The 72,089-nt window shown below is 39.3% G+C and overlaps 2 protein-coding genes and 1 pseudogene across 2 annotated transcripts; 1 reads left to right on the top strand and 2 right to left on the bottom strand.

The window, feature by feature from the left end:
• Positions 1 to 20,371: 20,371 nt before the first annotated feature.
• On the bottom strand, positions 20,372 to 20,773 carry LOC145059515 (uncharacterized). Its single transcript, XM_079007361.1, has one exon. It carries the CDS (start codon positions 20,771 to 20,773, stop codon positions 20,372 to 20,374), a length of 402 nt encoding a protein of 133 aa, XP_078863487.1.
• Positions 20,774 to 20,824: 51 nt separating this feature from the next.
• LOC145059516 (uncharacterized) lies at positions 20,825 to 21,214 on the bottom strand. Its single transcript, XM_079007362.1, has one exon. The coding sequence runs from the start codon at positions 21,212 to 21,214 to the stop codon at positions 20,825 to 20,827; it is 390 nt and encodes a 129-aa protein (XP_078863488.1).
• Positions 21,215 to 58,404: 37,190 nt separating this feature from the next.
• Positions 58,405 to 60,766, top strand: LOC145058413 (subtilisin-like protease pseudogene; annotated as a pseudogene).
• The last annotated feature ends 11,323 nt before the right edge of the window (positions 60,767 to 72,089 follow it).

A 72,089-nucleotide genomic window follows, 5' to 3' on the forward strand; every position in this document is an offset into this window, starting at 1 on the left:
AAGAGGTTCTTCTACCAATTTTAGATTCCACTTCTCAACCACCCCCACCCTTCCCCCCCCCCCCCCCTAATATTTGATGGAGTCGCTAAGTATATGATAAATTATGCACAATTGAGCTTGATTTAGCTATCGGGACATGTTTTTGGATTTGATATATGAAAACTAAGTTTGATTTTGTTGATTGAAGGCTATACATGAAATTACGATGCCCCTTTGCACAACATATTTGGATTACCAAAAATTACAAGGTGGCTGGTCAATCTATGTATGCATTCTTGTATTTACGACTACTGGTTTGATGCCATTAGAGATCATTCTAAGAGCATCCGCACTGCATAATTTAATGAGAGAGTTGAATGAGGTGGCATGCCAAATTAACATTTAATGGATTAAACTATACCATTATGTGATGTCATGTTGGCATTCAATGGATATTGAGTTCAATGATCATTGAGCTATTCAATGGAAAAAAGGAAACCTTCTAACTATTAAATATGTATTTCATTGAACTCTATTGAGAGCATACAATGCATTAAACTCCATAGAGTTTAATGGATTGCCACATCATCATTCTACAATCCATACAATTCTATTATATTTTTCTCTACAATGCATTGAATTCTATACAGTTCAATAGAATGTTATAAAATGTAATTTATAGTAAATATTTAAGAATTAAAACTTTCCTTTTTCCCATTAAAGAGTTCAATGACCATTGAACTCCAAATCCATTGAATGTCAAGGTGGCATCTTACAATGGTTGAGTTTCATCCATTGAATGACACATGGACTTGCCACCTCATTCAACTCTCCCATTGAACTCCCCATTGTGGATGCTCTGAGTTCAATGCATTGTAGAAAAATTAATGTAGAGTTGTATAGTATGTAAAATGATGATGTGTCAATCCATTAAACTCTTAAAATAATTGTTTGATTTATGACAAAATAATTGATATTTTGAATGATCTTGTTTGCTATGGTTGTTTGAATTGTCGCGTTAATTGAATCTTATAGATTAACATGAGCTAATAATTAGCCCTTCATGGGAATAATTTAGAATAGTAGAATGTAACATACCAGATTACAAACGAGATTTATCATTTAGAATAGATTAATCGATTAAAACCTTTACTTAAAATCATTAAGTGACATTCATTTGTTTATAAATCACTAGGCGAATGTCCGCGCGTTGCGCAAAAACACATATATAGTTGAAATTTTTACAAATATATGTTTTTTAAATAAAACAGTAACGTTGTTGTTAAATTTGATATAATAATTCGTATACTAAATTGACATAGTATATTGATTATTTTGAATTATACGATAATATATATACATCTATTATAACTGTATAATCTCAACTGTTTGAATGACTTCTACCCGCGAGTTACTCATTAATAAAATTAAATATAATATATGGCTTAATGTTATTTATAGTTTTTGTTATTGTTAATTAGTTTTTTAAAATTTATTTTTTTACTGTTTTGATTTCTATCATTATAATTATTTAAAACATCAGACATTGTTTTTTGATTTTAAAGGTAACAATATAATCATTTATATAAAGTTATTTTTAACTATAGTTATTGTAAGTTACTTTAAGCTACTTATTTGAAAACTTTTAACGATTATACAAATATCTTTAGAAAATATTTTAGTTAAATTGATATTATAATTTAGTTTTTGCATTTAGCTTTAAATTGATAATGGTTTGCATACAACAATATATTAAATATAATAAATTAAGTATAATATGTTAAAAGTTAAAGTCATAACTTTATAAATAGAAATAAATATATTATTTTAATATTGAAATTTAGTTTATTTATGATTATACTTTAAGTTTGATGTTTATTTAACCTTATTAACCAAATTATAATAATTATTAGAAAAACACTATAATTTATCACTTTTAACTATTTACAAAATATTATTTGAGTGGTTTAAGTTAAACTAAAATTTATATTTAAGTTGGTCATTTAATGTTATATTTAAGTTTATAATTTAAATATTTTTTACAAATTTATAGCTTTAAAATGATAATGATTTACATCCAACAATATATTAAAACTAATAAATTACGTATAATATGTAAAAAAAATTTAAAAAAAACATCACTTTATAAGTAGAAGTAAAGATATTCTTTTAATATTGAAATTTAGTTTATATATGATTACACTTTAGATTTGATATTTATTTAATCTTATTAACCAACTTATAATAATTATTAGAAAGAAATTGAAAAGTCATGAGAGTTTCAAATGAATGTGGTGAAAGAAAAAAATGCATGAGAGTTTCAAATAAATGCGGTGAAAGAAAAAAAATGTTTCATTTATAATATAGTATGATATGATAAGATTTACGAAGTTAATTACAAAATAGCGGAAACGAATATCTTCGATGTGAATGTACAGTCCCGACCGAGGTTTTCTCATAAACAACCTCCAAAACATTTATTCCACAATAGTGAGTTCCACTGTATACCGGTTATTCCACCATACATACAATGCATATATACAAAGTCCTCGAATCCAGTGTTCATATGCCAAATCTCCTATCCATATGGATACAAAATACATAATCATCATACATTTCATTTACTGGCACTCAACCACTAACTCTCAGCCACTACTACTACTAACTCTAAGTTGTTATCTACTTCCAGCTCTCAACCGTCATACAATCATCGACCTATAACCAGAACCATATCCATATTTGGGCCAATGTTAATATTAACGACCACCTCATGAATACATAATAATATGTGATCGAGAATCAGATAAATAGTCGAACAAATTATCCCACCTGAAAGAAATAAATCAAACAAGAACCATGCAATAAGGCTTTAGACCAAGAGTTCTCAGCCTATCTATTTTAAACAAGATACAACCCTTAGGGTATCTACTCAATGACTAACCAGAACTATCATTACACTAACCAATCATGACACCTAACAATATCATACAATCTACAAGCAAGACCCTACCACTCTAGCATATCATGACACCAAGTGTCCTATACTGCACATACATAACAAGGAGTTATCCTAGTCAACTAAAAGTCATGTACTCTAATAGTACATGTATCCTGTCATAAGAAGGATATACAGTGTCTCATGTGGTATAGTGAGAAGACTCAATTGAATTGCAAAACCGGAGAAACGAATCTGCACACTCTACTCTTTCAACCGATCAGGCCCATGAATCATCTAACACCAAATAAAGGTCAAACCCTTGGTCAACGAACCAAAACCTTCAAGTTTGACCCAAATTCAAACTGGTCAAAAGTCAGTGGTTAACAAAAGGCAATGGTCAAGTACGTTAATGGCCGCCATTATGCCATGGCGAGACCTTTGTCGTGTCGTTGACAAGTCCGGAAAAAATAGACGCGTTGTAGCACACCAACATGTCGTGGGCCTTCCTTAGATACACCGTGGGTTCAGTCAGAATGACTTTTCTGCTCGATTAGTGTCTAAGTCCATAACTATTTTGGTATGTACTTGACCCGATGGTGCATGGTCCTTTTGGGTTGCCTTCACCAAAGCAACTTGATAGGATGAATTATGGAGAGAGAGGATTAATTATGATTTATTAATATATTATGAGAATAATATATTAAAGGAGAAATCATATTGTTTAATTAATATCAGTCAAGAATTAATTTTGTGGCTAAAATACATTAATTAAATAAAGGGGACTAGTACTGTCAACTGTGTGATAGTTGGATATTGGGCTAATGGACTCCATATTAGAGGAGTGGACGAAATCTATGGGGAAACCAATTAGAAATCGTCCAAGGCCTCTAAGGAGGGAGTCCATGGGCTGCTTAGGGCCTACGCAGTCAAATTATGGTTTCCTTGTTAGATAACCCTAATAGCCTCACTATTTAAGAACCCCTAGGGCACCAAAAAAACGTGGCTAAGAGTTTCCTTAGGGTTTCTAGACGTTTTTGGGTACATCTCATCTTCTCCTTATTCATCCTTTTGCTCTTGGTGTTTGTGAGCCATTAGAGGAGTAACACTTGTGACTCTAAGCTTTCTGAATCCATTACAAGGAGGATTTGAGATTGTTATTGCTGCATAACAATTAAGGTAAGATATAAATCCTATTCTTATGTTAATATCGTTTTTCATATGCTAGATATAGGGTTTAAAGTCTTGGATGAATGCATGTACAATAAAGAAACCTAGATCCAAGCATTAGCGTTTGCATGAGCACATAAGATGTTCTTATGGCCAAAACCCATCATTTTCTTCATTAAGAGCATAATACTTATAGATCAAGCCTTATAACTTCATATATGGTTCTTCTTAATCACTTAATGGATAAAGTTTCAAACTTTATCCAATTAGACATCACCGCCAATCAAGATCCTATACCCTAAGTCCAGTAAGCTCTATAAAGGCTACATATTTGTACATGGATTCTAGGGAACCTAAGCATGGTCCCTTTTCTAAATCAATAGAAGTCCAAAAACCATAAAAGAGCGATATCAAACTATAGAGTTACTCAACTCCAAGAGCATCTATAAAAGGAACCAAAACCATCCACAATGAGCACAAACTTAGATCTAGAAGAATAAGGATCAAGGTATCAACTTTATAGCTCAATGACTCATAAATTTGAAGTAGATGATGGATTTAAGCTAGCTCTTTACTCCCTTGAACCAATATTGGGCCCCTTCTCCCTTATGCTTCACAAAGCCAAAAGAACAAGATCAAAACTAAGAAAACAAGCTCACAACCATGTATGGAGGATAGAGTTTTAAATTGGGAGGATGAAGGCTGAAGAGAATGACCTAAACCTAGATTTAATGCCTTTAAATACGTGAGAAAACCTAAACTTCATGGGCTTGGGCTGCGGCGTTCACCACACCTTGGTGACCAGTCAAGCGTGCTCCTCATTTAAGTGGCGTGGTCACGCCATGGTAAACACCTACCATGTTGTGGCACTAGATATTTCCTAAAACCTTATCTTCAAAATCCCTGATCCTTCAACTGATCAAATAGGGAAAAAAGGGTGTTACAACTCTTCCCCACTTAAATTAGATTTTGTCCTTGAAATCTATCCGTACAAATTACTCCTTAAACAAGCTTCGAACCCCTTTTAGGTTTTCCAAACCCACTCCTTTTTTAGAAAGCCGTCATATCTCCTTTACCAAGTTTTGTGATTATGAATCATAAGGTCTCCACGAGCAAGCGCAAAATCCATTCATGGGCAAACAACTTCTAATTGAATTCCATCGACTACAACCCTGGAAGGAAACACTAAACATACGGCCACCTTTAATGATAAATGTCAATCCAATACTTAACAAGAAACATGCAACCCGAAGATAAGGTTGTGAACCTGTCACAACTAACAAAAAACCTCGAGAGGAACCAATTCCCTCATTAAGTTTGAAGAATCCAAAATAATTGAATTCCTAGCATACCAGGCTATCCCACGCAACAAACATGATGGCCAATCGCTCGCCGACGCAATCAATTCCAGATACCTCGACCTCATTCCTCTTACCGATAAACTAGATAACAGGATCCACGGCCAACCATCGTTTGCTGACATATTTATATACAAATGCAAGAAAAATCCCCAAAATGATTAACCAAACAACAAGGTCTAAGGTAATCTACACATCCACTTGGATCTAACAACCCTCTCATCTAATCATAAAATTAACCATACATAATAGTAATGAGTATGTTTCAACCCAACGACCTATTTCAGCAAACGGTTCTATTTCAATCCAACGGCCCCCACCCAACGGGTTTATTTCAACCCATGTGAATGTCAGGATCCACCCATAGTCTTATAGTTACTTCCATTGCTATAGTCCACTTGTTGTGAAATCCCATATTTTTCATAACAAAAAAAACCTTTTCTTTACGCTTTAAAAATCATAATATCTTTATTTGTAGAATTTATTAGTACAACAAAATATTTTGCAGAAACTGTTTCGTGTTGTTAAAAAAAAATCTTTGAGTAAAGACCTAACAGTCATGAGCACTATTTTATATTGTCTCTTAATCAATCGACATCTTAATTAAGTTCCATCAGCTTTAACCATGTTACATGTGTTGTATATAATTTTAATGGGTGAAGTTGGGAAACCTGGTAAGCCACATAGGGTTTTCAATCCCACAATATTATTATAATAATAATTTATAATTATTAAACCTGTAAAACCAACTATTACCGAACAATATAAATATATCCCTTAACTTAGATATCTATAAAACTATACACCCATACACACCCACTACAACTGATTCTCACAATTCCTAGTCCATGATTATCATGTAGAATCAACTTGTCTAGTGAATCGTTTGAAGCAATGGTTTAACTACACAACTGGGGGTTTCCTTGGCCGACTAAGTCATAAGGGCAATTTATGCCATCAAAGTATTTAATGAATATGATACTCATTTCATCTACATTTATGGGTTATAAGTCCACACTAGCAACGTAATTCACAAGACTGTCTAGAATGATCAAGTGTTGTCATCTTACTTCGAGAGATGACAAGACATGCCATATCATTTTCCAGACATAACATGGTTAAAAATCATAATATCTTTATTTGCAGAAAAGGTTAATACAATAAAACTTTTGCAGAAACTGTTTTGTTTTGTTAAGAAAAATTAAGTAAAGACCTAACAGTCATGAGCACTATTGTATGTTGTCTCTTAATCACTCGACATCTTAATTAAGTTCCAACAACTTTAACCATGTTACATGTGATGCATATAATTTGAATGGGTGAAGTTGGGAAACCTAGTGAGACACGTAGAGTTTTCAATCCTACAATATTATTATTATAATAATTTATAATTATTAAACCTACAAAACCAACTATTATCGAACAATAAAAATATATTCCTTCACTTAGATATCTATAAAACTGTACACCCATACACACCCATCACAACTGATTCTCACAATTCCTAGTCCATGATTATCATGAAGAATCAACTTGTCTAATGAATCGTTTGGAGCAATGGTTTGACTACACAGCTAGGGGTTTCCTTTGCCGATTAAGTCATAAAGGTAATTTATGCCATCAAAGTATTTGATGAATATGATACCCATTTCATCTACATTTGTGGGTTATAAGTCCACACTAGCAATGTAATTCACAAGACTGTATAGAATGATCAAGTTTTGTCATCTTACTTCGAGATATGACATGACATACCATTTCATTTTCCTGATCGTACCTACCATACCTGGCTATCTAAAGGAATAATGTATCATACTCTGGTATGTAATCCATACATCGACGCATGATAGTGTCAAAGAACAAATTTCTACTCTCTGTTCCTATCACACCCACCCTTAATATGATGTTACCCAATATCCAAACTTAATTGAACTTAGCATCACCATTAATTCCTATTGTATAACAACACAAGATTACAATGTATGCTTTCAATGGGCCCACACTACCTTCCACACTTATCCATACTCACTCCAAGGATTGTTCCAAGAATCCTAAGTTGATTCACATCTTTCCACTAAACCCATGGCACACATGCATACGTCTAATGATGCAACCTTGCTCTTGCTTTATCCGCGAACTTCTCTCGATAATCTAGCTATCATTGCAAGATCACAAAGAACAGAGGATGTCAGCTGCTTTCCGGGAGGAGCTCCCGGAAGAACGCTTCGATGGTCAAGTTAGAGGGTATTTTAGGGTTTGTTTGTATTCTCTCTAGAAATCTTGGAGAAATTACCTCGCAGGTCTCTAGCGCTCCTGACTGAGCCGTACCAGACAGAATCGCTTTAGGGGAGACAAGACCAGAGGCGCTGATTGGAGGGTCGTGCGCCTTCAACCACTAGAGTGCTCTCATTGGCTCGGACGGTAATGCTCTGATCCTCCTGCTTGTCACCTGACCGTATCTTTTGTCTTGGAGCCAGGAGCACCTCTTGGCGGGCGCGAGCCTTCCGCCTGTGTGCTTCGCTCCCGGGGACGCCAACGGGCGCTAAGCCTGCTGGGCTGAGCCTAGTTGGAGTGCTCGACTCTTGGGCTAGACGTGGTTCTGCTGTGCTGCCCTAGGCACACCATCAAGTCCCCCGGTCCAGTAGTCGTAGCGTTGCAGCGCTAGTTGCGGCGGTCTGGGCTTAACTAACTGACGCATGTCGGTTTTTCTTTATCTGCCACTCCATCCTTAATGGCGACGTGACTGCGCGTGATGACTGGCAGTTACGTCACTGTGCCAGACATTTAAATGTCCCGCCTCTTCCACTTCCTCATAAGGGCATTTGCACGGTTTCTCTTGCCTCATTTGTTCCTCCTTTTCCTGTATTTTCATTCATGTCAAACCTTCCCGGAATCATTCCATCCACCGCCGAGTATCGCCAGTTGGAAATCACTTATGGTTTGTCTTCCTTGGAGGGTGTGGAGTTTCCCTCTCCTGGCTCTAGCATCTTTTCCACTCCCCCTGGTAAGATTGGAGCTTACCTGAAAACCCTAGATGTTGGTATACGCTTTCCTCTAACGGATTTTCAGGAGGAGGTCCTCCAGAAAGATGGTTGCAGCCTTCAGATGTTGACTCCCAACGCAGTTAACAAAGTAGTCACGTTTGAAATGATCTGCAGGGCCAACGGGTACCTTCCGGATTACTTTGTCTTCAAGTTTTTCTTCCGATTCTGTGTTACCGAAGATAAATGCACCTTCTCGGTCCGGTGAGGGGGACACGCCTTAGTCCCCGATGGGCGTACCCCCAAAAACTAGCCGGATAAATGGTTGTGGGTGAATCAGGAGCTGGTTGGGAGTGGTCGCTATCGTGCCAATGTTTTTGCCGATACCATCCTTAAACTCTTCCCCCACAACCAGGGTGTCGCCGACTACTTGAAGAGTGTGCAGGTTGTAACGCCTGTGTTTCCGGGCTTGCCATTTGTAGCAATATAATAGTCTAAGTTAACCTCTGTAACCCGTTTTGAAATAATAAAGATTGTATTATTTGAGTATTATGTGTTTTGTGCTTAATTGCTTAATTATGTGGTTTGATTAATTAAGAATAAAAATAAGCGTCAAAATTTAAGTGTAAAATAAACTTAATATCTTTGATCTATGTTGTAGTAGTTGAAACGAGGTTTCCGAATATATATAGAACGCCCAAATCTGACTTCGTATGAGGAAGTTATGATTTATCGAAGTTCCGGCTTAGCGGTGTGCAGCCCGAAATACTCGATTTGAGATCGAGCGGTTTTTAGCCGAAGCAATCTAAACGAGGATCGAAGGTCTCGTTGTTGGTATCAAAGCGATAAAAAGTTAGGCGAGAACGGACGTCAAACGAAGAAGTTATGAATTTATAACGAAGTTTTTCTGTTGCGGCCTATTAAAAATAAATAATAAAAATAAATTCGAAATTAGCCGACGGAGTCTAAACGAAAGTTGTAGAGCGTAGTCTCATCTTCGCGTGGATATAAAGAACGTCGAAAACGGAGTTCGTATGAAGAAGTTATGAATTTCCGAAGTTTATTAATCATTTTGTATTTAAATTTAAATCAAAATTCGGAAGCATTATCCGAAGGAGTCACCGATCTGATCCGAGGTACGCCCCGCGTACTCCGAGGGATGTCGACACTTGCACTCGAGCACTTCGGATACGTAAGCAATGACGTTTTGGGCAGTACGCCCCGCGTACTCCGAGGCTCCAGCCTCCTATAAATAGGATGCGAGGGTTCCGGGTATTTTTGCCAATTCCCTCTCATTTTCGTGTCGAAGCTCTGCATTTTTACCCCCGAAGCTACCACGAAGCCCCGGTATCATACTCTAGCCCCGAGGCAAGTCCCGAGATCCCGAAGATACCGAGAAGTGCGGTTCCCGAGTCGAAGCTCTGCCCGCGAGAAGTTCGATTTTCGAGGAGATTTTCCAGATCTGCTGAGGAATACTACTTTTATAAGCCGTAGTGCTGTCCGATCATCTTCTGATCAAGTGAGTGTGTAGTTATTTTCTTTCTAATACAATAATACGAAGTATTTTATATAAAATACGTGCTATGTGTATATATTTGGTTGTGTTATGTGTGAATGAGTATTCACTCTCTTCTATCTTATAGATCTGCTTATTTCTTTATGAGATATGTGTTATGTGTGTTGTGCCTCATCTGTTATGTGATATATGTGTTGATTAAAGCATGCTATACAGGTTTTCTTTAAACTATGTATACAAATGTATATTTTTATCTACTAATATGTTGGGTAGAACATGGGTAGACAGTTGGTGTGTAATAAACAGATGAGAGGCCTCGTTGTTGTTTGATTGAGTCATCTAGCGGAGTTTAGATGACGACCACTGGCTATTCTAGACAGTCTTGTGGAAACATTAGCAGGTTCGCCACCTGTAGGTGTTAATGAACTTGGGTGTTCATTCGCTGTACTCCATCCCCCTCATGGTTGCCTTATTTGACTTATATTGCTGAGGTACCCCCGAAGCATGTGTTGTCGCCCCGATGAAATATTCTTAGACTAGGTCCCTTATGTTAGTTGTTTTAGGGACATTAAAGTGAGAATAACGGGAATGGGTAATTGGGTTATTGTTGGTTGGTGAAAATTAAATATGATATTTATTGTGGGTTGAAAACCCTATATGCTCACCAGGCTCCCAAGCCTGACCCACTCAGTTTTAAATTGTATTACAGGTAGTGGCGGAAGGGCATGAGATGGATGAACCATCAAGTTGTTTTGTTTACAAGTCTGCATATGTTTATATTTGTTATATGACTTGTAATGTATTCGTTTATGCTTATTGGTCTGTATCAGAACATGACACCCCGAGTTTTGATTATAATGAAAATACATTTCTTTTATGAAATGCTTCGGTAAACAATGTTTTATCATGTTTTGTTTTTGGGAACAAATTCCGCAACTCTTTCAAATCAAAAGGATTTACTCTGAAAATATTTAAAAGCATAAATGAAAATCGGTCTTTTCTGGCCGAGATTTTGGGGATGTCACAGTTGGTATCAGAGCATTAGTTTAAGCGAACTAGGAATTTGTTGGATTTCTAGACTTTAACTTAGAATGCTAAGTGAAATTTTGAGATGTGTGTCTGTTGTGATTTAGACACGAGCACTAGTTTATTTTAGGAAAGTTGCCTAAAATGATTTATGTGCTAAATGTTATATGTTGCCATATATGATATTATTTGTTCGGATCTATGGTCTGTTGCCGACCGGATCTAGAAACCTTATGTGTGTAGGATTCTAAGCGTACGTCAACGATATTAGAACTAGCATGTAAACGTTTCGGAGTGATAAGGATGATTTGAATATCTATCGTGATTGAGGATCTAATTTCACCTTATTCGGTGTGTAGATCAAAATGGTGAGAACAAGAAGTGGAGTTGGAAATGCTGACGAAAACAGGAATCAACCACCAATGATTGAGCCAATGCCTGTCGTAGCAGCAGCACCTGAGCCAATAACCATGGCTGGTGTGCAATTGATGATTCAGACGATGTTGGATCGTCAGATGGATGAAACTAGACGGTTGCTTCAGCAAAATCGTGAAGAACTGTCGATTCGTGTGGAAGAGCCTGAATTAAATGAAGGGCACTCAGAAGGAGGAAACTTCAGTGGGTCTGTTGGTCCAGCCAACCCACCGATAGTTAGGCAAGATAACCATGAAGGAAGGAATGATGGAATGGGATGCAAGTACAAGGACTTTTTGACTTGCAAACCATCGACCTTCAATGGAAAGGAGGATCCGATTGGGGTTATGGATTCGATCTCCGAAATGGAGCTAGCCTTCATGACTTGTGGCTGCAGAGGTAAATTGCAGACTATCTATGCCGTGCGTCAATTCCGAGGTGGAGCCGTTCGTTGGTGGAACACTCTAGGGAAGACTTTAAGCCCTAATGAGCCACTGCAATTGTCATGGGCAGAGTTCTTGGTGCAGTTCAAGCACAAGTTCTGCTCGGCTCAAAATCTGTTGGAGTTGGAGAATAAGTTTTTGACATTGACGAAGGGTAGCATGTCAGTGGATGAGTACACCAATAACTTCACCGATAAGATGGAGTTTTCCTTGCGTATCGTTCCAGACGAGTTGAAAAAGGTGGATCGGTATGCGAAGGGACTTCCATGGGAGTACGAGGTGCCAGTACGTCAGGCACTTACTCTAGAGGCTGCTATCTGGGCTGCCAAGTCTGTTGAGAACATGATAAAGGGAAGAACCACCGTCAAGGTTGAGGTTGGTGAGAAAAGAAAGTTTGAAGGAACATCTGGTTCCAGTAAGAAGAGCAAATTTTTGAAATCTGATTCGAAAAAGTTTGGAGGAAAAGGAGGCGAGGCGAAGTGGTGTGATAAGTGTAAGAAAAAGCACTTTGGGAAATGTAGCGAGGATGTGACCTGCTACAAGTGTGGAAAGGTTGGACATTTTGCCAATGAATGTCCGAACAACAAAAGGATGTGTTTTGGGTGTAATGAAGAGGGGCATATTTTGAAAGACTGTCCAAAGAAGAAGGAGGAAGCTAGGCCCAACATTCCACCAAAGCCGAAGGCGAGAGGCTTCCAGATGACACTTGAGGTTGCGAAGGATGAAGCTGATATCGTTTCAGGTACCTTTCTCGTAAACGAATTACCTGCTCATATATTGTTTGATTCTGGAGCCAACTACTCCTTTATTTCGCATGAGTTTGGTAGAAAGCTAGCTTTGCCTATTGATAGACTAGATAATGCTTTATTAGTCGAAGTAGCTAGTGGCAAGTTTGTACCTGTTAGCCATCGTATGAAAAACGTCTTGATCGACCTTAATGGGAATAAGTTTCACGAGGCGTTATTGCCTATCGAACTTAATGGTTTCGACATCGTCTTGGGAATGGATTGGCTTAGCGCCAATGATGCCGAAATTTTATGCAAGAAAAAGATAGTTAAAGTAAACCCGCCTGGAAAAGATTCGTTTATGGTGTATGGGGACAAACGGCGAGTGAATTCTGGGATCATTTCTTTAATGAAAGCCATAAAATGTTTGACCAAAGGATGTACATCATATTTAGCATTTGTGATTGATGCTAAGAAGGAAAAGAAGGTGATGCAGAGCATTCAAGTGGTGTGTGATTTTCCGGAAGTGTTCCCCGAGGATCTTCCTGGATTACCACCTGATAGACAAGTGGAGTTCAGAATAGACTTGTTACCAGAAACCACGCCAATAGCAAAAGCACCTTATCGATTAGCACCGACGGAGATGAAGGAGCTGATGATGCAACTTCAGGAGTTATTGGACAAAGGTTTCATTAGACCTAGTTCATCACCCTGGGGAGCTCCGGTGTTATTTGTAAAGAAGAAAGATGGAAGCATGAGAATGTGCATTGATTACAGAGAGCTGAACAAGGCAACAATAAAGAATAGATATCCGTTGCCGAGGATTGATGACCTGTTTGATCAATTGCAAGGTTCGAGCTATTTCTCGAAGATCGATCTTAGGTCAGGATATCATCAGCTAAAAGTAAGAGAGCAAGATATCGAGAAGACTGCATTCAGAACTAGATATGGACACTACAAGTTCTTGGTTATGTCGTTTGGACTAACCAATGCTCCAGCAGCATTCATGGATTTGATGAATAGGGTTTGTAATCCTTTCCTTGATAAATCCGTGATAGTGTTCATAGACGACATTCTGATCTACTCGAAAAGCCAGGAGGAGCATGACAGACACTTGCGAGAAGTGTTAGAAGTTTTGAAGAAGGAGAAGCTTTATGCAAAGTTCTCCAAATGTGATTTTTGGATTCGTGAAGTCCAATTCTTGGGTCACGTGGTCAACCAAGAAGGGGTAATGGTTGATCCAGCGAAGATTGAAGCTGTGATGAAGTGGGAACAACCGAAAAGTCCCACGGAGATTCGAAGCTTTTTGGGATTAGCCGGATATTACCGCAGGTTTATCCAAGGCTTTTCTTCGATTGCTACTCCATTGACAGCTTTGACCCACAAAGGAGCTACTTATGCTTGGAGTGAGAAGCATAAAGAAGCATTCGAGAAGTTAAAGAAGAAGCTATGCGAGGCACCGATACTTTCTCTACCCGATGGAGTTGAAGACTTCGCTGTTTATAGCGATGCGTCTGGTGTTGGATTGGGTTGTGTTTTGACCCAAAGAGAAAAGGTGATAGCATATGCGTCTCGACAGCTGAAAGAGCATGAAAAGAATTACCCGACTCATGATTTGGAGTTGGCAGCGGTAGTTTTCGCTCTAAAAATATGGAGGCATTACCTCTATGGCATGAAGTGCAAACTTTTCACTAATAATAAGAGTCTCCAATACCTCTTTAATCAGAAAGAATTGAATATGAGGCAACGACGCTGGCTAGAATTACTTAAAGACTACGACTGCGAGATACTTTACCACCCCGGTAAAGCTAATGTTGTTGCTGATGCTCTCAGTCGGAAAGTCAATCTTGAAAGGAAGAGGCCAAGAGCGTTGAGAATTAAAGTTGTCTCGACTATTGTGGAAAGTATAAAGAAAGCTCAAGAGGAAGCTTCTGAGAAAAATGACCGAAAGGCGGAACGTTTGGGTAAAACGTTGGTGTTTGGTACTAACGGTCATGGACTGAAGGTATTCCAAGATCGTATTTGGGTACCTAAGTCAGGAGGAATTAGGGATCTTCTGATGGAAGAAGCTCACAAAACCATGTACTCAATTCATCCGGGTAGCACTAAAATGTATAGGGACCTAAAACCCTACTACTGGTGGCCGACGATGAAGCTTGATGTTGCAAAGTATGTGGCCGAGTGTGCGACTTGTGCGAGAGTCAAGACACAACATCAGAAACCTTACGGGAGTTTAGAACCATTGCCTGTGCCTATGGGTAAGTGGGAAGACATTGCTATGGATTTTGTCACTAAACTGCCCAGAACAAAGAATGGTCACGACATGATTTGGGTGGTCGTTGATCGATTCACTAAGAGTGCGCATTTCATAGCGGCCAGGGAGAAATGGTCTATGGAGAAGCTTGCGAATTCTTACGTGAAGGAAATTGTGAGGCTTCACGGTGTTCCGTTAACGATTGTATCGGATCGTGATAGCCGTTTCACCTCAAGGTTTTGGAAAAGTCTACAAGAGGAATTGGGTACCAAGTTATGTTTAAGCACAGCTTACCATCCGCAGACTGATGGTCAGAGTGAAAGAACAATACAAACACTTGAAGATATGCTGAGAGCATGTACCTTGGAATTCCTAGGTAATTGGGATGAACATTTACCGTTGGTAGAATTTTCCTATAATAATAGTTTTCACTCGAGCATTAAGATGGCACCTTATCAAGCTTTGTATGGACAGAAGTGTCGTACGCCGTCTTGTTGGCTTGAGGCTGGGGAAAAGCAGTTTATGGGACCAGAGTTGGTTCATCAAACTGCTGAAAACTTGAAAATAATTAGGGAAAGAATGTTAGCAGCTCAAGATCGTCAAAAGAGCTATGCTGACAAGAAGCGAAGACCGATGACTTTTGAGGTTGGAGATTCGGTTTTGCTTAAAGTCTCGCCGTGGAAGGGACTTATAAGATTTGGTAAAAGGGGAAAGTTGAGTCCAAGGTTTATTGGACCGTTTAAAGTCCTTCAGAGGATTGGGAATCAAGCTTACAAGCTCGAATTACCCGAAGAACTGAATGGAATTCACAACACTTTTCATGTGTGTTATTTGAGGAAGTTCACGGGAGAAGTTCCCGATATAATTCCAATTTCTGAATTGAGAATTGATGAGAACAAAAGGTTGATTGAAGAACCAGAGGCAATTGTTGACCGAAAGACTAAGAAGTTGCGACGCAAAATGGTTGGGTTAGTGCTTGTCCGATGGAAACACACGAATGGGCCGAATCTCACCTGGGAGACGGAGAGTGACATGTTGAGTCGCTATCCGCATTTGTTTGTCGATGTGTGATTCTGGGGACGGAATCATTCTAAGGTGGAGAGAATTGTAACGCCTATGTTTCCAGGCTTGCCATTTGTAGCAATATAATAGTCTAAGTTAACCTCTGTAACCCGTTTTGAAATAATAAAGATTGTATTATTTGAGTATTATGTGTTTTGTGCTTAATTGCTTAATTATGTGGTTTGATTAATTAAGAATAAAAATAAGCGTCAAAATTTAAGTGTAAAATAAACTTAATATCTTTGATCTATGTTGTAGTAGTTGAAACGAGGTTTCCGAATATATATAGAACGCCCAAATCTGACTTCGTATGAGGAAGTTATGATTTATCGAAGTTCCGGCTTAGCGGTGTGCAGCCCGAAATACTCGATTTGAGATTGAGCGGTTTTTATCCGAAGCAATCTAAACGAGGATCGAAGGTCTCGTTGTTGGTATCAAAGCGATAAAAAGTTAGGCGAGAACGGACGTCAAACGAAGAAGTTATGAATTTATAACGAAGTTTTTCTGTCGCGGCCTATTAAAAATAAATAATAAAAATAAATTTGAAATTAGCCGACGGAGTCTAAACGAAAGTTGTAGAGCGTAGTCTCACCTTCGCGTGGATATAAAGAACGTCGAAAACGGAGTTCGTATGAAGAAGTTATGAATTTCCGAAGTTTATTAATCATTTTGTATTTAAATTTAAATCAAAATTCGGAAGCATTATCCGAAGGATTCACCGATCTGATCTGAGGTACGCCCCGCGTACTCGAGTACGCCCCGCGTACTCCGAGGGATGTCGACACTCGCACTCGAGCACTTTGGATACGTAAGCAATGACGTTTTGGGCAGTACGCCCCGCGTAACGCAGTACGCCCCGCGTACTCCGAGGCTCCAGCCTCCTATAAATAGGATGCGAGGGTTCCGGGTATTTTTGCCAATTCCCTCTCATTTTCATGTCGAAGCTCTGCATTTTTACCCCCGAAGCTACCCCGAAGCCCCGGTATCATACTCTAGCCCCGAGGCAAGTCCCGAGATCCCGAAGATCCCGAGAAGTGCGGTTCCCGAGTCGAAGCTCTGCCCGCGAGAAGTTCGATTTTCGAGGAGATCTTCCAGATCTGCTGAGGAATACTACTTTTATAAGCCGTAGTGCTGTCCGATCATCTTCTGATCAAGTGAGTGTGTAGTTATTTTCTTTCTAATACAATAATACGAAGTATTTTATATAAAATACGTGCTATGTGTATATATTTGGTTGTGTTATGTGTGAATGAGTATTCACTCTCTTCTATCTTATAGATCTGCTTATTTCTTTATGAGATATGTGTTATGTGTGTTGTGCCTCATCTGTTATGTGATATATGTGTTGATTAAAGCATGCTATACAGGTTTTCTTTAAACTATGTATACAAATGTATATTTTTATCTACTAATATGTTGGGTAGAACATGGGTAGACAGTTGGTGTGTAATAAACAGATGAGAGGCCTCGTTGTTGTTTGATTGAGTCATCTAGCGGAGTTTAGATGACGACCACTGGCTATTCTAGACAGTCTTGTGGAAACATTAGCAGGTTCGCCACCTGTAGGTGTTAATGAACTTGGGTGTTCATTCGCTGTACTCCATCCCCCTCATGGTTGCCTTATTTGACTTATATTGCTGTGGTACCCCCGAAGCATGTGTTGTCGCCCCGATGAAATATTCTTAGACTAGGTCCCTTATGTTAGTTGTTTTAGGGACATTAAAGTGAGAATAACGGGAATGGGTAATTGGGTTATTGTTGGTTGGTGAAAATTAAATATGATATTTATTGTGGGTTGAAAACCCTATATGCTCACCAGGCTCCCAAGCCTGACCCACTCAGTTTTAAATTGTATTACAGGTAGTGGCGGAAGGGCATGAGATGGATGAACCATCAAGTTGTTTTGTTTACAAGTCTGCATATGTTTATATTTGTTATATGACTTGTAATGTATTCGTTTATGCTTATTGGTCTGTATCAGAACATGACACCCCGAGTTTTGATTATAATGAAAATACATTTCTTTTATGAAATGCTTCGGTAAACAATGTTTTATCATGTTTTGTTTTTGGGAACAAATTCCGCAACTCTTTCAAATCAAAAGGATTTACTCTGAAAATATTTAAAAGCATAAATGAAAATCGGTCTTTTCTGGCCGAGATTTTGGGGATGTCACATAGGTATCCGCTAAAGATTACTCTGAGGCCCTTCTTTCTGGGGTAGGGATGAGCCCCTCTTGGAGGCGGCGTGACAAAATGGCGGTGTTCTTCTCTGTCGTTGATGGTGAGTGTTGTATCCCTTTGTTCTTTTTTGTCCCCTTATTGCTCCTTTGTTATTTATATTTCCGTTCTGCTTTCCCTAAGTGCTAAGTCTTCTCTGTCCATGGATGAGGTGCTGCGAAAACGTTATCGAGGCAAGTTGGAGTTTCGCGAGGTGGATTTGGTCGATCGGCTTCCTCCACCTCGCCGGATGGATCAGCTTGCTCTAACCACTTCCCTTCCCGTTCCTCCGACAAGTTCATCGGCGTCCAAGGAGAATCCGTTGCATGCTCTCCCCATTTCTGCTGTCATGACCCTGGGTGGCATTCCTTCCTCCTCCATGGAGGATAGTGAGGACAGCAAGGAGGGGATCATCGCTGATGTCCGGCGGATGCAGGCGAAACGAAAAGTTGTACAAGCCATGGGTGAGCCAGTTACTGGCGCGCCCACTGTTACCAAGCGTATACATACTAGGCGCAACTTTTCTCGCCTGCTGAGTTCTATGAGTTCCACACCAACTGGTGTGGTACTTATCCCTGATGACGATGCGCAACAGTCCGAAGGGATCGACAGGGCGACTGAACAGCCCGTTATTTCAGACTTCTCTTCTATTCCTTCTCCAAGTGTTCCGTTTGTTCCTTCAAAGCTTTCCCCAACAAAAGGTTTTGGTGTCCCAGGACAAGCTGCAATCTCCAAGGGTGGTGGTTCTGGAGATGGTGTTTCTGAGTCTACTGTTTTTATTCCGCCTTGGGATCTTCGCAATGACTCTCGTCTCTCTGTGCGCGCCAATGCTTTGGAATTTTCGCAACATGCCTTTCCTCCGGCTGCAGTTGGAGATATGGAGGCGATGGGTAACCTCGCCCTTGCTTACAATGTGGCCTACGCTGCCGTTCAGGCCATGTTTTATCTTGTTGCAGGTTCCCGACGCATCCATACTCTTGGCGAGATGGAGACCGCGCATGCCGCCTGTGGATCGTGTGTGGCAAGCCTGGAGCGTCGTCTTATCGAGATTGGTGATGATCTTCGTGTATCTGTGAAGAAGTGCGAGTTGTTAGCGTCTAAGAAAAACGTCCTTGATGAAGCCAGAGCCGCGTTGGAGGCCAAGGTTGACTCCCTCACATAGATGAATGAGGGTTTGATGATTCAGGTGGAGAGTCTTGAGCATGATGCCGCTGATCATGAAAAGCTTGTGTCGTCGCTTCAGTCGGAAATGGATGCTTCTCGTCGAGACCTGGATTGGCTAGTGCATGTTGGTGTTATTCGTATTGTTGATAAGTTGATTGATCATCCCGATTTTACCAATGCCATAAGCCTCATCCGCCATGCTGCATTTGTGGCTAGGGTTGAGTCTCTTCAGAAGGCTTCTGCTGGTGTTGGTGGTGGAGGGGGTAGTTGCTGGTGCTTCTTTGGTTGGTCATGCGGTTAGTGTAAACGATGCTTTTTTGTCTTTTGTCAGTATGGATCATGCATCTCTGTTGGGTTTGGGGGAGTTAGGTATTGAGGGTCTTCGGGAGTTGTGTTCTTTTGTTGGTTCTGAGGGTACCCCAGAAAGTGTGGTGGGTCAGGAGATTGTGCCGGTAGTTAAAGTTGATGCGGGGGAAAATGTTAAGGATGGTGAGGCTGGTGGTGAAGGTGATCGCGGTATTGGAGCAGGCATTGGTGATGGTAATGTTGATGAAGTGGATGTGGGTGATGGAAAGGATGTTGGGGAGGGTGCCCCGACATCATGTGCTACCCCTCCTGGGGTGTGAAAATTTCTCTGCTTAGTTGGTATAGGTTTTGATGTTTTGACTTGTGTAATGTTTGGACTTTCTTTTCTAACAACAATGTTTTATTTTCCTGGGTGCGTATTTTGTATGCTCTAAGCATTATCTTTTTTTTCCCTGCTCGCTTTGCTTATTGTTTTGCTTGCTTGTTTATTATACATTACTTAGGAGATACAACACTCTGATGTGCTAGGCATTTCATTTTGCCCATGCTATCGTTGACACACTAAGTGTCGGTATTGGGCGCTCTTATCACCCAACGATCGAGCTTTGCACGTGAACATTCAATCGTTATAAATTAATACACTAAGTATCAAAGATCAGCAATTGCATTATCATTCTACATTGACTGCGGATTTTTAAATACACTAAGTATTAAACTCATGTCACTAAGCATGGACATATGTACCCTAAGTACTTGGGATGTGCTACACTAAGCAGCACATCGGTTAGTTGGGATTGCGCCTCTTTCCCTCTTTCTTGTTTAAAATAAATACTTCTTCAAGTTCCTAGCATTCCACGTTCTTGGAATCTGCTTTCCTTCCATTGTTTCTAACACATATGCGCCATTCTTGTTTGCCTCTGTGACTCTATAAGGGCCTTCCCATGTTGGGCCCAACTTGCCTTGGGGTTGGGCTCGACTTGCCTCATTTTTCCTTAAAACGTATTCACCAACTCTGAACGCTTTTTCTTTTACTCTTTGATTGTAGTACCTTTCTGTTGCATGCTTGTATACAGCTTGGCGCATTCCAGATTTTTCACGCTTTTCCTCTAGGATATCCAGGTTTATCCTTAAGTCTTGTGCGTTGCTTTCCTCATCCTTGTTGGCCACCCTTAGTGTGTTCACTGCCACCTCCATGGGAAGCATGGCTTCTGTCCCGTACATCAGACTGAAGGGGGTTTCCTTCGTGCTTGTTTGTGGTGTAGTTCTGTACGACTACAACACCATCGGTATCTCCTCGGACCAATTCCCTTTTGCTTTGCCCAGCCTCTTCTTGATTCCATTCACAATGGTTCGATGGGATACCTCTGTCTTTCCGTTCGCTTGCGGGTGTGCTACCGATGTGAAACGTTGGCTTATCCCTTTGGTGGTGCACCACTCTCTGAACGGGTTCTCAGCAAACTGTAGGCCGTTATCATTGACAAGAACTTTAGGCGTCCCAAATCTTGTCATGATGTTTTTCCATACGAATTTTATCATGTGCCTCCCCGATATGCACGCCAGTGGCTCGCTTCGATCCATTTTGTGAAGTAGTCCACGACCACCACCATATACTTTAGCTCTCCTGACGCTTCTGGGAATGGACCTACTATATCTATGCCCCATTGGTAGAATGGTCACGTGCTGGATATGTTATGCAGTGGTACCGGGGGGTTCCCTTGGACTGGAGCGTAAGACTGACACTCCCCACATTTCCTGGTCATTTCTATCGCATCTTGCGATATCGTCGGCCAGTACACCCCCATTCGCAACACCTTTCCCGTTAAAGCCCGTGCCCCTTCGTGTGCACCTACTTGGCCTGAGTGTGCTTCATGTAACATCTCTCTCCCTTTGGCTTGGTCCACACACTTTAGCCATGGGGTCGTGAACCCTTTCTTGTACAATTCTCTGTTAACCATTGCGTACGAAGGCGCTTTTATACGTATCTTCCTAGCCTCGCCATGATCGTCTGGCAACACCCCCCTCTGTAGGTATTCCCAGAACGGTGTCATCCACGTGGGCCTGGATGGGGCTAGGGCGTTCACCTGCTGCTCGTCTATACTTCTTTCGCGGAGTACCTCTACTAGGACCTTCTTTGACAGGTGGTCGAAGCACGTGGATGCCAACTTACTTAAAGCGTCTGCCTTCTTGTTTTCACTCCTAGGTATCTGCTTGATTGTAAACCGCTCGAATGATCCTACCAATTGTTTCACCATCTTTACATACTTTCCCATCCTTTGATCTCTTACCTCAAAACTCCCATTAACCTGGTTTGCTGCTAGCCTCGAGTCAGTTAGGGCCGTTACAGCTTTCGCACCCATCTGCTTGGCTAGACGCAACCCTGCGAGAAACGCTTTGTACTCCGCTTTGTTGTTCGACGTGTGGAAATCGAAATGGAGGGCGTAGGTTACCTCTTCTCCTTCTGGGATGGTGAGGATCATCCCCGCCCCTGAGCCTTCCCTGCTGGATGCCCCATCCGTATACAAAGTCCATGAACTGTTATCAGCCGGGGCCCCTTCAACTACCCACACTTTCTCTTTGGTCAGGTCCCCTCCGTCCGGAATTTCTAGTAAGAAATCAGCTAGCGCTTATCCCTTGATACTCGTCCTTGGGCGGTAATTTATGTCGTGCTCTCCTAGTTCGATCGCCCACTTCGCCAGCCGGCCCGACGTCTCTGGCTTGAGTAGTATCTGTTTGATGGGGTAACTCATAAGCACCTCGATCTGGTGTGCTTGAAAGTACCGCCTTAGTCGTTGCGCCGCATAGATGAGCGCCAGGACTAGCCCCTCCAGCGTAGGATAGTTGAGTTCCGGTCCTTGCAGCACCCTACTAACAAAGTATATCGGTCTCTGTTCCCCTTCCCTTTCTACAGTCAATACTGAAGATATTGCTTCGCCTGATGTCCAGAGGTACACTAGTAACGTCTCTCCAGGGACAAGGCTGGCCAGCGTGGGTAATTCATGTAGCGCTTCCTTGATTCTTTGGAGCGCTTTTTCTGCTTCATTCATCCATTGGAAATTCCTCTTCTCAATGCACCCCTTCAATGTGTGGAACAACGACATGGCCTTGTCAGCGGATTTCGAAATGAACCTGCTTAGAGCTGTAAGTTTCCCATTCAAACCCTGTGCATCCCTGAGGGAGTTCAGTGTTGGTGTCTCAATGTGTCACACCCCGAAAACCGAAGGCGGAAACATTTCCGAGGTTGACTCCACGTTGAGTATCAAATCCAATGTACATAGTAAGTAAAGTAGAACAACCATTACATTACATATAAAAAGTTTTACAATTGTTTCAAAAGTAAAGTTGTACAGTTTGTGATACATAGTATATATATAGAAACAAAACGAACGGGTCTTGTACGCACTCCAACCTGGATCAAGTGGATCTTCGGGCACCTGTTCTATCAATGACCTGAGAACACAAGCGGTTTGAAAATCAGCATAACGCTGGTGAGTTCATAAGCGGTTTTTGCTTTGTGAAAATGTTCATGTTTCCTTTCTGTTTCTGAAAATGTAACACACGCCAAGAAAATCCCACATTTTCTTAAAAAGGTTGGTTGGTTGTTTCACATTATGTAAAGTAAAGTTGTACACTGAAATCATGTTTACTCTTGTGAAAATGTACATTTAGGTTATCTGTTTTGTTATTCTATTCTGGTTATGTACCAATGGATCCCCAGGAAAGTCCCATACTTTCCTGATTGTATATTACCAATTGTAAAAGATGTAAGGTTATCCAGTTTGTTACACTTTTCTATTTATGTAAATGTTTTGCCCAGGAAAGCCCCATGCTTTCCTGAATGTTGGTTACCATTTGTAAAAGATGTAAAAGATGTAAAAGATGTATTCTGGTTAGACCTGGTTATGTATAAGGTTTCCCAGGAAAGTCCCATACTTTCCTAAATGTTGGTTATCAATGTAAAAGATGTATTCCGAAACCTGGTTATCTTGTGAAATGTATAAAGTTATTCATTATTACTATAAGTAAATCTCTGTTATCCAAATTGCGAGTTCCGTAACCATACTATAGACTGAACCTGTGGCAATAAGTAGTCCACAACCTTATGACTTTCGTCACCCTTGAACCATTTCGGTTCGGCTGTAGCTAACAGCCAGGTGTGGGGTAGTCAGCCCCGTATAGATCTATACACTCAAGTCACGCTCTCTAAATCCCAGAGATTCTGGTTACGGGTGTAGTCCTCCACTCGCGTATCTCTGTGGAGTGTTCGCCGAGGACGTGTCTCCAATCATACAGGAATAACAAATTTACTAGTAATAATATGATAGTCCTCCACTCGCGTATCTCTGTGGAGTGTTACCGAGGACAAACAGTGTACAAGTTTCATGTTCATATATTCTAATGTCATGCTTTTAACTGATAAAATATGAAAAACCATTTGTGAAATATATAAAACATAACAGTTTATAAAACCCATTTCACAAATAAATGTTTACGTGATCTGCATGTTCGAATGGTTATCAGTTGTATCAATCAGTATTAAAATCATATAAAATGTATAATACACACACGAAAATAAGTTTTTGAGTACAAGAAACCCTTTTACTATGCTTGTGTTCCCCCTGAAAACAGTGAAAAACAGTGAAAAAGGGTAGGGGTATGAACTCACCAGACTCGGAAATGCGACGGTTTTGGACACTAGACGTTGGTTCGGGGCTTGATTACTTGAGATGTCCCTATGTAAAATGTAATAATTTCCATATATATCCAATTAGATTTACAATCACTAATTATATGGAACATTACACTCTAACGAGGTTAAACACCTCAAAATGAGCGTTTGGAGTGACCCGGGTGACATCTTCGGACGTGTAATGACACTAGGGACTTGGGATTTGAGTTTACTCCCCAAGAGTAAACATATTAGGAAGTTTACGGCCATATATCACACACACACATGATTTCACAGCCGTGAACTCATGTTTGTGTAGTTTTGGGTGCTAAAATGGCTTAAATGGACAAGGGAATGTTGGAATGAATTTCTAAAATGCCTTGGATTAACTTGATTGAATTTATACACCATTCATGGGAGTTCACGGCTGTAAACATGTAGTTTACGGCCGTAAACTCCCATAATCCTAAACCAAAATTAATTTGAAGTGCTTAGGACAATCACATGTGATTCTAGTAATTTTTCCAAGCCTTGGGGTGGTTTAAGGGCATCATTTGACACACTTTTATGAGTTTACGGCCTAAGAGTATGTGCTATGGCCGTAAACTCCTAAATGTAGTGTTTTGTTATGTTTAAGGCCCCCAAACTAATTTTAGATGGTTCTATGATTTATTCCAAGGCTATTGGTTAAGTTTCAAGGCATTCTAACATGTATAAAGGTGTTTACTCCCCATGTTTGAGGAGCTTACAGCCCAAGCACATTCCTTGGCCGTAAACTCTCTTTTGTCCCATAAAATTTATGTTTTAAGTGTTTCAAGTCCAAGATTGAAAGCCTCAAAGTCGTATCTAAGTCCCAACAATGATTTGGAAGGGTTAATTGGCTTAAAAACCCCCCATTTTTAAGTGTTTACGGACCAAGCTTGATCCTTGGCCGTAAACACATGTTCCAGGTCCTAAAACTCAATTTAAACATCAATTTGAAGGCTAAAGAGGCTAGATAACAAGTTAAGGATGTTACTTCTTTGATTTGGAGCCTTAAATCTTTGTTTTTGGACCTTTGATTATGGATGAGGAGAGAGGTTGGAGAGTGATTAAGGAAAGATGGCCAAAAGCTTCAAATGAAAGCTTTGAGTCCTTTATATAGTGCTCGGGAATTGGACACAACGGAATTCTACCCGATACCAGCGTTAGGCGGGGCTTTTGGTCGCACCCGACCAAGTTGCCGTAATCCGATATGGTCGATTCTAGAATTATTCCGATGACTATTATGGGGTGTTAGAATGATTTCAAATGGCATTAAGACACCCATTAAGTCATTTTAGATTAATACAAATTAATGACTTAATTAAATGACGAAATCGGAAACGGATTTGGAAACGGCGTTTGGTTGATCGAATTGGATTACAATTTGAGTTACAAGAAGTGATATGAAATTTCGGGTTGTTACATTATCCCCCCGTTAGAGGGAATTTCGTCCCGAAATTCAAGACAAGATATAAGACAAAATACAAATCATGGATCTTGAAATAGTTGCAGATACTTCTGTCTCATCGAGTCTTCCCGCTCCCAAGTGAACTCCGGTCCCCGCTTGGCATTCCAACGAACCTTCACTAACGGGATGCGACTTTGTTTCGTACGTTTGACTTCTCGGTCCATGATTTCGATCGGTTCCTCCACGAAGTTGAGTTTTTCATCGATCTCGATCTCGTCTAAAGGAATCACGAGGGTTTCATCGGATAGGCACTTCTTGAGATTTGAAACATGGAAGACGGGATGGATGTTACTGAGCTCGTGAGGTAAACGAAGTTTATAGGCTACCGGACCAATCCTGGCGAGGATCTCAAAAGGTCCAATGTACCTCGGATTAAGTTTCCCACGCTTACCAAAGCGTACTGTGCCTTTCCAGGGCGAGACCTTCAACAGGACATGGTCTCCAACCTGGAATTCCAATGGTTTTCGACGGTTATCAGCGTAACTCTTCTGGCGATCACGTGAAGCTTTCAGTCGTTCTCGGATTTGGATAATCTTCTCGGTGGTTTCACGGATGATTTCAGGAGCAGTGAGAGCACTGTCGGGGAATCGACTCTTGGCTAACTGTGTATCCCCCACTTCGGCCCATCACAGAGGGGATCTGCACTTGTGACCGTAAAGGGCTTCGAACGGGGCAGCCTAATGCTGGTGTAGTAACTATTGTTGTACGAGAACTCGATCAAGGGTAGATGTGTGCCCCACAACTTTCCAAAGTCAATGACACATGCCCTAAGCATGTCCTCTAGGGTTTGGATTGTTCTCTCACTTTGTCCATCGGTCTGAGGATGATACGCCGGGCTCATATCTAGTTTGGTTCCAAGAGCTTTTTGAAGAGACTGTCAAAATCGGGCGGTAAACCTGCTATCTCGATCAGAGATAATGGACGCAGGTACACCGTGCAGTCGGACTACCTCATGGATGTATATCCGCGCGATTCTTTCCATCTTGTATGATTCTTTGATCGGAATGAAATGAGCAGACTTTGTTAAACGATCGACAATCACCCAAATGGTATCATACCCACTCGGACACTTGGGTAGTTTGGTGATGAAATCCATGGTGATCATCTCCCATTTCCATTCGGGTACCTCGGGTTGCTGGAGCAGACCTGAGGGTTTCTGGTGCTCAACTTTAACTTTGGCGCAAGTCAGACACTTGCCCACAAATGTAGCTATCTCAGCCTTCATGTTTGGCCACCAGTATTGTTTCTTGAGATCTAATTACATCTTGTCAGACCCCGGGTGAACAGAGTATCTGGTTCTATGCGCTTCCTCCATAACTATCTCTCTGAATCCTCCGAACTTGGGAATCCAGATCGGATCCATGAAACAATGGACTCCGTCACCTCTGATCTCCAATTTCTTTTCCATTCCTCTCAAGGCTTCGGTCGACACATTCTCAAGTTTGAAGGCTTCTAACTGGGCTTCTCGGATTTGCATGGGTAGGTTGGAATGGATGGTTATCGTCTGGTTCTTCAATTTATGACCTGCACTCTCCTTTCGGCTAAGGGCATCTGCTACCACATTGGCCTTGCCGGGATGATAACGGATTTCACACTCATAATCACTGAGTAGTTCTACCCATCGCCTTTGTCTCATGTTTAAGTCTTTCTGGTCAAAAAGGTGTTGCAGGCTCTTGTGATCGGTGAACATCGTGCACTTGGTTCCGTAGAGATAATGTCTCCAAATCTTTAATGCAAAGACTACGGCTCCCAGCTCCAAGTCGTGTCTGGTATAGTTGACCTCGTGTGCTTTCAATTGTCTAGAAGCATAGGCAATTACTTTTCCCCTTTGCATAAGCACACAGCCTAAGCCTTGATTAGACGCATCGCAGTAGACAACGAAGTCATCTGTCCCTTCGGGTAAGGACAGAACAGGCGCGCTGCACAAGGCTTTCTTCAGCGTCTGGAATGCGGTTTCTTGCTTATCACTCCAACAAAAGGGTACACCTTTCTGTGTTAGAGTGGTTAAGGGTTTGGCGATTCTAGAAAAGTTCTGGATGAATCTTCGATAATAGCCAGCGAGACCCAAGAATTGTCGGATTTCTGTGGGTGTCTTCGGTGCTGACCAATTCTCTATCGCCTTTATCTTGGAAGGATCTACATGAATACCCTCCTCGCTTACTACATGACCAAGGAAAGTTACCTTCCGAATCCAGAACTCGCATTTGGAAAATTTCGCGTACAACTTTTCAGATCGCAGGGTTTCCAACACTAGCCTCAAGTGTTGTTTGTGGTCTTCTTCGCTTCGGGAATAGACGAGTATGTCATCAATGAACACAATGACAAACTTGTCCAGATAAGGACGACACACTCGGTTCATCAGATCCATGAACACCGCCGGTGCGTTGGTTAGACCAAAGGGCATCACTACGAACTCGTAGTGTCCATATCGAGTCCTGAAAGCTGTTTTGGAAACATTACTCTCATGAACTCATAGCTGATGGTACCCTGATCGAAGGTCTATCTTGGAGGAGTAACTGGCTCCCTGGAGTTGATCGAAGAGGTCATCTATTCGCGGAAGAGGATATCGGTTTTTGACATTCAACTTGTTCAGTTCGCGATAATCGATACACATCTGAAAGAATCCATCTTTCTTCTTGACAAACAAAACCGGAGCTCCCCAGGGTGAGGAACTCGGTCTAATAAATCCTTTACTGAGCAACTCGTTGAGTTGACTGGATAACTCCTGCATTTCTGCTGGAGCTAAGCGATACGGAGACTTCGCTACAGGAGTAGCTCCAGGAATTAGGTCAATACGGAACTCGACCTGACGTTCGGGAGGAATTCCTGGAAGCTCTTCGGGAAATACATCAGGAAAGTTACAGACTTCGGGGATGCTCGCGAGGTCTTTAACTTCCTGTTTCTCGTTGACTACATGGGCTAAGAATGCAATACACTCCTTTCGCAGGAGCTTCTGAGCTTTGATGCAGGAAATGATACGAAGGTTGGAACTGAGTTTATCGCCATAGATTACTAGAGTTTGACCCGAAGGAAGGTTAAGACGGATGGCTTTTTTGAAACAAAGGATATCCGCATGATTGGGACTCAACCAATCCATGTCAATGATGACATCAAAGCTCTTTATGGATACCGGTATGAGATCGATAGAAAATGAATGGTTGTTCAGGGTAAGGGTACAACCTACGATGTGACAACCCAAAAATTTCCACTTCAATAGAAACCAAGTCTGTTGTTGCTAACTTTCAAACTTTTGGGATAAGTTTGAGCAATTCAGGATTTACACTTAAGGAAATATCAGGAGAGAGGTTACACTTGGGTTTTGTGCAACTCTGTTATTCCAAAACTCTATGATATTAGAGTTCATTCCAGAAATAAAATATTTTCTGCCAAAAATCCCAAGACTATATATATAATTCTGAACCAAATTATTCATTAGTTACATTTCCAACTAAGAGAAAAGCCAAATTCTCTCTCAAGGATCTTCGGACTTTTGTTCCGGAAAGTGAGTACTTCTATCTAGTGTTGTTTTAAAGCTTTATATATGCTTAATACACTAGAAATCATAGGAAAACACCAAGATCTGTGAGTTTACCGCCCAAGAACACCTTGGGGAGTAAACTCCATTTCAAGGGCCAAAGTGTGCCCAATGACCCCTAGACCTTGGAAACCAAACATGGGACAAACCTTGACATGTTTAGGACAATTAAAATCAAGGACCAAAAGTGAGTTCACGGCCAAGGAAGTTCTTGGGCCGTGAACTCCATTTTAGTGTGCCAAAATGCCCTAAATGCCTTCCATAGCCCAAGAGACAAGCATAGAACTTTACCTAGATGTGTTTAGGACCCAAAACAACCAAAATATCATCTTCCATAAGTGTTTACGGCCGTAAACACATGACCAAATGGTCTTTGGGCCGTAAACTCAAAATAGAGGTGTTTTCATGCCACAAACACTTCCAAGGGCTTAGGCATGAATTTAGAATGCTTCTTTATGACCTTTAGGACCCTCATAAGAATATTTGGCCATGCGTTTACGGTTGTAAACTCATTTGGGCCGTAAACACCCCAAAACTGCCAAAAGATGTGGTCTTTCTCATCCTAGGTTAAAGCTAATGTCCCTAAATCACCCCCTAGACTTCAAACTTGCACTAACCCATGAGTAACCATGAGTTTATAGCCGTAAACTCCCTTGGGCCGTGAACTCATGGTAGTAAACTCATTTAAGTGCCTTTATACCCTCCTAGGTTGAATCACATGTGATTCCAACACTTGGTTAAGGTGTTTCCTAGTCCCGGAAGGTGTTTCCTAGTCCCGGAAGGTGTTTCCTTTCATATAATTGTTTATAAACACTATATTCATGTCATTATGTGTCCTTAAATATCATCTAGGACTTATTGTGTCTCGGAACTTCATTCGTGGAACTTCTCATCCGTACGCGCATACCCGTTTGAATCACCCACATCAGGTGAGTTCATACCCCGTAATGAATCTTTTAACTATTTTAATTGTTTTAAGGGGGGGAATACAAGTTGAACACAATGATAATTGTGTAATTATTTGTTGTTAAACATTCTTTCAAAATGTTACTTATGTTATTTATAAGTTGTTAAAACATTTCAAAACTCTTCTAAAGGTTATGTTACTTTATAGTTATACAAAACTCCATTTTTAAAGTATAAGCATAACTTTGTAGATAAATGAGTCTTTTCAGTATCGGTCCAATTAGAACATTAGTAAACTATTATAGGTATAGTTTAGGAGAATGCTATTCATTACTTCTAGTACAATGAAGCACACCCAGAACAGAACAGAACAGAACAGAACAAACAGTAAAGAGAATCAAACAATACCAGAATAGAACATAACAAACAAGTAAATTTTCTATAGCATGACAACACGCAGACAGGATCTAACTTTCATGTGAATTACACGGCTTGCATGGATTTGCTCGGGTCGCGTTTGGTTCCCTCAATCTCCATACATGAGAGCGGGTTAGTAGGGGTTCTAGCTTTCACATTATGACCGTAATAAAACACACTTATGTTTTTAGGTTGATAGTACCTCCGTATGTCATTATAAACAACATCAGGGTACTCATTTCTCCCATTACTTTCATAAAGTGTCGGTAACACTTGAAGGTTGATCTATTCTCTAATCGAGTTAGGTTATAAACTAGGGAGAATGTACTTTACAGTTGACAAAGGAACAGTAGAGTCTTGGTAGAAGACTGGTTTCAAAACAGTAAGGTCTTGGTAGAAGACTGCTTTCAAAACAATTGAGTCTTGGTAGAAGGCTACTTTTAAAAGTTAGGACCATGATGCTAACCTTATGATTCCATAATGTATACATTATAGGATACATATATGTAAAGTAGATGCCGACAGCTAATAGGATGTGTGTTCTTCGTTGTACGTCTTGTTCCCGTTGGATGTAGGCTTACACCGAGGTCACCCAATCTATTATCTACCCGAATCTATATATATTTATGCTTAGTATACATTAAGTCATCATAAGGGTACCAGGTATGGATCAGGTCATAGGACACAGAGTCAACGCACAGTTTTTCTAGTACAAAACTTTCGTTTCAAAGTCAGTACTTTTGGATATACAAAACTAGTGATTTCCCAGTTAAGGGCTTAATCCATTTTATTAAGCCAGTACAGTTTTAAAGACTTTAAGTGAGTTAACTCTATAATACCTTAGTTTATACACCATGTTTATATATAAGACTAATATCCGACAGCTAATAGGATGTGTGTTCTTCACTGTAAGTCCTGTTCCCGTTGGAAGTGGGTTTACACCGAGGTCACCCAATCTATTATCTACCCGATACCAAATTATATATAGCAGTATAAACAAAGCTATTATAAAAGTAATCACCATAGTCAATATTTTATTATAAGAAATATAGGTTTTCTTAAAAGGAACTCTCCATTAGACATAAAGGAACCATTACAAATAACTCCATGAGTAACAAGTGAATACCCCAAGGTTATATATGACAACGATCTAATAACCAATGGAATATGTGCTATCCGCCTTACTTACTGTACCCCGTCGGGTTGTAGGTTGAGGGCAGATGCGCATAATCGATTGTTTGTTTACTCCAAGTATATATAACTTGTACCCACTTATTACGCATAGAAAGGCTTGTAGTGTCATTTTACTCAACTCCCATTTTAAGTAGGAAATATATGATTTTCTAGAGGAACAGGAAAACTTTACAAAACAACACCTTACAGCTTACAGTACTTTACATATACATTTTAAACCACATTTTTACAGCTTACTCACATCACTAAAATCTTATGAACTCACCAGCTTAATTGCTGATCAACTCTTTCAAATAACTTGTATTCTCAGGAGACTATTAGACAGGTGCTCGTGCTGGGACTTCAGAAGATGGAGCATTATAGCTTCAAGTCTTGTTTTGTTATTTGTTTATGACTTCTATGTTTTGTGAACACATACATTGTAAAAACTTTCTTTCTATATGAAATGGTTGTTCATTACTTGCTTACCATATACATATCTCGTGATACTTGACATGACGTCCTCCACCCCCGAACGTTTCCGCCGTTCCGGTTTTGGGGTGTGACAGATTGGTATCAGAGTGTTGTTTATAGTGAACTAAGTATATCAACCGATAAATGATATACGTCTATAAATACAATGGGGCTTAAGTGCTCTGGATAATGATATATTTTAGAGTATAACTTCAAGTTATAAAAATATACCTACTTGCTCATACATGTACATAATAGAACTAGGATCACGAGGAGAACAGAACTAAAAGTATTTAGAGGTTGGACACTTTCATCAACCTGAACAGTTATGTAATCATAGCTAGGATCAATATAGCCTGATCAACTATATTCATTCGAGATGTGACCAACATGTGTTTGGGAATGATGTGGTGTTGCAACAGGGTTAAAACTTACCAGAACACCAATCAAGAGAACGCCAGAACAAGTACAGTTAGATTTAGAGTACTATGGGAGTATTCTATGATACTATAACGCGATAACAATATTAGATCATACCAAGTACATTACGTTAGGATACTATAGGATTATTTTAGTCCAGATACATAACCTATGTGATAACTTAAAAGACCCTTGCGGATAAATCTATAATCTTACAAGGTATATTCATAAAGTTTTATATATAATCAAGACCTTATAGACATAGAATCTGTGACCGACGCTTCGCTATCCATTCCTTTTAAGGAAGTAGTGTTGAGGTGGGATCAATTGTTCGAAGGTCTATTTGATCTTCAATTATATACAATACCAACTGGTATACCTAGTATAATTATAGGAAGATTCTGTAAGGATCACCCCCATAAAGTTACCTTAAAGCTCATAGGTTCTTTAGTCACTTTCATTCTCGCACGACAAGTTCGGATAAACGTAACCACTTCCTCATAGTAGACAACAGAAGAGTTCAGGAGGAACAAGGACAAACCAATGAGAAGATTTCAAGGAAAGATCAGCCAAAGTAACCAAAAACGTCTTATGCGTCACACTAATAAATATTAACTAGGTTAATTTAGCGAGCGAGTGTAAACACTGCTCACATTACATGTGTTAGAATTATTTTCTTACATGCAACTGGTAACAATTATTCAGGAAACAGATATTCATTCGAGGATAGTTATTTCAAATTCATAGAGTTTATTTGGTATAGACTCATTTATGAATAATTTCTAGAACCCTGTGGAAGTCAGGACCCGATACATCCAGAACTAGGATAACTTTGTCTTTTCAGCTTTCGGCTTGTGTCCGTTGCTATAGACTTATTCCGTCTCATCTTTGTTTTCTTTTAGCAAAGATGCCTCCTCGCAGATCACCCAGACATGCTACTCCGATAACTCCCATACCTTCTCCACAAATTGATGCAGCAACTTTTAACGTTGCAGTGGCCGAGGCTGTGGCAACAGCCATGGCACAATATCACACCACCAATACAGGCGGAGGCGAAGCGCCTACCGATTCTACTCAAGGTGAGGTCCATGTGCGCCAGGGAGAGTTCTCCTACAAGGACTTCACCAGATGTCAACCACTGTCTTTTAAAGGGACTGAAGGAGTCATTACCCTCCTGCAATGGTTCGAGAAAACAGAGTCGGTCTTCGAAATCTGTTTATGCCCCGAAGGAAGCAAAGTGAAGTTTGTTGCCTACACCTTCGATGGCAAGGCCCTAACATGGTGGAACAGCCATGTTAAGTCACTGACCCTATCAGTGGCAAACTCCATAGGTTGGGAAAACCTAAAAGAGTTAATGCGGGAAGAATATTGCCCGTTAGGCGAGATTCAAAAGCTGGAACAAGAGTTGTGGGATCTCACTATGGTCGGCTCAGACATAGTGACCTACACGGACCGGTTCAGCGAACTAGCAGCTCTATGCCCCAGGATGATTACCTCGGAAAATAAGAAGAAGATAGAGAGATACATTTGGGGTCTGACTGCTCCGACCCAAGGAAATGTGTTATCTTCTAACCTAGCCACGTTCTATAGTGCTAAACGCTTGGCTCAGCGACTCATCGATCATGGAGTCCGCCACAACGTAAAAGTCCCTATTCCCGAGTCATCAAGGGAAGAGGACTATAATCAAGAGTCAGAGAACAAGAGAAACAAGAAGCGAATAACACAAGACATCCCCCAAGAGCAACAAGCGAGTACTATGTACGCCGCTACGACGCCTACTGCTTCAGCATCTGCCAGTCGTTATGCTGGAAACCTTCCAAAGTGTGGAAAGTGCAACTTTCACCACACTAGAGTGTGCCGAGAAATGCAGTGTCTGAACTGCCACAAAAAGGGACACACAGTCCGTTACTGTAGGGCACCGGCTCAACCGATCTCCCAAGTCCTCGGAACTGAAGAAAACCAAGCCTGCTATGGCTGTGGTGAGACTGGACACCGTCAGAAGGACTGCCCGATAATCAGGAACTCAGGCGCGGATGGACGTATTCTGATGATCACCGCAGGAGAATCTACCTCGGATTCGTCGTCGAGTAGTGGTACGTTTTCAAAATATTAATTACTTTTAAAATTAATTTATATTCATATAAGATTAATAATTGGGGATGACACTTAAAAGTAACTATAACGAACTCATATGTTTAACTAGGTCGTAATATTCAGAGAACTAAAAGATCCCTTAGAGAAGCTATTATGACTCACCATATACATCAGGGTTGTGCGCAACTGAGACGTTGCAGACCTAGAGTGAGCGCCTCCGCTTAGGTCCCCTTTCCTTAATTGGTTGAGGATTTGAGGCAGAGATGCTCAGTCGACTGCCTGAATCATCTTAAGCATTCACAACTTGTATATGACGGGCGATGGTAGTGGTACCATGGGGGATCATAGTATAAAAGTATCCTTTCAGTTAGTAAAGCACTTTTATTTGTATGTATGCGCACATAGCGGTACGATACATAGGAGTGTTAATTTCAAAATAGAAAACAGGAAACTCGAGATCATTTACAAGGAGTACATTGTTGAACATACTAGGAGTACAGTACCAAGCATACCAGGGATACATCGTCGTTTATCAGTCGTTTCTTTCATTTGACCAAAACTTTGTTCAGTATAGAGTCCGTTGTTTTCCTTTCGTCATGAGTTGGCGTGGTCCGCACCATACCGAGTTCATATGTTTCTATCGCCTCGATCGGCAAGTTCTCGAAACTTTCGTCATTCGTATAAAAAGTCCGACCTAAACCTAAACTTTATCTTTCGCATTCCAAACCCCGAAGTACTCATGCGAAGAGTACTTTATTCTCTGGAGTATTATCGTCAGATATCCGTAGACCGTCACGACATACCACTCGTCCAGCAGACCAAGTTCTAGCACAGAGGCTAAGGACGAATACAGCCCGCCTATTATTATTTAGTGTATACGCGAGGGTGGTATATGAGTATGATTATGCAGATCTAGTATGTGTGTTTCCGCCCTATCTCCTATTCTCCGTTGAGTTGTGGACCTAGAATGGAGTCGCACATCCGACAGTCCTACTAATCCTAATTAAATACGGCTTGTATACACTAGGTAATGATAGATGGACCAAGTATGAATCCTATCAAGAACTCTAGGGCAAGTTGCCAGGTCTACGAGTGAGTATTCCGCAAATCAGAGGAGCGCAACCCCAGTAGTAATGCTAAGAGAGCTAATTTCGGGACGAAATTCATTCTAACGGGGGGATGATGTGACAACTCAAAATTTTCCACTTCAATAGAAACCAAGTCTGTTGCTGCTAACTTTCAAACTTTTGGGATAAGTTTGAGCAATTCAGGATTTACACTTAAGGAAATATCAGGAGAGAGGTTGCACTTGGGTTTTGTGCAACTCTGTTATTCCAAAACTCTATGATATTAGATTTCATTCCAGGAATAAAATATTTTCTGCCAAAAATTCCAGGACTATATATAGAATTCTGAACCAAATTATTCATTAGTTACATTTCCAACTAGAGAAAAAGCCAAATTCTCTCTCAAGGATCTTCGGACTTTTGTTCTGGAAAGTGAGTACTTCTATCTAGTGTTGTTTTAAAGCTTTATATATGCTTAATACACTAGAAATCATAGGAAAACACCAAGATCTGTGAGTTTACCGCCCAAGAACACCTTGGGGAGTAAACTTCATTTCAAGGGCCAAAGTGTGCCCAATGACCCCTAGACCTTGGAAACCAAACATGGGACAAACCTTGACATGTTTAGGACAATTAAAATCAAGGACCAAAAGTGAGTTCACGGCCAAGGAAGTTCTTGGGCCGTGAACTCCATTTTAGTGTGCCAAAATGCCCTAAATGCCTTCCATAGCCCAAGAGACAAGCATAGAACTTTACCTAGATGTGTTTAGGACCCAAAACAACCAAAATATCATCTTCCATAAGTGTTTACGGCCGTAAACACATGACCAAATGGTCTTTGGGCCGTAAACTCAAAATAGAGGTGTTTTCATGCCACAAACACTTCCAAGGGCTTAGGCATGAATTTAGAATGCTTCTTTATGACCTTTAGGACCCTCATAAGAATATTTGGCCATGAGTTTACGGTTGTAAACTCATTTGGGCCGTAAACACCCCAAAACTGCCAAAAGATGTGGACTTTCTCATCCTAGGTTAAAGCTAATGTCCCTAAATCACCCCCTAGACTTCAAACTTGCACTAACCCATGAGTAACCATGATTTTATGGCCGTAAACTCCCTTGGGCCGTGAAATCATGGTAGTAAACTCATTTAAGTGCCTTTATACCCTCCTAGGTTGAATCACATGTGATTCCAACACTTGGTTAAGGTGTTTCCTAGTCCCGGAAGGTGTTTCCTAGTCCCGGAAGGTGTTTCCTTTCATATAATTGTTTATAAACACTATATTCATGTCATTATGTGTCCTTAAATATAATTTAGGACTTATTGTGTCTCGGAACTTTATTCGTGGAACTTCTCATCCGTACGCGCATACCCGTTTGAATCACCCACATCAGGTGAGTTCATACCCCGTAGTGAATCTTTTAACTATTTTAATTGTTTTAAGGGGGGCGGGGGGGAATACAAGTTGAACACAATGATAATTGTGCAATTATTTGTTGTTAAACATTCTTTCAAAATGTTACTTATGTTATTTGTTGCTAATAGGATGTGTGTTCTTCGCTGTACGTCCTGTTCCCGTTGGATGTGGGTTTACACCGAGGTCACCCAATCTATTATCTACCCGATACCAAATTATATATAGCAGTATAAACAAAGCTATTATAAAAGTAATCACCATAGTCAATATTTTATTATAAGAAATATAGGTTTTCTTAAAAGGAACTCTCCATTAGACATAAAGGAACCATTACAAATAACTCCATGAGTAACAAGTGAATACCCCAAGGTTATATATGACAACGATCTAATAACCAATGGAATATGTGCTATCCGCCTTACTTACTGTACCCCGTCGGGTTGTAGGTTGAGGGCAGATGCGCATAATCGATTGTTTGTTTACTCCAAGTATATATAACTTGTACCCACTTATTACGCATAGAAAGGCTTGTAGTGTCATTTTACTCAACTCCCATTTTAAGTAGGAAATATATGATTTTCTAGAGGAACAGGAAAACTTTACAAAACAACACCTTACAGCTTACAGTACTTTACATATACATTTTAAACCACATTTTTACAGCTTACTCACATCACTAAAATCTTATGAACTCACCAGCTTAATTGCTGATCAACTCTTTCAAATAACTTGTATTCTCAGGAGACTATTAGACAGGTGCTCGTGCTGGGACTTCAGAAGATGGAGCATTATAGCTTCAAGTCTTGTTTTGTTATTTGTTTATGACTTCTATGTTTTGTGAACACATACATTGTAAACACTTTCTTTCTATATGAAATTGTTGTTCATTACTTGCTTATCATATACATATCTCGTGATACTTGACATGACGTCCTCCACCCCCGAACGTTTCCGCCGTTCCGGTTTTGGGGTGTGACATACGAACACTTCGCTCGTGCTTTCTTTCTCACCGTTAGCCATCTCGACGGTAAACGTTTCGGTTAAAGGTCGGGAATTATGTTTTAGGTTATGTTTGAATGCATGAATAACAAAGCTCCTCTCAGCACCCGAGTCGAAAAGAATATTAGCATATGAGTTGTCGAGAAGGAACGTACCCGAGACAACAGTGGGATCGGCGACTGCTTCCTCCCGTCCCATGGCGAGGACTCTTCCGGTGTTATCAGAAGTAGACTTTTTGGGGCAGTTCCTTTTAAAGTTCCTAGTTTCACCACAGTTGTAACCGGCTTGACCAACGCCTGCTCCAGAAGATTGGTTGACCGATTGGGCCGGTGCTTTGCAGAATCGAACTGTGTGCCCCTTCTTACCACAATTGGTACAGGAAAGTTCTCGACAGGGGCCAGGGTTGTGGTGATACTTCCACTTGTCACAGAGAGGAAGATTACCAGCATACCGGCTGGTAGGAGTTGGAGCTGTGGATCCCACAACAGAAGCAGCAGCAACGGGGGTAGTAGCAGCATGAGCTGCTACTGTTTGCTGTCTTTTGGAGGATCCTTGGGAAGATTGACCCTTCTTCTTCTTCCAGAACTTTCTTTTCTCACCATTTCTTTTAGTCGACTCAGGGGCGGTGGTGGTCTCCTCGACATCATCACTATGGTCAATTATGGCTTGGGCTAAAGTCTTAGCACTATCATATGTGTCCGGGCGAGCAGCTAAGACATGACCTTTTGTTGGATTGGTTAACCCCCAAATAAACCTCTCGATCTTTTTTGCTTTCAGGAGTGGCCAGACCAGGATAGAGAAGGGCAAGATCATCAAATCGGGAAATGTATGCGGCAATGTCGGAACCTTTCATCTTCAGGTTCCAAAGCTCGTGCTCTAGCTTCTGCATTTCACCACGGGGACAATATTCGGCAAGGAGGAGTTCTTTCATGGCGTCCCGGCCCATGGCATTGGCTACGGATAGGGTCAAGGATTTGACTCGGCCATTCCACCAAGTCAAGGCTTTATCACTAAAGGTACAGGCTGCAAATTTGACCTTATCGGACTCAGCACAGGCACAGATTTCAAAAATGGATTCAATTTTCTCGAACCATCGGGATAAGGAAATGACACCTCCAGTGCCATCGAAGGATGAAGGCTTCGCATTCATGAAGTCCTTGTAGGAACCCTCCTTTCGGCATTCCTGGTTACTTTCTTGATCTTGAGTACCACCTCCCGAACCACCGGAACCACCGGTGTTCAATTGGGACATGGCAGCTGCCACCGCAGCGGTAACAACTGTTTGGAATAACACAGGATCAATTTCAGGAGGAGGTGGTGGCGGAGGGTTGTTGGTCTTTGAGCTGGGTCTCTTTCTGGGAGGCATCTTGATCTAATAAGATCAAGAAAGAGAGGATGATAAGTCCTCTGAATTGAATCGAGAGATATGACAGATATTTACTCCAAATAAGCGATAAAGCAGAAAAGAGTTATCAAAGCAGGTAAATTATCGCTAATGGATTGATCAAGGATCTATACGTGAACGAGGATTCTTACGAAGAATTGGCTCGAGAAATACTCCCATAGTATTTCATGATTCGATACTACACTGGCGCGATGTTTGTGGTATTAGGGTAAGTTTTAGGCATGCCGCATACCACAGTCACTCCCAAGCACATGTTGGCCGTGTCTCGAATGAATATAGTTGGCCAGGCTATATTGATCCTAGACACGATTACATAACTGCCCAGGTTTAACCGCAGTACACAACACCCATTTATTTATGTTTTGTTCTACTTGTAGTTACGGATCTCGACGGCTCGGTATACTTATATACTTTTTGAAAATACTTATAGTTTGAAGATACTTTTATTTCAGAGCACTTAGGCTCTTTAGTGTTTATAGTTTTATACCATGTAAGGTTTGGTATACTTTATTCACTATAAACAAGGGATCTGATACCAATCTATCACACCCCGAAAACCGAAGGCGGAAACATTTCCGAGGTTGACTCCACGTTGAGTATCAAATCCAATGTACATAGTAAGTAAAGTAGAACAACCATTACATTACATATAAAAAGTTTTACAATTGTTTCAAAAGTAAAGTTGTACAGTTTGTGATACATAGTATACTATATATATATATATATATATATATATATATATATATATATATATATATAGAAACAAAACGAACGGGTCTTGTACGCACTCCAACCTGGATCAAGTGGATCTTCGGGTACCTGTTCTATCAATGACCTGAGAACACAAGCGGTTTGAAAATCAGCATAACGCTGGTGAGTTCATAAGCGGTTTTTGTTTTGTGAAAATGTTCATGTTTCCTTTCTGTTTCTGAAAATGTAACACACGCCAAGAAAATCCCACATTTTCTTAGAAAGGTTGGTTGCTTGTTTCACATTATGTAAAGTAAAGTTGTACACTGAAATCATGTTTACCCTTGTGAAAATGTACATTTAGGTTATCTGTTTTGTTATTCTGTTCTGGTTATGTACCAATGGATCCCTAGGAAAGTCCCATACTTTCCTGATTGTATATTACCAATTGTAAAAGATGTAAGGTCATCCAGTTTGTTACACTTTTCTAGTTATGTAAATGTTTTCCCCAGGAAAGCCCCATGCTTTCCTGAATGTTGGTTACCATTTGTAAAAGATGTAAAAGATGTATTCTGGTTAGACCTGGTTATGTATAAGGTTTCCCAGGAAAGTCCCATACTTTCCTGAATGTTGGTTATCAATGTAAAAGATGTATTCCGAAACCTGGTTATCTTGTCAAATGTATAAAGTTATTCATTATTACTATAAGTAAATCTCTGTTATCCAAATTGCGAGTTCCATAACCATACTATGGACTGAACCTGTGGCAATAAGTAGTCCACAACCTTATGACTTTTGTCACCCTTGAACCATTTCGGTTCGGCTGTAGCTAGCAGCCAGGTGTGGGGTAGTCATCCCCGTATAGTTCTATACACTCAAGTCACGCTCTCTAAATCCCAGAGATTCTGGTTACGGGTGTAGTCCTCCACTCGCGTATCTCTTTGGAGTGTTCGCCGAGGACGTGTCTCCAATCATACAGGAATAACAAATTTACTAGTAATAAAATGATAGTCCTCCACTCGCGTATCTCTGTGGAGTGTTACCGAGGACAAACAGTGTACAAGTTTCATGTTCATATGTTCTAATGTCATTCTTTTAACTGATAAAATATGAAAAAATCATTTGTGAAATATATAAAACATAACAGTTTATAAAACCCATTTCACAAATAAATGTTTACGTGATCTGCATGTTCGAATGGTTATCAGTTGTATCAATTAGTATTAAAAGCATATAAAATGTATAATACACACACGAAAATAAGTTTTTGAGTATAAGAAACCCTTGTACTATGTTTGTGTTCCCCCCTGAAAACAGTGAAAAACAGTGAAAAAGGGTAGGGGTATGAACTCACCAGACTCGGAAATGCGACGGTTTCGGACACTAGACGTTGGTTCGGGGCTTGATTACTCGCGATGTCCCTATGTAAAATGTAATAATTTCCATATATATCCAATTAGATTTACAATCACTAATTATATGGAACATTACACTCCAACGAGGTTAAACACCTCAAAACGAGCGTTTGGAGTGACCCGGGTGACATCTTCGGACGTGTAATGACACTAGGGACTTGGGATTTGAGTTTACTCCCCAAGAGTAAACATATTTGGGAGTTTAAGGCCATATATCACAAACACACGTGATTTCACGTCCGTGAACTCATGTTTGTGTAGTTTTGGGTGCTAAAATGGCTTAAATGGACAAGGGAATGTTGGAATGAATTTCTAAAATGCCTTGGATTAATTTGATTGAATTTATACACCATTCATGGGAGTTCACGGCTATAAACATGGAGTTTATGGCCGTAAAATCCCCCAAGCCTAAACCAAAATTAATTTGAAGTGCTTAGGACAATCACATGTGATTCTAGTAATTTTCCAAGCCTTGGGGTGGTTTAAGGGCATCATTTGACACACTTTTATGAGTTTACGGCCTAAGAGTATGTGCTATGGCCGTAAACTCCTAAATGTAGTGTTTTGTTATGTTTAAGGCCCCCAAACTAATTTTAGATGGTTCTATGATTTATTCCAAGGCTATTGGTTAAGTTTCAAGGCATTCTAACATGTATAAAGGTGTTTACTCCCCATGTTTGAGGAGTTTACGGCCCAAGCACATGCCTTGGCCATAAACTCTCTTTTGTACCATAAAGTTCATGTTTTAAGTGTTTCAATTCCAAGATTGAAAGCCTCAAAGTCGTATCTAAGTCCCAAAAATGATTTGGAAGGGTTAATTGGCTTAAACCCCCCCCCCATTTTTAAGTGTTTACGGCCCAAGCTTGATCCTTGGCCGTAAACACATGTTCCAGGTCCTAAAACTCAATTTAAACATCAATTTGAAGGCTAAAGAGGCTAGATAACAAGTTAAGGATGTTACCTCTTTGATTTGGAGCCTTAAATCTTTGTTTTTGGACCTTTGATTATGGATGAGGAGAGAGGTTGGAGAGTGATTAAGGAAAGATGGCCAAAAGCTTCAAATGAAAGCTTTGAGTCCTTTATATAGTGCTCGGGAATTGGACACGACGGAATTCTACCCGATACCGGCGTTAGGCGGGGCTTTTGGTCGCACCCGACCAAGTTGCCGTAATCCGATATGGTCGATTCTAGAATTATTCCGATGACTATTATGGGGTGTTAGAATGATTTCAAATGGAATTAAGACACCCATTAAGTCATTTTAGATTAATACAAATTAATGACTTAATTAAATGACGAAATCGGAAACGGATTTGGAAACGGCGTTTGGTTGATCGAATTGGATTACAATTTGAGTTACAAGAAGTGATATGAAATTTCGGGTTGTTACACAATGAATTCATCATCGACTTTGGTCGGGCTGGGCTGGATACCTTGCCTGGTGACGTAGTATCCCAAGAACTGCCCCTCTTCCACCCCAAACGTACATTTGGCCGGGTTCAACTTTATTTTTACCACCTCTAGGGTTCGGAAAGTCTCCTCAATATCTTGCAACATCTTGTCTTCATGCGGGTTCTTAATCACCATGTCATCCACATATACCTCGATGTTTCTCCCGATTTGTTTGGCAAATATCGAGTCGACTAGGTGCTGATATGTGGCCCCTACATTCTTCAAGCCGAAAGGTATCTTGGTGTAGCAGAAAGTGCCATGATCCGTGTAGAAGGTCGTTTTCTCCTCATCTTCTTTGCTCATCAAAATCTGGTGGTACCCTTTGTATGCATCCAAAAAACACTTTAGCTTAAACCCTTGTAACGATTCCACTTTCTGATCAATCTCCGGGAGAGGGTAACAATCTTTAGGGCATGCCTTATTTAAGTCCGAAAAGTCTATGCACATACGCCACAACCCGTCTTTCTTGCGGACCATAACTGGGTTTGCGATCCATGTCGAAAATATTGCCTCTCGCATTATCCCGGCTTCTGCCAGCTTGGCCACTTCTGCATTAATTTCCCTATTACGGTCTCCTCCCTGGACTCTCTTCTTCTGCTTAACCTCTTTTGCGCCTGGTTTAATTACAAGTTTATGCTCGATGACCTTTTTTTCTACCCCTACCATATCTGTAGGAGTCCATGCGAATACATGTTTGTATTGTTTGAGCAAGTCAACCAGCGCTCTTCTTGTGTGGCTTGGGAGATCGCATCCAATGCTGACTGCCTGGTCGGGGTATCTTTCATTGATTACTTCCTTCCCTTTCACGGGGTTGTGTTTGGGCCTCTTGGTCTCTTTGGTTATTTCTGTCGGCTTCATGACTGTATAACATTGCAATTCTTTAGGTGGAGTGGCCAGCACCGTAGCTGCGCCCATTGGAGTGTCGAACTTCATGATCCCATGCATAGTTGATGGTACTGCCCCGAGCTTCAAGAGGGCTGTTCTTCCCAGAATGATATTATGTTCCGCTGAATGTCGAATGACCACGAAATCTATCAAAGCAATTTTCTTCCACTGCTTGTCGTGGCTAGTAATGGTCAGGGGGAGGTGGATTGTGCCCTACAGCCATAGGCTATGACCGGCGAATCCTACTAGCCTCCCGGCACGTCCAACGTAGCATTTATGAACCTTGTGAAATATTCTCGTACCGTTTCCCCCTCTTTCTGTTTACAACCTATGATTGAATGAGAATCTCCCTTGTACTTAAGTAACTGCATGAAGTTGGTAAGGAAAAGGTACTTAAGCTGAGCAAAGTTCGAAATGCTGCCTGGTTGCAACGTCTTGAACCACGTGCCAGCGTTGCCGTCAAGGGTCGTCGGGAAGTACGTGCACCAGAACTTTTCGTTAAGTTTCAACGACGTCATCGTCCATTCATACGTATCGATGTGGCTATCTGGGTCAGTGGTTCCATTGTACGTTTTGAGCGTCGAGAGCTTTGTTGTGTTTGGTATTTCATAATCCAACATCTCTTTGAGAAATAGAGACGTCACGCTACGGGAAAAACCTTCTTGGCCTGGGACAGTCGACGCTCCCTGTTGATATTGAGGGTTCATGCCATGTGATGGCGGTGCGAGGTAGCCAGGACTTGGTCCATAAAAAGGGTATGGCTGGAATGGCAGCTGGAGGGGATAACTGGCGGAGGAAGTGTGTGCAGGGGTTATAGGGTTGATCATTACCGGCTGTTGCAGGCTGCCGTTGGCGGGGATCATCAGTCCAGTCCATGCGCCGGCCATCGAGTAGATGGGTGGTGAGTGGTTTATCATGGTTTGTGCCAGCGGCGGTAACAAGGCTGTTGAACTCTGTCCACCCGTCATCTGGAATGACGATGGCGTTGCAAATGACAGTGAGATATTGAAAACGTGGCTCGATGGAAGTGTTGTTGAGTGGACCGATTGTGCCTGCTGCAGCGGCGGTGCAAAGAATGGTGGCATCTGAAAGTGTGTAGACGGAAGTGGCCCCACCGGAGTTGTTCCTTGCTGAGAAAGCGGTGGTTATGGAATGTTTCCGGCAATTGCTATAGAGCTTCCTTCGCCTAAAATGGCCCTATTGACCATTGTAGACGAAGGTGTTTCGTCCAACGCCGTCATGGGATGTATGGGACTAGTTGGTCGTCCCTCACTGTCGTTGGACGCCATTGACGTTTGCTTTTGTGCTTTTCGTTTGTGTTCTTCGTCTCACAAACGGATGGCGCCAAATGATGCTACCTTGCTCTTGCTTTATCCGCGAACTTCTCTCGATCGTCTAGCTATCATTGAAAGATCACAAAGAACGGAGGCCGTCAACCGCTTTCCGGGAGGAGCTCCCGGAAGAACGCTCTGACGGTCAAGTTAGAGGGTATTTTAGGGTTTGTTTGTATTCTCTCTAGAAAGATTGGAGAACTTACCTCGCAGGTCTGAGAGCACATCCTTTTATACCTAGCGCTCCTGCCTGAGCCGTACCAGACAAAATCGCTTTAAGGGAGACAGGATCAGAGGCGTTGATTGGAGGTTCGTGAGCCTTCAACCGCTAGAGCGCTCTCATTGGCTCAGACGGTAATGCTCTGATGCTCCTGCTTGTCTCCTGACCGTATCTTTTGTCTTGGCGCCAGGAGCGCCTCTTGGCGGGCGCGAGCCTTCCACCTGTGCGCTTCGCTCCCGGGGACGCCAGTGGGCGCTAAGCCTGCTGGGTTGAGCCTAGTTGGCATGCCCGACTCTTGGGCTAGATACGGTTCTACTGTGCTGCCCTATGCACGCCATCATCTAACCATATGCATAATACTACACTTCCCAGACTTTCTCTAGGATTCTTTCCTTCCCACATACCTGCCATTCAAACAGAGTCTACACTAATACCATCAAAATTCCTCACGAATGAATAGTCGTACATAATCCAAAATTTAATAGACATTCGAATAAGATTCTCTACCCGAAAACCACAACCAAATAGGAACATGTAATAATGTCGAATAAAAAATTCTAAGGCTATTAGATTCTAATTATGTACAATTCTTATGGCCTTCGGTTAGCAATTCGATAATATTAGTCAAAGATTCCACGATACATATTACGTTCAACACATATAAAGCATCCGCAGCACCCATACAACTCAAACAATTCTAGCATGTGATTCTTGAACATACAGTTAGCCTATAATGTAGCATGCATATCAATCCATAACATAAATATATATCCATATAGGTATATTGGGAATCGCTTACTTCCTGACTGACTGTACACATCACATCCTATTTTTATAAATTAAAGTTAGATAAGGAAACCACACTCGAGATCTCAAGCCAACAATCAAACAAGAGCATGGAAAAAGATCGAGCTCATGTTTCTGGAAATTAATACTTTTATTCAAAGAAACTTTAAGAAAATATTTGGTTGACTGTTTAGAACGATGTTGCTATACGTAGTTCACTAAAAAACAACATAAATAAGAACATGTCTTGGAGTTCTGATTCCAACTCAATAAAAGGAACTGAAGTAAGCACATTTTCATTTCTCTCACAAAATTATATAAAGAGTTATTACCATGAAAACAACTATTAATGGGTCTTAGGCATGATGGTATTTGCTACCATACAACCTTGTTATCAACAAAACAAATAGAAAATGATAGTGTAATGTAGGGATGAGAATTTGGCCCGGAAACCCGAACTGAACCGAACCGAATTAGGCCCGAATAAGAAATTCGATTCGGGTTTTGAGTATCTATATTATGCTTATTCGGTTCTCGGGTTATTCGGTTCGGCTTACCCAAATAAGAGCTTATTCGGTTATAAATACCCGACCCGAATAAGCATTCATCATCCCTTTTCTCTGTTTGACAGAAATCAAAATTACAATTCACACTTTTGTCTTCATCATTCATAAAAAAAAACCCTACGCTCGTTCTCATCATTTCAAAATCGACCACTCTTCTCATCTATTTCCAAACTCGAAATCACTTCTTTCGATCCTTCCTCTTGTTTCAGACTTTCAAAAATCGACCTTTCCTATTGTCTCTAAGGATTCACGAATTCATACTTTGTCTAGTAATTGAAAATTGGGCTCCAACTCAAGAAAATCAAGTAAGACATTAATTCTCATTATGTTAATCTACTATGTAAATGATATACTTTCAATGTGTTATTGTGCTATGTTAGTCTTTGAATGCTCTATGTTGATGTATAAAAGTACATTCTTATTCTATTATTCAGGTTATTCGGGTTATAGAATCTTAATACAGTTTATTCCGTTTTTTCGGTTATATTAGGTCCTTAATCATCTTGTACATGTTATTCGGGTTATTCGGGTAGTAACCGAACCGAACCGATTAATACCCAAACCAAACTGAACCCGTACTGGTTAATCGGTTCAGTTTTCGGTTCATGCAATTACACTTATTCAGTTTTCGGGTTATATTAGGTCCTTAATCACCTTGATGCTAGCTTCCAATTTCTCGAGCTCCTTCCACCAATTTCCTCTTCCAAGCTCCAATCTCCTCAATAATGCAGCCTCACACGAATTTAGGGTTTTCTGGAACTCTCTGGGGGATTATGAGGCTATGAAAGGGACATAAAGTCCTTTAAATAGGGTGCAAACCCTAAGATTAGGGTTTTCTCATTCCAGCACCAACTCGTCGAGTCCAGCTTCCGACTCGGTGAGTTGGTCACTTAATTCGCGATCCAAACCCGCTCCGACTCGACGAGTAAGCGTACCTACTCGTCGAGTCCCTTCCTTTATTTACACTTAGCACCCTTCACTTCTTGTTCCGAAATTGGGATGTTACATTATCTATGTTAAATAGCTTCATTTGGTTGGTTGAAATTTGATGTGCACATTTGAGTTTAGTTTAATGTAAAAATTATTGGCTCCACTAAGGGATGGTCAGGAGAAGCCGCTACGGTTAGTTGGGTTAACCGCTTTAAAAATGGTTTTTGTCATAAAAGCCCCCAATTTTACACAAAATAGTCGGTTATGTCACAAGTCTGTTTTTTGGTGTAGACATGGAAATTTCACCCGATCCGGTGGGGAACCCGGTTGACTCGCCCCAATTAGGGACGGGTATTCCATGCAAAAAAAGGTACCAGGGATGGGGTTTAGGATCCCCATTATGCTAAAACTGAGGATGGGGCTGGGGACCGGTATACCAATCCCCAACTCGCCCCGCCCCTACATTTATGACATTATATATATATATATATATATATATATATATATATATATATATATAATATTATTATTATTATTACTATATTAATAATTTATTAATTATGAAATAAGTCCACTAAGAATGAATAGATTTGTATTGTACCAAGAATCCATATACCAAATTATGTTCCTAATTTCAAGAGTTATTAAATCTTCACTTTGTTCGACAGTCTGTATATCAAATCGTCACTTTTTGTTCTAATGCTTGTTTGATTTTATGATTGATGTAAACATAATCAGATTATGGCCTTTATTTTTTATCACTTATTAAACTTGATTTTTTTTTGCATAAGTTTAGTTTATTATTTTGATGGATTGGGGATGGACCGAGAAAAGCCTAAAATTTAATGGGGAGGGGATTCGATTTCCCGCATCCGTCGAGGATGGGGACAAGGATGGTCAACCCCTCTACATACTCGCCCCATTTTCATCCCTATTTAGTGCGTTAATGTCCTAATATACAAAAAATTGGTTCATATTTATCTCCAACCCTAATTTTACTTTCAAATGTCGGTCACCCTACTAAGTCGAAGTTGCCACATCAACAGCGTATCAAGCCAACAAGAGAAAAAGAAGAGGGAAGCATCGGAATAGAGATAAGGAGATTCGAACCCTAGTCTTCGATATCTACTACATCAGCAACGTATCAAGTCAACAAGAGAAAAAGAAGAGGGAAGCATCAAAATAAAGATACGGAGATCTGAACTATGGTATCCCATATCTTTTAGGAGAGGCTTAACCACTAAGCTGCAAAGACTTTTGATATCTATCTGCTAAGCTAATGTATTTCATATCTACTTTGCTGGAACATTTAAATATAGATGTCATTATCATTACTATTATTATTGTTATTATTATTTATACATGTATTTTTATATGTTTATATATATATATATATATATATATATATATATATATATAAAATCGTATCTACATAAATACTATATTTTTATAGGTATTTATATGTACAAATATATAAAATATAAATGTTTATATATATATATATATATATATATATATATATATATATATAAACACGTTTTTATACGTATTTATATGTATACAAATGTATATGTATAAAATAATAATAAAAACACATTTATACTTATGTGTATAATAATAAGATTGTATTTATAAATATTAATAATAAAATCGTAATATATATAAATACATATAAAAACTTTTTATATATATAAAAATATCTCTATACCTTTAAATACACATAAAAAACTTTATTTATATGTATAAAAATATCTCCATACGTGTTTATACATATAAATAATAATAAAAACAAATTTATATATCAATAGGTATAAAACGCATTTACATATAGGTGTATATATACAAATATGTATAAAAATGTGTTTATAATAATAATAATAATAATAATAATAATAATAATAATAATAATGAGATATTTGTATATAAATATGTATAAAAACGCATTTATTTATTATGTATTTGTACATATAAATACCTATAAATACATATATATATATATATATATATATATATATATATATATATATGTTTTTATATGTATAAAAATACATGTAATAATAATAATAATAATAATAATAATAATAATAATAATAATAATAATAATAATAATAATAATAGCAGCGTTTAAATATTAAATATAAATTGTTAGGTAGGTTTTCAAACAATTTCTCCTATTTTAATGGTAAAGCTTCTTGCTATGTAGGGACAAGACCTGAGCTCGAGTCTCTCTAGTCTCATCTCCCATTTATTGTTTTAAAATTTTTCCCTAAAAAAAGGAGCGTTGATGTGTCGTTCCATGTCTATAAAAAATCTCCACGCATAGGCAAAAAATATCCCCATCAACGTCAAGTCAACGCCTCCTATGTTGTGTAACCGGCTGTAGCCGGGTAAAAGGTAAAATTGAACTTATTTTCCGGTATGTTCGAGTTTTAACGCACCAAAAAACAGACTTATGATATAACCGAACATTTTGTGTAAAATTTGGAACTTTTATGTCAAAAACCCCTTTAAAAATGACCCGCTCCAAAACTATTCTCAAACAAAAAACATAGTTTTTTGGTGTGGGTTTTTGTATCATATAAGTAGAGTCACTAAATTTTCAAGTTATACTTGTATTTTCACATAAACCAAGTATGTGACGTATATTTCTTTTGATTTTTATCTTCTAGAAAAAGTAACGTATATTTGATCCATTTTTATGTAGTTTTGGATTCTTTTAGAACAATTTAAATAAATTCATAGATCAAATAAATCAACCTAAAACATTTTTAAATATAATGAAACTTGTAATTAATTTCAAAATTTTCAACAAATAATTAATTTCTTAACTTATAAATTTGATCGCATAACTAATTAATATATTAATTCAAATAAGGGAAAACATCTTAAAAGCCACTAAATTATAGTCTTAAAAGTCACTACATTATAGTCTTAAAAGCCACTACATTATTTGTTTCTTTTTTTTTCTTTTAAATTTTAATATTGCGTTTATTTTGCAAAAAAAGCCATCATTTTATTGGAATTTTGTAAAACCTGCCCTTTCAGCAGGCTAATTATCAGGTAACTTCCATGTTACCACCTATGAAAGTAACCGATGTTGTGGCACCCATTGAGTTAGCACTACATTATTTACTTTTTTCACGTGACGTTTAGAGTGACGATATTGAAAAATCCCATAACATAGTAGGTTTCTTCCAAGTAAAACAATATATAGGCTTTCTTCTTGTAACATCTTTATTTTCGACAAAAAAAGTTTATACATATTTTTAGAAAAAAATAGTTTTTTGGAAAAGAAAAGAAAATATTAAAACTAAATTAAATTCGGAATAAATAAATAAAATGAGAATATTTCAAATAAATAAATGATAAAGTAATAATAATAAATAAAATGAGAATATTTCAAATAAATAAATGATAAAGTAATAATAATGATTTAAAAGAATTTTACGATGAAATAATGATCAAATATCATAAATTAGTCTTGCCATGCGGATCTTATATAAGGTTGGGGGGGAGGGACTTTTTTTGGCAGAAGTAGTTCTTATATTTTAATTTTATACATATTAGGCTCAAAAATATAAAATTTTGAGTCCTAGCTTTGTTATATTCGAATTTCATGAAGTGATTTGAGTACATTTTATGTTAATTAGCTTAGAATAAGTTATTGGATAATTTAATCTAACATCTAGCATTACAATCTTAATTCAACTTGAGTTATGGAGATTTATGTGTTATTTAAGCCTTCCAACCTTCATGATTGGAAGTTGAGCTGATATAGTTTGTTGATCTTAAACCTTCTAATCAGACTTTATAACTTGAATAATGGAAATATTTTTGGTCATAATATTGTTCATGAGTACAGATTTAGTTATCATTGGAAAGTATGATTTTATTTGGGAGCATAAATGTTAAGTTGTAGAGATTGATTCATCCTTTTTAACCCTATAGTTGCTACACAAACCAATCATGGGGCCCCATTCAGATATGAAATCAAAACTCATCATAGACCAATTTCGTTATTGTTTTATGGGCATGGCTTTATTGGCATACTTTAGATCATTATGGTCTTATATATCCTTTGAATTCTTGTAACCTACTGTAAGTAAGAATGAAACAGCCGAAGAAGCGTGGTGCGACCTATGTCGCGACACGACCCTTAATAAATGTCACAACGCAACCGACCTGACTGGCCAAATCCTAGAAGCCTCGAATTTTGGGTCTATTTAAGGGCGCAAACCTATATGGCTTCATTATTTGTTAGCCTCCATCTTCATAAAACATTCTCTCATCCAAACCCTAACCTCTTTTGGTGCTTTGAGTTCTTATCGTCACTTTAATGTGATTTTAAAGAAGAAAGTTGTTATTTGGTGTATAAGAAAGAAAGTAGCTGAAGTAATCTACCTTTTCATGGCCTCTTCTAAATATGTAAGTCTCCAAGATATCATTTTGGTTCCACAATCTTGATGTTCTTGGTGTTTGAGGAACAAAATAACTTGGTATGGATATTTTTTTTGCTTCTCAAGCCTTTGTTATGCATAAAAACGCCATATATATTTGAGCCATGAACTTGGATTTGGCATTTTAAGTAGGTTTTTGGACTTAGGGTTTAGTTTTGTGAGTGATTGAGGCATGGGTATGGATAAAGTTGGAAACTTTATCCATTAAAACCATTATAAGATTCACATCTAAAAAAGTTGGACTACTGGAATTAAAGGATTAAGTCCTAAAGAAGAAAGTTGTTAAGCTAGTTTATGCGGCGCGACAAACTTGGGGCTTGCGGCGCGGGGTTTAGGTGAATTTGCGATTATTTTGTCACGTAGTGGTGCACGATGCGACCGGTCAATGGTCACGTCACAAATGTTGACTTCGACCATTAACCTTTTAACCAGTTTGACTTTTGCCAGAACTTTGAGGAATTTAGTTGTTGACTAAGGTTGACCTCTAATTTTTCCTTAGGTGGTTCGTGTTGTCGATTCTTCATGTAACGAGTGAGTGATTGATCAACTCATTTATTCAGGGGAATTATATAACTATATTATGCATCCTAGTATGATAGGACGTAGCGGTACTATAGTATGCTAATTAGACAAGTAGCTTAGTATAGTCTTTTTCATGTTGATTGTTTGATTGATTGACTTTATGATATGTCGACATATTAGGTGTAAGGAGTTGATGGTGGATCGAAACTAGAGCCAACATCCTAGATTACTCGTGTCAAGGTTGGACATGTACTAGAGCCATTAACCATTGGGATGATTATACATGCACTAGAGTTGTTAGTCATCGTTTTGAGTAGATGTGCACTAGAGCCATTAATCAACTCTTGTTCTCATGGATTAACACTAGTGATGAGTGCCTTTATTTTGTATGTATTGTGTGTATATTGTGGTTTGTGGTATTTTAGAGAAATAACTAATCTTTTTGCTTACAGTTGTGGATTAAATGTTTTTCACGTAGTTATTCTGATCATGGGAAAGTTATAGCTTGATTGTACTGTACGTACATCGTAGATGATCATGTTTGTAGACTTTTGTTGATTATGATGATTTGATACATTGTTTTGCCATGACTTGTTTTTATACATTTATCATTACGGTTTGATGACGTTTCAAACAATTTTCTACTTTGATCTTTTATGAAAATGGTTTGGGATAGTTTACTCTTTATTTGAAAAGAAATTTTTGGTTGAAATTTGGGACGTTACAAGTTGGTATCAGATTCCTGGTTTGAGGGATTTGGATAAATAATTTTGTATTTCTAAAATCAAATTAAGGATCTGAGTAATTAATAAATCTTTTCAGAAAAAGAATAATACAAAAAGAAAAGGATTGTTGATATGATTAATAATTCCAAACTCAAAGTAATTAATAAATATTTTCAGAAAGGAAAGTGATTCATGAGATATCCATATTTTTTATGATTGTTGATATGTGAAATGTTAGAAATGCATTTTAGTAAGTAGGCTAGGGATCTTTTCAGAAATTGCATGTTATATTGCCTGATATCTAAGATGCCTTGTAGTCTTAGGATCTACTTGCTATGTGCTACTTAAGGTTTATGCTAATATTAATTAGTTGTTAAGTGAATGATTTAGAGTTATACATAATTAATATTGTATAGCCTTAGAATGCTTGATTAAGCCTTAGTTCCCGCTCCGGTCGGAATCAGCCCACCATTTGTTAACAGGAACACTAAAATTAAAGGACTTGTAGACCAAAAATAGATTATCAAAGTTCTTTCCTAACAGTTCCTTTATCTTTGAGCACCTTCATTGGAAATGCCTTTCCTTATGACAAAATTTACAACAAGGAGCACCCTTAATAATAGTTGAGATACATACTACATTTATATTTTTATGGACATTTGAATCTGATCTTTCCCACTGTCCATGCACTCACTCTCTTATACTCTTACGAGGTTTGGTTAATGAGTGCAATAGAAGGATCACCCCTCAAAGAATACTCTAAGTTCATAATTCCAAGAATTGGTTTGATACCATCTCGCCATGTTGTTAAATTAGTGTCAGTCCAGGGTTCAATCCCATAGTTAGGACTTAAAGTGGTTAGTAGATTGATACATTTAAGGAATTTATATTTAGAAGAACATAAGTGAGCTAAAACATATTAGGTAATCACATAAAGCAAGCAAGATTAGCATGTTGAAGATTAAGTCTATTATAACACCAACATAACATATTAAACTAATGATCTACAAGAATGTTGGCTTTACGTTGGTTATGACCAATACTTAAGTGTTTTAAACATACATAAAGGAGTAAGATACGTCACATAAATATTACATATCACCTTTGGGTAGAAATATAATATTTATTATTAAACAGTTATCTATTGGGTTCGTTGTTTACAAATACACTTAATTGACATAAAATGATAAGTTTAAATATCAATGACGACTTCAATGATATGTTGGTTGGTCAATCATCTAACGTGTCACTGAAGTTTCCGTATAATTTTATATGTATATCGTTATTATTATACATATACCTAATTCTCAAACATACATTACAATATGAATGTTAAAAGATGATGCATCATGATGACATCAATTTAATAAATTAGGGAACAAAAATTAGGCCTTTAGTTAAAACTTAGGTTATTAAAATTAGAATTTTGGGCCATGAAAGATTTAACGGAAGCATAAAGAAATAAAAAATTTAGGCCAAAGACACCCAAAAAAACACATTGAGGCAGAGAAACTTAGGAAAAGGGATCAGTAAGGTTATGCGAGAAAGAAACTGTATCATCCCCAAGCACCGATGTTCTGATGTAGCCTAAAATTGACGAAAGAAATTTTATGTCATCTACTAATGATTCAGTGCGCATCACGATCGATGCATTATCCCATTCTTGATGGCATTTTCTGGTTTCGAATGAACAACACAAAACACTCATAGTGCTTATTTTGACCGAGAACGATTTTGGTAATTTTCAATTGGGGATGATTTTGGCATATAAGATGTGATTCACGGTTAGGAATCAAGTTATTGTATTTTCCATTATAAAGTTAAATGGCTTAACTGGATCCAGTTTCAATTTTAGGCAATAATCATAGAATTTCATTTTTTTATTTCATAATGAAAACGAGAATCATGGTTCTATGTTCTTAATTGGTTAAAATTGATTAAGATCAACATTCCTCTAGTACAGACATGTTACATTTTTCAGAAATTAATTATCCTATAATCTTTCTTATCAATTTGAACACAGATTCATCATTTACATAAGAGAATAAGAATGCGTACTTGAATGATTGATCTTCACAGGAATGCGTGAATGAGAAGATGAAGGCATTTGATTCCCGTTTAGATGCATAATTTAATGGAGATTTACACAAGGAATTGATTCGTTTCTATAGGATATCTTCAAGAATTAAAGGGAAACCTATATTCCTTTTTATGTATTGTTATTGACATCTAAGAGAAATCAATTTCATCCTTATTTATGTTTTAGTTACTTGCAGCAAGTAACATTAACGAAAGTTGTGATACCAATTATGTTAAATTAGCATAATTGTTGTCATAATACATAAATATAACAACATTAAAAAAAAACTTATTGCATAAATGGTCCTAAGGCCACATTTAGTGAAATATTCCAACATTGTACTCATATATCATAGTAAAGCTTAGTGAGATGATGCTAGAGATATCTTATAGAAGACTTAACAAAGTCTTCAAGTTGTATTATCATTTCTCTTTAGCAAAGTCTTCAGGTTGTATTATCCTTTCTCTGTTACTATGGTTGTTGTAACTCCAAACGTTTGTAAACTTTGATAAATCAATGAAAGGTTTTTGTAAAACCATATTTTACTATAATCGATATGCATAGTGATTGTATGACCATGGTAAATTCTTAAGGACTTTGGTCGTTTGGTACTTTGCTAAATTATTAAGGGCTTAGTGTATTTGTTATGAATTTGGTACTTTGGAACTTTACTAAATTGTTAAGGACTTAGTGCATTTTATTGTGAATTTTAGTAGTTTGATACTTTGCTAATTTGTTAAGGATTTATTGTATTTGTGATGAATTTGATAGTTTGATATTTTGTTAAATTGTTAAAGACTTAATTTATTTGTTATGAATTTGGTAGTTTGATAGTTTGTTAAATTGTTAAGGACTTAATTGATTTATTATGAATTTGGTAGGTTGATAGTTTCTTAAACTGTTAAGGACTTAATGCATTTGCGACTTAATTGTTAAGTACTAATTATCTGGTTTTTCTTAGTTTGTTATTTTTGTTGGATTAGTGTTTAAGCCCGTAACTAATTTGGCATGGTCATTTTGGGTTGCCTTCACCAAAGCAACCTGACAAGGTAATTTGATGAGAGGGAGAGGATTATATGATTTGTTAATATATTATAAGAATAATATATTAAAGGAGAAATCACATTTATTTAGTTAGTATTTGTCATAAATTAACTAGGAATTAATTTTGTGACTAAAAGAGATTAATTAAATAAAGGGGCATAAACTGTCAAATGTATGATAGTTGAGTTTTGGGCTGGGAAACCTAATGGACTAAGGGGGAACGAATTATGATGAAGGATCATCATATTTTCGTCCAAGGCCCTATTCCAGAAGGTTTCTTGGGCTGCTTGGTGAATAAGTTGTCCATTAGGGTTTAGACTGAAACTCTAGCAGCCTATAGTATAAAAGGAGACCCCTACTTGCAATTTTCGGCCACTTGCTTCCCAAGAAACCCTAGGCCGAAATTGAGCATCCTCCCTCCTCTCTCATAGTTGTCTTCTTGCTTGTGGTGTTTGTAAGCCATTAGAGGAGTTACAATTGTGACTCTAAGCTCCAAGAAAGAAGATTCAAGCTTCCATTGAAGAGGTAAACATCTAGATCTGATTCTATATGTTAAATTATGAAATATGTATGCTAGTTTAGGGTTTGTAAGTCTTGGATTCATTGCATGTATAATAGAGAAACCTAAATCCAAGCATTAGGGTTAGTATGAGCACGTAGGACTGTTCTTATGCATAAAACCCATCAATTTTAACTTATATATTTACTTCGTAGGCGGATATTAATGCTTATCTTAAAAACCTATCGTTTCTAGTAACATTAGGAGATATGATTCGATCGTTTAGTAGTCAAGTCACCCAAAACAATGAAGGGAATGATGGAAAAAACGAAGATCAATATAGGTAGTTTTTTCTAGCAACACCAATAGGGGTGACCAAGCACCATTAGTGACTCTTTGAACGCATGTAATTGCATATCGGAACACTAAACTATGTTGGTGTACCAGAATTACTCAATAGCGGAGACGGACAATTGCAACGATTCTATGTATTGCGACGACATCCAATAGCAATGGCGCCAATAGTGGCGACCTTACTATTATCTACGGAGTAATAGTTGTGACACATTAGCAACGACATCTCACCACTAAAACTATAAGCGACGAAAATGTGTTTTTTTCGACTACATTTGTGGCCACTAACAACGAAAATTGGGTGTTATAATTGTCCACCAATCCTATCATCGGCAAAAGTTAAAATTTTCAAAATGTTCTAAAAACTCTTCATTGACGAAGCCATAGGGTCATATATATACCGACTCCATTTCGTTGGCGGTAACTGTTCGTCGTTAAAACCAACTTTCTTGTAGTAATTGTTTAGACTTGTATTTTGGACCTGATTTTAGTGTTGGTGAACTTTGTTGAATTAATGAAATGTACGTGTTCTTTGGTTTATTTTTGTATTACAATATGTAAGGCCAATGACTTAAAATTGAAGTACATCATATAAAGTTTATAATTTTTAACTGGAATGAATGAAATTTGCAGTTATCTTACCATTAAATATTTCTCGATGCTACCTAGGCTTATGTAAATCGCTTAGCTTCTACGGATATTACTAAGTTTTGACTAAAGTTACATTAAAGTTACATCTATCAAAGGCTTTCACAGCTTTATGCCGGCCAAGACATCAACTATATATACATTCAATGTGAAGATGTACATCATCAAATTCTTCAACATTAATCATGGAGAACAGGCCTATTATCATTTTGCTTTTTTCTATCACCGCCATCTTCAACCTCTCACCGGTGGCAGCCAAAGAAACTAACACATACATTGTCCAGCTAAGCTCTCCGAGCGCCCACACCTTTGCTCAATCCGAAGACCTTGAAAGCTGGTATCACACATTCTTGCCTACAATTGCAGCAGATACGGATGAAGAACCAAAGATGGTTCACGCATACCATAATGTACTTACAGGTTTTGCAGTGAAACTTACCGTTGATCAAGTGAAGGAAATGGAAGAAAAAGATGGAGTTATATCCGTACGTCCACAAAGCGTGTTGTCTTTACATACAACTCATACTCCTAAGTTCTTGGGGTTGCACCAGAATTTAGGTTTCTGGAGAGGTTCAAACTATGGGAAGGGAATCATAGTTGGGGTTCTCGACACAGGGATTATCCCCACTCATCCTTCTTTTAACGACACAGGAATCGACCCTCCACCCGCAAAATGGAAAGGGAAATGCGAAGTTGCCGGGTGTAATAACAAATTGATCGGTGTTAGGAACTTTGTTAGTGGTGGTTCTGGTTCAGCACTTGATAAAGAAGGACATGGAACGCACACTTCAAGTACTGCAGCTGGAAACTTTGTTGAAGGTGCTACTGCACTTGGAAATGACAATGGCACTGCTGTAGGGATGGCTCCTCTTGCACACGTGGCAATGTATAAAGTATGTGATGAAAGTGGTTGTGCTGATACCGATATGTTAGCTGCTATGGATGCAGCTATTGACGAAGGTGTGGATGTGCTTTCTCTCTCAATTGGTGGACCCTCTAGACCTTTCTACACGGATTCAATCGCCATTGGGGGCTTTGCTGCGATACAGAGAGGAATATTTTTTAGTTGTTCTGCAGGCAACTCTGGGCCTTTTAATTCTACAGTGTCCAACGAAGCTCCATGGATTCTGACTGTTGGTGCTAGTACAGTTGATAGAAAGGTACAGGCGACAGTTAAACTCGGGAATGGGGTTTTATTGAATGGAGAATCTCTTTTCCAACCTAAAGATTTCCCACAAACTCTTTTGCCTCTCGTATACCCTGGGATGAATGGCGATATAAGTAAGGCCTTTTGTGCTCCAGGATCATTAAACAACACCGAGGTCAAAGGAAAGGTAGTGATGTGTGTGAGAGGTGGTGGTGTAGGAAGAATCGCAAAAGGACAGACAGTAAAAGATGCCGGTGGAGCTGCTATGATTCTAAGAAACTTACAGGCAGATGGGGATAGCACAGTAGTCGATGCTCATGTACTTCCTGCATCATATGTTGGTTACAAACATGGCGTTAAAATCTTAGAATACATGAATTCAACTTCATCGCCTGTTGCTGGTATTGTATTCCATGGAACTTTGATAGGAGATAAATCAGCTCCTCAAGTAGCCTCTTTCTCTTCGAGAGGACCTAGCCTAGCAACCCCTGGAATTCTAAAACCCGACATTATAGGACCTGGTGTGAGTATTCTTGCAGCATGGCCTGTCTCTATTGATAACACAACAGCAACACCTTTTAACGTAGTATCAGGTACATCAATGTCTTGCCCACATCTTAGTGGGATAGCGGCATTGTTGAAAAGTGCACATCCTGATTGGTCACCTGCTGCAATTAAGTCTGCAATCATGACCACTGCTGATTTGGTCAACCTCAACAATCAGCCGATTGAGGATGAAAGGGAGCTTCCAGCTAGCCTCTTCGCAGTTGGATCTGGTCATGTTAATCCATCTAAAGCAAGTGACCCTGGACTCATTTACGATATCCAACCTGATGATTACATACCCTACTTGTGTGGATTGGGATACACGAGTGAGGAAGTTATGACTATTGTTCAAAAGCAAGTCGCTTGTGTTAATGGTCAAGGCATACCCTCAGCACAGCTGAATTATCCTTCATTCGCCATAACACTAAGTTCTAATGTCTCAAAGTCATACACAAGGACTGTGACAAATGTTGGAGACGCTACTTCATCTTACACAGTGAAACTTTGCACACCACCTGGCGTGGCTATTGCTGTGTCACCCTCTACACTCGCTTTTTCAACGGTTAACCAGAAGCTGTCTTACCAAGTGACATTCATTGCTATAGGCACTCTTCCAAAGATTCGATTCGGTGAAGGAGCTATAATATGGAACTCCCCCAACCATTCAGTTAGGAGTCCCGTTTCCATCAAATATGTTTAAGTGAGGAAGACATATAGCTTTTCTTGGACATTGATTGATTACATTTACCAACTTTTTTATTTTTTAAATTTGTTTTCTTCTGGTTAATCATGGACAAATAAATGTTCATGTGGCTTGATTAATTAATAACACTGGAACACAATTTCACTGCATATTGCTCCAATTTTTTAATATACCATGTTGGGATCAATCAATAAGATGTTTTCGCATATAGGAAGAGGGAGATTGATGTGATAAAGAACGATTTTTATACTACAATACATTGATCTTATTGTTGGTTTGGCGATGATGGGGACTGGGGACGCAAAGTGTGATCATCCACAAGTTTATGGACTTGAAATGTTTCCGTAATGCAATCTTTTGTAGCTCTTAACTCTCATTTACAAATTTTAGCTAAGAAAATTATTTCAAGTCGTTTTTAATCAGATCTGTTGATTCTAATTTGAAATTCATCCCTCTTTAACGTATTTCATTCCCAATACAAGCTTCATGTGATCATGTCATCTTTGTTTTTGTACAATTGTAACAATTAACTTGACAAGTTGACATGTGATGAGTGTTGTGGCTAGTGAAACTTTTATGGTTCTTTATAAAAAGAAAATGGGGAAGTAACATTAAGGGATCTCCAGGGCTCAGATTCAGTATCATCGTAATTTGATAAACACTTTCATGTGTGTTGATGAATAATTGTTATACGGCAAAACTGCAAAAATGGTCCCTATGGTTTCTCATTTTATGTGGCTATGGTCCAAACGTTTGAAAAGTTGCAGATTTAGTTCTTTTCAACAAGTTTTGTTGTGGTTTTAGTCCATCATCCGTTAGCTTCCTTAAAATGACAATTTTAACACCATGGACCATTTTCGTAGTTTTGTTTTTTACTATACTAGAAGGACCATTTTTGTATATATTCTTTTTTATTTTAATGAAGTATTATATATTAATAGATATTATTTTTAATATATAATATTATATATTAATAAATATTTTTTATTGGATTATTAATTTATTTTAATTGATTTTTTTTAAAAATATTTTAGAGTAATTCTTTTTTATTGAATTATTATATATCAATACATATAGTTTTTAATATATAATATTTATATCATAATAAATATTATATTATTGGATTATCAATTTTTTTAGTTAATTTTTGTAATTTTTAATTATTTTTTTATTGTATTATTACTTTTAATTAATTATTTTCTTCATATACTAAATGTTGGTTTATTAACTTATTTTAGTTAATTATATTTTTTTTAATTTTTTTGTCGAAGTAATTTTTTTATTGAATTATTATATATCAGTACATATAGTTTTTAATAGGGATGAGCATATAGACCGGGGAACCGGCCGGAACCGGCACCGGAACCGGAACCCGATGGAACCGGTCGGGCCGAGACCAAGACGTTATTTTTGTGGATTTTTGGAACTGGGAACCAGTAGGAACCGGAACCGGTAGAACTGGCAAAAACCGATAGAACCGGCAAAAACCGGAACCGTATGATGCTATTTTTCGAGGATCGGTTCCAATATTTGAAAACACGACAATAACCGGTAGGAATCGGAACCGGTAGAACCGCCGGGCCGGTTCGATTCTTGATTTTGGCCGAAGCCAGTTCCCGGTTCCGGTCCGGTTCGGGCCGGTTCCGACCGATTCGGTCCTTTTGCTCATCCCTAGTTTTTAATATATAATATTTATATCATAATAATTATTATATTATGGGATCATTATATATTACAAAACATTATTTTATTGGATTATTAATTTCTTTTAGTTGAATCTTTTTATAATTTCTTTTTTGTTGGAGCAATTTTTTTATTAGATTATTATATATCAACAAATATTATTTTTAATATATAATATTTACATCATAATAAATAATACATTATTGGATTATTAATTTTTGTAATTTGTTTTTTTGAATTATTAATATGTTGAAATATTACTTTTAATTTATTATTTTTTTAATATAAAAAATTTTATCTTATTGGATTATTATTTTATTTTTAATGTATACTATTAAGTGTTTTTAATTTTATTAGTTTCACCACAAAGTCGTCGAAATACATAAAAGTGTCGCTTATCATTATCAAAAATTGGCAGGATCACCTCCAAACACCTTCATTGGAGGTTCAATAGATACTCAACCCTATTCCACCTAGCGTTGCTGGTAGCTACCTACGACAACCTCTTCATAATCCACTGGAATCCTTCATATCCCACATAATGCGCAACAAACTCCTATAACATTTATAAGTGGTGGTGGTGACCGAGTGATGGTGGTGGTATTTTCCCTATGGTTTCTCATTATAAGCTAGATGAAATGAAAATGTTTGGCAGCGATCCTAATGATTTTGATGATGAGAGACGACGGTTTTGCGTATCCCATGACTTTGTGGTGGAGCCAATAAAATTAACAATAACTATTATTATAATTAAAAATAAATTAATAATCCAATACAATAATATTTAGTATAAGAAGAAAATAATAAATTAAAAGTAATAATCCAATCAAAAATAGTTTTAAAAAAAATTACAAAAATTAACCTAAATATAATAATAATCCAATAATAATATTTATTATGATATAAATATTATATATTAAAAACTATATTTATTAATATATAATAATTCAATAAAAAATAATTATTTCGACAATTGTTTTTTTTAAAGAATTAACTAAAATAAATTAATAATCTAATAAAAAATATCTAGTATATGAAGAAAATAATAAATTAAATAATCCAATAAAAATAATTTTAAAAAAAATTAAAAATATTAAATAAAAGAAATTAATAACCTAATAATATATTTATTATGGTATAAATATTATATATTAAAAACTATATGTATTGATATATAATAACTCAATAAAAAGAATTACTCTAACAAAAAAAAATTAAAAAAAATCAACTATAATAAATTAATAATCCAATAAAACAATATTTATTAATATATAATATTATATATTAAAAATAATATTTATTAATATATAATACTTCAATAAAATAAAAAAGAATGTATGCAAAAATGGTCTTTATGGTATGGTAAAAAACAAAACTGCGAAAATTGTCCCTAAGGGTAAAATTGTCATTTTAAAAACGTTAACAGCCAACCAGTTAAACTTAACAGATGAAGGACCAAAAACACAATAAAACTTGTTGAAAATGACCAAATCTGCAACTTTTTAAACGTTTGGATCATAACCACATAAAATAAAAAACCACGGACCATGATACCTTGTTGTCAATAACACACGTATGGATGGGTAAGCTTTCTTTTCATATGTTTGGTATTCTTTAGCATGAAACATGCCCACATATGACCCATATGGTCAACTATAATGCTTAACGTACCAACGCTACTATCATTTGGCCTGTTGAACTTTTATACATGTTTAATGAGACTAACTACCTAAAATGATCAACAAAATTACTGTAAGCACAAATTTTAACACACAACTTGGTATTAAAAAATAAGAGATAAAAATACAGAAGAGTAAATATTTAATGATACATAACATCAATTCATGAATATATATACATAAATGAACAAAGTTGATATTGGTTCCTCCATGTAGCATACATTAATACGTAATTCCATTAAAATTTAAAATCAAGAAAATTTTTGTCAAACTTGCATGTGATTGTTTTTGAAAAGTATAAGGGAAATAGTTTTAAAAGTATAAGAGAAATAGGTTAATCACAAGAGATGGAACAACTATCTCGTAATATATTCATGTTGCTAATGGACGGTCGACAGTTAACGGTCATTGGTAAGTTGATTTTAAAGACCTTATGTGATAATTAAATAAAGCCCTCTAAATTTTCGGATTAGCAACAAAATAAGGACATATTAGTGATGTATAGCGACAAATTAGTAGTGACGGATTAATGATGAAACCGCAAGGGTCAAAATTTTATGCCCTGACAACACGAGCCATATGCGGTCGCACACATGTGCTTAGGATCGGACCTACTGTCGTTACTTTTTGTTTGTACTTAGGTCATATGGTGTATATGTGAAGTGGGAACGTTGTGGCTTATGTCACAATGCCACCTCATGGTGAACAACACTTGAAACAAGAGTCAGAACCGTGTGGTGTAAAATAAGAATCTCCACGGAGCTTAATTCACAATCTCTCTTTCTTTTCTTTCTTTCTCCCTCTTCCTTTCTCCCTATAATTCCCCCTCCCGTCTCTCTCTCTCTCTTATATTTTATTAATTTTATTTATATAAAAGTGGTGATGTAGAGTGGCGGGTATTTCTTAAGGTGGGTAAGGATGTAGTGAAGTTGATGTGGTAGTAAACACGTTGTGGAGTATAGCTAATATCCTTATTGTAATTTAGTAGTATGTAAAAGGGAAAATGCTATAATTTAGTCACATATGTAAAATGAAAATCTGACTACACAATTATGTAAACGGGAAATAGGTAGTCCTATACAGCATGAAAATATATTGTGACTTAGTTTGAATTAATATTTACCTCGTAAAATGTAACATCCTGTTTCAAGAAGTTTTTTTTTTCGGGACTGTGGACAATAAATGGATTAAGTAAATGTCTTGGATCAAGTTTTTATGTGATCTATACCATTGGTTTGTGTTTTGGAGTCAAAGGGTAAAATGAGAAAAATGATGTTCCAGACTTCTTTCATGAATTAAGGATTTTAATTCAACATGTGTTAAGCCAAAATTAACTAGATAGAAGAGCGGGGATCATCAATGCCTTTCCATGGATATAAAGATCGTCGAAAACGAGTTAAAACGAAGAAGTTATGGTCGTTTGAAGTTGAGGTGGATTTGGGTGAAAACTATCGTCACTGAGTGGGAATCATTGCCCACGGTCTGGCAATAGGCCACATAGTGGGGATCAGAGCCCACGACATGTATATGCATGTTCACCAACTGGGTCTTATCTGTTGGGGAGTAGAACACTTGGAAAGTTGATCCACAACTCCATCCTCCTCTTGGAATTTCAAGAATCCCCTTATAGATGCTCAAAACACAACTCTGGCAAACTCAACACCTCCACCTAACTCTTCTACCCATAATAGGATGAACTTGATGTCTCCCCGGATACACCCGATCTTCTAGAATTTGCGTTACATATTCTGTAACAGCCCGGAATTTCAAATATCGATATAACTATGATTTGGGGGTGTTTTGAGAAGGGACTCGGCGAGTTGGAGCCTAGACTCGCCGAGTAGGACCGCAGACTTGGTCGCGGGTTCGCGACTGGACTCGACGAGTCCAGATATGGACTCGGCGAGTCGACGCTGTTCAGCAGAAACCCTAGCCGTTTGGTTTTGGATCATATATAACGCCTCTTAGGCCGTCATTGTCCGTCTTTTGGCCGATTGAGAAGAACCCTAATCGTTGTGGACGTCTAGAGCAGGAGAGAAAGCTATTGGAACTTGGAGGAACTTGTTAGGCAAGAAGAAGAAGAGTTTGGCCAAAGGAATATCAAGGAGGATCGAGTCCTGAGGCTTGGGGACACAGAGAGTGCGTTTTCAGGTAATACTCGGACCATTTCTGTTATTTTGATGTGTATACGAATCTAGGGTTTATGAAATCCATTTAGTGATTAGATGGGTTATTATGTTATTACCCAGACGTTTATACCCCCAGTAATAAGATGTTTAGAAGTCCAGAAAGTCCCATGATGGTATATCTCGGGACCATACGTATTTCAGGAAGCAGTTGCTCGTCTGCATGGCATGGACTCGCCGAGTTGTTCTTCAGACTCGGCGAGTAGCTTGAAGATTCACTGGGACTCGCCGAGTTGTTCTTCAGACTCGGCGAGTGGGGTCGGGGTGGCCCCGCGATTCTCCCAGGAGAAACTCGTCGAGTAAAAAGGGGATACTCGACGTGTAGAGAGGGTGTCCTAAGGAATCGGTGAGTTAAGGGCGAGTGGACTCAGAGTCGTTGAACTCGGCGAGTCTTGGGGTGACTCGGCGAGTTAGGTCGCGGGTTAAGTGAAGTTCTGAGTGTGGCGACTCGGCGAGTCACAGGGTTGACTCGACGAGTAGGGTTAGTCAGGGGTTGACTTTGACCTTGTCTTTGACCAAGGATTGACCAATGGTTCCAGGGGTATGTTGGTAATTGTTGTTATTGTTTGAGTTCAGTGCATCGGTGGCTGTCCAGAGGTGGAGATCGTATCAGTGATCGGAGCAGTTTGAGCTATCTGTTCAGTCGGCAGTTTCGAGGTGAGTTATCCTCACTATATCGTTAGGGTTTATGGCACCAAGGCCGACCCTTTTTACCGGATGGAAATCCGGGTAGTTGTCATTATATGTTACAGGCCGGAAGGCATTACTATGTGGACCGGAAGGTCATGGCCTGGAAAGGCGTATGTATGCATTTAGTACGTTGACTGATTCATAGGGAATGTTATGATAGTGACCGGCTAGACCGGTATCTTGTTAGAGTAATGCTATGTTATGTGATCTGTTGATCGATGGTTGTCTATGAACTGCTATATGATTGTTTGTTATGTTATATATGTATTTTATGCTTATGGGCCGGAAGGCAATATGTTAAGGGTCGGAAGGTGATATGTTATGGGCCGGAAGGCAATATGTTATGGACCGGAAGGTCAGGGCCTGGAAAGGCGTATAAGTGGTTGGTATTCTGGGGGTATCTCACTAAGCTTTCGGGCTTACAGTTGTGGTTTTATGTTTCAGGTTCTCAAGAGTCTGTGGCAAGGCAAAGGCGTAATCGTACCGTTCCTCGCGTTGGTGTTTTATGAATTGAACCTGGGAAATACTCTGTTAAATAATGTATTGAAAACCTTTTTGTAACAACATTATTAAAATGAGTGGTTTTTGAAAAAGTTTTAATTGTTTTGAAATTTTGGATGTTACAAGTTGGTATCAGAGCCTTGGTTTGAGTGAATTGGGGAAACATTCGTGTGACTCGAGTCTCAAATCGAGGAGGATTTTAAAAAGAGAAATTAAAATGAGAAATTAAAATGGTTTTCAAATTTGGTAAAAGGAGGACGCGGAGGTACGATCAGCCGGAGCCAGTAAGTAACCCCAAGATACCATACATGATATTTGTTTATTTGAGCTTGATAGAACAGCATGCTAGAGTTAGGCTAGGGATCTTCAGGAATTCATGATAATGTTGCCTGATATGTGATGCCTGTAGCCTAGGGTCCCTTATGGGATGTTCTCAGTGTTCCTCTAGTGGTGAGGGTTGATAGTTGTTATGCATGTTTCCTAGGGTATTGTGGTAGTACTTCATACAAATATGGGTAGGTGTGGAAGGTAGTATGGGCCCGTACTACTGAAAGCACAGGACCCATACGCGTATCAGGGAAACCATGGTCTCTAGGGTAGGGTTGCGAGAGTTGGATCCCAGGATTTTGGGAAGTGTCTGAGATTGGTAGGGTGCCTTCAGTATGGAGATTTTGAGGCATGATGATAGTGGATCCGGATCAGGATCGGGAGCTGGAGAGCGAGTTCCGGGTGGATCAGTGCCGTCGGAGGTTATCGGTCGGACGAGTACGAGCGAGCGGGATGCGAGGATCTGCGAGATCCTGCGTGATGAGGTTGCTGCATTGTTGCGGGCTGAGTCGCCAGAATTGTTTGGGGTCGATCAGAACCGCTATGATTAAGTAGTTTGATGAGCGATATGCGGCTCTCGCGGAGACGGCTGCCGCGGCAGTTACAGCGGCTGTAGCAACGGCAAAGAGAGGAGCTAGTCGGGGTTTTCAGTATTGGGACTTCTATTATGCGAAGCCTCCCACATTCGATGGAGTTCAGGACCCGATTGCTGCTATGAGATGGTTATCAGACGTGGAGGGGTGTTTCTCCACGAGTTTACGCCCTGCTGATCAGAGGGCGAGGTGTGCTCTGGACCTATTGGTGGAGATTGACCATGGGGTTATATTCTGACGCGTAGAGGGCTGCGGTTTCAGGGGATCAGTTAGAGAGATGTTCAATACTCGCTATGTTCCGCGAGATGAGAGGGAGAGATTTGCTCGGGAGTTCCTTGAGCTGAAGCAGGATTGGGAGTCGGTGACTGAGATCACCAGGATGTTTATTGAGAGGGCGATGTTTTGCCCTGAGTTCATTTTGGAGCAGGCTCAGATGTCCCGATATCTGAGTATTCTCAAGGGGGATATCAGACAGTTCGTGTCTGCGCAGAGGTGTGAGATCTTGTTGGTGTTGCAGGAGGCCGCCATGCGGCGTGAGTTAGAGGTTGAGTTACAGTTGCGTGAGCTGAGGCAGGCCCCGATGCAGTCGCAGTCGGCGCCGAAACGGTCCAGGACCGTAGATGTTAGAATGGGGGATCGGAGCGGCCACACTTGTGGGAAGTGTGGGAGGGATGGCACCAGAGCTTGTTGGTCCGGTGGTGCATGCCGCAAGTGTGGAAAGGAGGGGCACGGTGCACGGGATTGTCGGCAGTCAGTGCCAATTAGGGATTTGAGAATTTGTTATCAGTGTCGGCAGGTTGGACATTTGAGGGTCAACTGTCCACAGCTTTCTGCAGGACCGGTGCAGGCTCTAGCACCGGCCACCTTGAGGAGTTCAGGAGGAGGACAGGATGGAGCGGAGCCCCAAATGGCTCAGGGTCGTGCTTATCAGCTTGCGACAGAGGGAGACGGAGCAGTGCCGGAGGCAGCTACGGGTATGATGCTTTCTTGATGTCTTGATTAGCTTGCGTTGATTGTGGCGTATTGTTTGTGCTGGTAGTGTGGATTTCGATGCGGTATTCGTTGTTTTGCGGGATTGGCATGGTTATGGATTGGTGCTTCAGGTTTTCGCTTTGGCAATCGTTGTTCCCTGATGGGTTGGTATGGTTATAGTTTGGTGTTTTGGTGCCGGTAGCCTCGTGCGGTTTTCGAGGTGGTATTCATCCTTTGGCAGGTTGTGGGTTTGGTTACGGGTTATTGTTGGGAATTCTGTTGGTTATCGTTCGTGAGGGTTGTTAGTGGAGATGCGGCACTGGGTTGAATGTCGGGTAGCATCTGCAGTCGTAGAGTGGATAATTGAAAGACCGGATTATTTTGAGTGGATTGATCAGGGAGGAGATGTGTTTTGCTGAGGGTTGTTTATGCTTGTGGGAAGCAGTCAGTGGGTAAATGTTCTCTTTGTGCAGGATTGTTCTGAAAGGTCGTTAATGACGATCGGTGGCAGTTAGTCAGTGCTTTAGTGGGGGGGGGAGAATTGGAGAATTCTCCGGGAGATCGATGAGTAGGTGAGGGTGCTTAGCTGTTGGGATTCAGTAGTGTTTGTCAGCTCAGAGTACAGGCCGACGAGAGCGAGTGTCGGGTATGCGGGGCGGGATACAGACCTAGGGCATTTGATGGTGGAGGCCTGAGAGAAGGCCGGGATCAAGCTTGAGTAAGTAACCGGGGTTATGCGATCAGAGTAATTGTATGTTTGAGGTACGTGATGGGTTGTACTGCATTAATCCCACGGGATTATGTTGTGCATGTTTCTAGAGCTGGAACCGGAAGGTTCCCAGAGTTAGAACCTGAGGGTTCGCAGAGTTTGGGTGTACGGACCCACAGAGATATAGCCTCGAGTGGCTAGTATGTGCTATGAGAGTCGGTCCAGTCATGCTGGAGACTCTGGTGGTATTGCTGGATCAGTTTGAGATTGCGGATTGTGTATGTTGCAGTGTGATTGCATTGGAAGGTCTGGCCCCGGGTTAGTGATCTTGTTTAGCTGAGACAGTGATTTTGATGAGTGGAGAGAGTGCATGGGATTGAGAGCCCCTGCAATGAGAACCCGAGTATGTGAATAGCGGTTACGCAAAAGGGTGGTGTCGCTTGGGGCAAGCACCGTGGCACTGGTTGGAGTGGCATTATGACCAAGAGGGTCCCTTGGAAGGAAAAGGGAAAGGTGTGTAACTCCGAAGGGGAGTGCAAGTTCACAAGAATGAAAGCTGCAGAGCAGAGTTATGGTTAGAGTATTTCGAGTATGGCTTTGAGCATCGTGTTCGTGGCAGCGAAGTAGGAACCCATTCGGGTTGGAGATGTCTGTTGAGGCTCAGAAGGGATGCAGGGGGAGAGAGAGTCTTAAATTCTCCGTGTGATTCTGATCAGAGTGTAGGATGGATGTAATGGTTCATCTTGGGAGATGATTGAGGATATCATCAGTGTATCAGGTCTTCCAATCTGCGGGCGTTGGGGCTAGTTCAGCAGGTGTATGTGATTGCAAGAGGAGGACTCGTGAGGGTTGCTCTGAGAGTGAGAATGGGTCCCTCAGTCGGTCCGGAATGGACAAAGTGGGCTTTGAATCGGGGATCCGGTGGTTCATGGTTCCTAACCCTTATGGGTCGAGTGATTGTTGAGATTTAGAGCAGAGTTGCATCTTGGTTAATTCTCGGTTACAGAGAGTGATGTGTAGTACAGAGATCGTGCTTCAGTCGGCAGAGCAGGTTCAGCAGGTTAGACAGAGGTTATTGACCGCCCAGAGCCGACAGGAAAAGTTATGCAGACAGACGCCGAGCTTGAGTTTCAGGTCGGCGACTTCGTACTCCCGAAGACCTCTCTTTGGAGAGGAGTGATCCGATTCAAGAAGAAGGGCAAGTTGGGCCCCGGTACATTGGGCCATTTCGGGTGATTGCAAGGATAGGCCGGGTAGCCTATCGATTGGAGTTGCCAGCGGAGTGGGGTCAGATCCACGACACCTTTCATGTGTCGCAATTGAGGAAGTGCTTAGCTGATGAGTCGGCAGTGGTCCCATTAGAAGACATTCAGGTGGATGCGGGCCTGAATTATGCTGAGAGACCAGTGGTCATCAGAAATCGGAAGATCGAGGCTATGAGGTATAAGGAGATACCTATAGTATTAGTTCGGTGGCAGCACCGGATGGGCCGGAAATGACCGGTGAGTTGGAACGTGAGATGCGGGAGCAGCATCCGGAGCTAATTTCAGAGTGAGACTTCGAGGGCGAAGTCTAGTTCTAGTGGGGGAGAGTTGTAACAGCCCGGAATTTCAAATATCGATATAACTATGATTTGGGGGTGTTTTGAGAAGGGACTCGGCGAGTTGGAGCCTAGACTCGCCGAGTAGGACCGCAGACTTGGTCGCGGGTTCGCGACTGGACTCGACGAGTCCAGATATGGACTCGGCGAGTCGACGCTGTTCAGCAGAAACCCTAGCCGTTTGGTTTTGGATCGTATATAACGCCTCTTAGGCCGTCATTGTCCGTCTTTTGGCCGATTGAGAAGAACCCTAATCGTTGTGGACGTCTAGAGCAGGAGAGAAAGCTATTGGAACTTGGAGGAACTTGTTAGGCAAGAAGAAGAAGAGTTTGGCCAAAGGAATATCAAGGAGGATCGAGTCCTGAGGCTTGGGGACACAGAGAGTGCGTTTTCAGGTAATACTCGGACCATTTCTGTTATTTTGATGTGTATACGAATCTAGGGTTTATGAAATCCATTTAGTGATTAGATGGGTTATTATGTTATTACCCAGACGTTTATACCCCCAGTAATAAGATGTTTAGAAGTCCAG

Source organism: Lactuca serriola, chromosome 6, assembly GCF_051521515.1.
Source record: "Lactuca serriola cultivar US96UC23 chromosome 6, Lser_US96UC23_V15, whole genome shotgun sequence".
In the NCBI taxonomy this organism is placed as follows: domain Eukaryota; kingdom Viridiplantae; phylum Streptophyta; class Magnoliopsida; order Asterales; family Asteraceae; genus Lactuca; species Lactuca serriola.

Excerpts from the sequence above, each read along its gene's own strand:
- LOC145059515 (XM_079007361.1), bottom strand. The coding sequence starts at position 20,773 with ATGTACGGGACAGAAGCCATGCTTCCCATGGAGGTGGCAGTGAACACA.
- LOC145059516 (XM_079007362.1), bottom strand. The coding sequence starts at position 21,214 with ATGGGGCATAGATATAGTAGGTCCATTCCCAGAAGCGTCAGGAGAGCT.